The 72,089-nt window shown below is 38.3% G+C and overlaps 3 protein-coding genes across 4 annotated transcripts; 1 reads left to right on the top strand and 2 right to left on the bottom strand.

Moving 5' to 3' along the window:
* Window positions 1-15,208: 15,208 nt before the first annotated feature.
* On the bottom strand, window positions 15,209-35,416 carry Ddx25 (DEAD-box helicase 25). Its single transcript, XM_027945520.2, has 12 exons — window positions 35,354-35,416; window positions 34,677-34,743; window positions 34,379-34,420; window positions 33,769-33,904; window positions 31,966-32,058; window positions 31,750-31,852; window positions 30,722-30,836; window positions 29,435-29,612; window positions 20,406-20,643; window positions 19,204-19,366; window positions 16,637-16,825; window positions 15,209-15,499 (listed from the first exon to the last, which is right to left on the bottom strand). Exons 1-12 carry the CDS (start codon window positions 35,414-35,416, stop codon window positions 15,438-15,440), a joined length of 1,449 nt encoding a protein of 482 aa, XP_027801321.2. The 3' UTR covers window positions 15,209-15,437.
* A 1,324-nt stretch (window positions 35,417-36,740) lies between these two features.
* Window positions 36,741-47,497, top strand: Pus3 (pseudouridine synthase 3). Its single transcript, XM_027945538.2, has 4 exons — window positions 36,741-36,777; window positions 43,039-43,445; window positions 43,560-44,125; window positions 44,852-47,497. The coding sequence occupies exons 2-4, from the start codon at window positions 43,071-43,073 to the stop codon at window positions 45,348-45,350; spliced, it is 1,440 nt and encodes a 479-aa protein (XP_027801339.2). The 5' UTR covers window positions 36,741-36,777; window positions 43,039-43,070; the 3' UTR covers window positions 45,351-47,497.
* On the bottom strand, window positions 38,428-50,603 carry Hyls1 (HYLS1 centriolar and ciliogenesis associated). 2 transcript variants are annotated; one of them, XM_027945539.2, is made up of 4 exons: window positions 50,482-50,603; window positions 47,718-47,776; window positions 42,410-42,532; window positions 38,428-39,757 (listed from the first exon to the last, which is right to left on the bottom strand). In XM_027945539.2, exons 3-4 carry the CDS (start codon window positions 42,421-42,423, stop codon window positions 38,830-38,832), a joined length of 942 nt encoding a protein of 313 aa, XP_027801340.2. In that variant the 5' UTR covers window positions 42,424-42,532; window positions 47,718-47,776; window positions 50,482-50,603; the 3' UTR covers window positions 38,428-38,829. The 2 variants fall into 2 exon arrangements, with proteins under 2 accessions (XP_027801340.2, XP_027801341.2); XM_027945540.2 differs by having other exon boundaries at window positions 50,528-50,586.
* Between the last annotated feature and the right edge of the window lie 21,486 nt (window positions 50,604-72,089).

Raw genomic sequence — 72,089 nt, 5'->3', positions numbered from 1 at the left:
CACAGGTCCACCCAAGACGAGGAGGTCTGCAGCCCTGACAGAGCAGAGATTAGAGGCCTTTCCCTGTTCGTGGGGCCTCTTACTTAGTCCATGTGTGCAGTTATAACAGAAGAGCTGAGAATGAGTGATTTAAAAGGAGCAGGAATTTACTTTTCCCTTATCTGGAGGCTGTGAAGTCTAGGATCAAGGTGCTGGCAGGCTTGGTTGTCTGGTAAGTGCTGCTGTGCTCTCTGCTTCCAAAATGCTGCATCCTCCGGAAGGTACTGACATTGTGTCCTCACATGGTGGAAAGTAGAAGGCAAAAAGGGATGAACTTCCTCTGTGAAGCTCTTTTATAAGGGCAACTAATCCCATTCACAAGGTAGGTCATTCATAGGCCTAATCACCTCTTTTCGGGGGTGGGAGTGTACCAGGTATTGAACTCAGGGGCACTCGATCACTGAGACACATCCCCAGCCCTATTTTGTATTTTATTTATTGAGTTGCTTAGTGCCTCGCTTTTGCTGAGGCTGACTTTGAACTCACTATCCTCTTGCCTCACCCCTACCCCCACCCCCAGCCACTGAGATTACAGGCGTGCGCCACCGTGCGCAGCCTAATCACCTCTTAAAGGCTCCATCTCCTAATACTATCACATTGGCAACACATGAGTGTTGGAGGGGACAAATTCAAACTTCAGCAATAAGTCTCCTGGATTCTGGTGGAACCCAGGAAGGGGCAGGAGCCTATGGAGCCAACTGTATTTGATTTTTATGAATAAAGGAATGGATATTTTTGTATACCCATGTTTGTGGAATACGATTCATACTCATAACCCTGCTATTATTATTAGCATTAGCACTGTTATTATGAATTAGATTGGAGTCTGGGCTATGACCCTAGGTCACAGTGTGTGTTGGATGCTGCTTAATGTGAGTTGAATGCTCAGGATGGCTGAGGTTCCTCTCCCTGGAAGAGGCTGCAGGCCTGTCACCTCTTAAGTTCTTCCATGGCTCTACCCCAACTAGCAATGGGACATCTACTAGGCCTGGAGTGATGGTGCAGATGGTTTTCTGTGGTTGAAGGCTTGGCTGGAAGTCCCTAGTTAGAGTTTTGGCTGGATCTAGTAGGTGTCTAAATAGAGTGGAGGAGGAGTTGGGCTTGTTTGTCCCTTAGCCCTCTAGGTAGGTCAGGCACTTGAGATCTGTGGGGGAATCCAGGGCTCAGAGAATTCTCTCATCTCTCTCTGCATCTTCAGGTCTGGCTGACTTTCCTCTCCCTGCTCCCAAAGTCCTCCACCCCAACCTGGCTAGATGCTCCAAGTTCCCTGGCTAGGGCTCAGGAAGGAGTAGGGAGTTTCCAGAATGTCTCTGTAGAGCTCCAGGGGGAGGCTTGGCAACTGGAAATTGTCAGCCGTCTCCTTGGTGACTAGCAGCCAAATAATTCTGGGAATGGAGGAAGAAGGGGGGTTCTCTGCAGGGCAGCCAAGAGAAGCAGCCCTTAGCCCCCAAACCTCAATTTCTCATTACCTGTGTTAATCTGAGTCCTGCCAGGAGACAGAAACCACATGTTAGCTGAAAAAGAGAATCGAACATAAAGAATTGATGGCTAGGTATAAGGTTGTTAATTAGGTAAGGAGAGAGTAACAAGAGAACGCTGAAATATCAAGGGGGTGGCCCCTGCAGAAGCAGCTCTACTCAAGGGCTGGGGAAACCAAAGGAAGGGTTCTCAAGGAGGGAACCAGACTCTGGATGAGGGGGCTCTGGTCAGCTGATGCTGGGGTCTCTGGGGCAGAGGTGCAGGGATGGTGGAGGGTTGTGGGGGTAGATGATGAGGCTTCAAGTGTTGGGAAAAATGCAAACTGGGTTCAGTTGCCACTTCAGAATGGGCCTGCTGCTACTGGGAGAAAAACTGTTGTGGAGTGCCACTCCAAGAAACACAGAATCCAACAGGAAGGAGTATGTCTGACCTTTTTCTCCTTCTTGTAGCCCCCCGTTAGTGGCTTCCTTTAGCCGGTCCAAAAAGGAGCAACTGGCAAAGCAAAAATGGGGTTTGCAGGGCCTACACCCAGTATTGCAAAGCTGAATTCAGGGGATACAGGGCTGGAGCTGAGAAACAAGACCTTGAAGTATTAGCTCCCACCGGGTCTGGAGTTCTGATCTTCCAACCTTGATGTTAATGGAAAGAGCAATGCTGAGCATATAGTAAATGCTCACTGAATATCACTGACTGGTCTCTGCTTTGGTTGATTCCTATAAAGGTACATGGGCAGGTATGGGACAGACCCTCCCTTTCCCTTCTTGGGCTTACTCTGACTTTTCTTTTCTTTTTTTTTTTCTCATTTGGTACTGGGGATCGAACCTAGGAGTGCTTTAACACATCCCAAGCTCTTTTTATTTTTTATTTTGACAGGGCAGGTCTTGCTAAGTTGTCAAGGCTGGTCTTCAACTTGTTATCTTCCTGCCTCTGCCTCCCAAGTGTCTGGGATTACAGGTGTATGCCACCATGCCTGGTACTTGGGCTTGTTTTGAAGAGTTATTGACATTCATAGGTTCTGCTAGATGGAAGGAATTTTTATAATTGCAATGATAAAGATGATAGCTGCAAAGAAATACTGAGGCAAGAGTAGTCTTAGGAAAACAATAAAATCATTGTGATCGAATCATACATTTAAGTAAAAAAGATAAATAGACCCATGAGAGAGAAATAAAACAAAGTCCAGAAATATAGCCCAATATTCATGGATTATAGGGTACCAAGGAAGTGAGATAGAACCAAGTCTAGAACTATATCTCAATACTTACGGATTGTGGGGTATGATGAGGTAATACTGCAACCAGTGGGGTCAAGCCATAGTTTATTAAATAAATCATGTAGGTACAACCAGCTATGGCTGAATAAAAGAAAAGTTGAGTGCTCTACCTCAAAAATTACTAAAACTGAAATTTTAATAGATGAAAAATTTAAATGTAACACTTGAACAGTTTCATCAGAAAAAATTAGGATAATATTTTTCTAAGTTAGAATTTGAAGAGATATCTCCTGACTTAAAAAAAAAATCAGGAAGCTATCTAAGGTAGATATAAGCTGTTTAAATTTTAGAAAGATAAAAAAAATTACCAGATACAAAGTTATAAGACAATATAGTTTGGAGAAAATGTTTTATTATATACCATCAATAAAGAGTTATCTCTGAGGGGCTGGGGGTGTAGTTTACTGGTAGAACACTTGCCCAGCATACATAAAGCCTTGGGGTTCAATCCCAAGCACCACAAAAGAAAAAAGGAAAAAAAAAAAAAGAGTTAGCAACTGTAATACACAAAGAGGTCCTCACCCACCAATAAGAGAAATAACCTAGTAAAATAATGGCAAAAGAAGTGAATAGGAGATTCATAGGAGAAAAACTCCAAATGGCCAATAAATTTATGGAAAGATGCTCAACTTCATAAATAGTCAAAGAAATGCAAATTAAAAATAAGATACAGCTTTTCATTTATCAGAATAGCCAAGCTTTTAAAAGAATGATCATATCTAGAGCTAGAAAAGCTGAGGGAAAACTAATTCTCTTCATGGAATGTGAATTATCACAGACTTTTGAGAAAGGTATCTGGCAAAATATGTAAAATTACAAATATATATATATTTGTGTGTGTGTGTGGGGGGGGGGTACCAGGGATTGAATTCAGGGGCATCTAACCACTGAGGTATATCCCAAGCACCCCACCTTTTTAAAATTTTTTTAAAATTTTAATTAGATGCAGGGTCTCAGTGAGTTGCTTAGGGCTTTGCTAAGCTACTGAGCCTGGCTTTGAACCTCCTGCCTCAGCCATCAAAGCCGACAAATATGCATGTTTTGACAGAGCTATGTAATTTCCAGAAATCACACTACAGAACAAATGAAATCCAGTGTTCAAAAATATGTGTGCAAAAATTTGTACAGTATAGCACTTTTTTTGTAGTGGCAAAAAAAATCTAGTAATGGTTGAATGATATCTACATATCCATATAATGTACTATTATGCAACTATTAAAAAACAACACATTATAGAAAGACAAATGCCATATGATTCCATTTACATAAGATCTGTAGTGTAGTCAAATCAGAGACAGAAAATAGAATGGTAGTTGCCAAAGGTTAGGGAAAAAGGGGAAACAGGGAGTTGTTTAATGAATATAATATTTAAGTTTTATAAGAGGTAAAGTTCTGTAGATAAGTTATGCAACAGCATGAATATACTTAACACTTCTAAACTGAACACGTAAAAATGATAGATTTTGCATTGGGTCTTTTACCACAATAAAAAAGGAATAAATTGAAGGGATTTCCACAATGTTTTGTTAGGTGAGTAAAGCAAGTTGCAGAGAAATCTATATAGTATTTGTAAAATAACTGACAATAAATGTCTGCCGAGTAATCCAGACCTGCCAGGCTTTGACCAGTGTCCTCCAATTCCAGAGTGCACTCCCCCTTCATCAGAGCCTAGGGTTCCAGGCAAGAGCTGATGTTGACCTAAGCTTACTAGCTTTGTCAGTCTTAGGTGGCCAAGCACCCTTTAAATAAACTCCTGTCCTAGTCTCCCCACCTCAACTCTCCTCCCCTAAGCACTAGGCCCCCACAGCCTCCAGCATAGCGCAAGCCCACAGCTGTTTCCAATATTCTGCACAAACTTTATTGAAATGAGAAGTCCCGTTTATCATCCCTCAGGCCGGCCCCCGCCCCCCTCCTTCTGATTAGGTGCAGATGACCTGACAGTCATCGGGCTGGAGTCAGTAATCAAAGAGGAGATTGTTCTGAGCCAGGAGGAGAGGGGAAGGCCCCTGGGGAGCTGAGAAGGGCCCAGAGAAGGTTCAGCCAACCAGGGGCGGATGGGGGATGTTCTCAAGCTGAGGAGAGAGAAAAGGAGAGGGCTGAGAAGATTCTTCAAGGGTCACTTCTCTATACTTTTCTGGCCATATTTTCTTGCTCTAGTCTCCAAAGCTCCTTCAACAGTCATAGCCTTTGCCAATAACGTCTCCCATCTCCAATCTCCAAACATAGCTCCAGTTTCTCTTTGCTTAGATATCTCAGCTCTGCCAGAAAAATCTCTCTGTATATATTAAGAAATAGCATCAGTCAGGTGTGTTGTTACAGGCCCGTAATCCCAGCAATTTGTAAGCCCAAGGCAGGAGGACTACAAGTTCAGCCTCTGTAATTTAGCAAGGCCCTGAGTAACTTAGCAAGACCCTGTCTCATAATAAAAAGTAAAAGTTAAAAGGCTGGGAGCATAGCTTAGTGGTAAAATGCCACTGGGTTCAATCCACAGTACCAAAAAAAAAAAAAAAAAAAAAAAAGGTATCTTCTATCCTTGACCTCTCCACAATTTCACTCTTCCTAGAGCTGTAGACTCATTAATCATTATAACTCATATACTGCAAATAACTTAGAGATTCCCCATGTCTCAGCTGCCTCTCAGTTTAGGAGTTCCCTCAATAGCACCTTGAACAATAGCTATTCTGGTTTATGTCTGGATACTCTAGGCAGTTAAAATATGGTAGCCCCTAGCTACATGTGGCCATTTAAAATTAAAAATAAAAATTGAGTATTTTAGTCACACTAGCCACATTTCAAGTGCTAAATTGTCACACTGTCACATTTGTTTTGCACAATGTGTCAAGAAATATTAAGGGTCTTTTATTTTTCCCTAGTTGCAAACTAACAAGTTAGTCTTCCAGTTTCATGGATGCCGGCTGAAGACATGAGACAAAGAAGTTTATTATTTATAGCAATATCAGTAGCCAGAGTTTCAGCATTTTCTTGTTCTAATTTCATGAGCTCCAATTCCCACAGGGCAATGTGAAGAGGATCAAATGACACCTGCACATATAGTGGTTGCCATACAAGAACCCTGAGTTAGGAAACATGAATCTTCTGTAATGAGCAGTAAGCATGCTGCCTTGACTATAAAGGAAGGCCCTGTCTGTCTTCCAAGGCTGCTGGCTATATACAAACATCCTTGAAAGGTACTAGAACAAAGTCACTTGGTGCCTCTGCTTGAAAAATGTGTAGAAATGCAAGAGACCCATGGAGAATTATCTCCCAATACAGTGAAGATATGGAGCATTTCTGTCATTGCAAAAGTTCTACTGGATAGCTGTTGTTTCAGGGAATGGGGAGCTCACTTCTTTGATTCTTCCCATTGCTTCTGAATTTTAACCAAAGGAGTCACAGAAAAACTAGCAGGTATTTTGCAATCTTATGTGTAAATTTCAAGGTTTTCCTTGATGTAGGTGTTCATTCTCATCACACCTTTTTTTTTTGTTTGTTTGTTTGTTTGTAGGTCACTTATGAAAGGCTGTCTGATTTCATGTGCTCTATCTTCATAATGGCTCTGTGAGAGGAGGAATAAGACTAATAATAAGACTAAGGAATAAGACGAAGGGGCAAACTTCTGTTGACTCAAGGAGATATTCACATAGATATGTAGTATGAAGATTGGCAAAGATGATGAAGGAGTTAAAAGAACCACTGAAGTTTGGGTAGCACTGATGCAAGGTCAATGCAGGCCTGCAGTCCAATCAGAGCTTCATTGCATGACAGCAAATCAACACCCTTTGACTTCTTGTGTATAAGATGGCATAGTTTTTCCAAAGAGCCTCCCAGGGCTTATGAGGATCAACTAACTTACTCATTCCCCTCCTTTTCCTTTCCCTCTTCCCTTCTTCCTCAGGAAGCAGGAACAATCCTTGCTGTTGGACTGTTCACAGTCTAGTACACATGCTGTCACTTTAAATGTTAGTAACTTTTGGGGGTGATTACAATTCCAGGCTCCCCAATCTTAAGACAGAAATCATTGCTTCCTTTCAGTTGAAGCCTGAGGACTTTGGAAGGGGGTGCCAGGCCTAGCATGGGAAAAAAGTGAAGGGTCATGCAGCCGTGTCCTGGGAAAGGCAGGTACACACCTGGGCCCCCAGATCCCCCACCTTCCTCTGTCCTTTGGGGCAGCTGTTCTTTTTTAATCCTTCTACCCTAGGTTAGTATCAACACTACTTGGTGAATTCTGAGCCTGTAAAGGATGAACCTGAGCCTGGTCCAGATAATCCATGCAGGGCAGGTTCCATCTTCCTTTTCCTGAAGAGCAATAGGTGCTTTTCCAGGGCCTGGTCATGATGGCAGTAGGGCAGCAGGAATGAAAAAAAAAAAAAAAACCCACATGATTTACCAAGAAAGAAAAATTCAAATATTCTAGGGATCATTGGCATCAGAGGGATTTCTGGAGGAGGTCTTTAGGAACTCAGATGGAAAGCAATCAGCTTGCTCTTGTGGCAAGGACTGCTGACTGTGACAGACGCAGCAGGAGAGAGGCAGATTTCTGAGTGAGCCCCTAACTCCATGCTCCTGGTGGAGCACTCTATTCTAAGTGGTGTTTCCATCACGCCATTCATTCCACAGGTCTTTCTGCCCCCTGCCCTACTCATTTTAATGATCTCAGACAGACATAAAAATGGCTGAGCTCAGCGTAAGTGACTGAGACATGAACATTGCCTCAGGGTCCCCATGGACCCCAGCTGGGTACCATGCTGCGCTAGGTTCCACTCTGACAGGATAAAGTGAACTCATTTATTCAGTTGTTTTAAGTGAGCTAACACACGGAGTGCCAGAGGACTGAGACATAAATCTTTCCCAGAACCCAGAGTCACTGCCAAACACCTTGGATAAAACTTTCTGCCTGTTCAAAACAGTTTTCCCTCCCCTCTAAAAATGAGGAGGGGAAAAGTACTAAAACTTCAAGAAATGGGTGGGGGGAGTTGTTAGCGGATTCTGGGAATGACAAACTTGTCGACGTGTTAGCTTCATAAAAATCCTTCCAGTAAAAAAGGAAAACTTCTGAATCTGAGACTTTTGTTTTTTCTTTTTTTTTCAAGTGCTGGGGTTTGAACCCAGAGCCTCAAGTGTAGTAGACAAGAACTCTACCACTGAGCTACACCCCCAACCCTCCTCAGGAGTTTTTCTTAGTACTCTTGGTGGGTGTGGAAGCCACTGCTGGTCATGTGGTCTAACTGTGGGTTAACCCTGACTGGGAAGTGGGGGCTTTTCTTCTATCTCTGAAGGCTACATTTGCACCAGAGGTGGGACAGCTTGTCACATGTCACCTTCTGGGCTGTGGTTAGAGTCTCAAATGTTTCTCAACTAGAGCAAAAGTCAAACAGACTGTTTGAAAACATTTGAAACTCTTCCCAGACAGAAAGAAACTTGACCGCAGGAGTGTAGAATCCCTCAAAGCAGGTACAATGAGTGGTGTGCCCCATGAAGCCCACGTAGCTGGAGGATAAAGAACTGCTTTTCCACCCTGTTTACTAAGAGATTTCTTCAAAGTTCCTGTTCTTTGCAGTTTTTAGCAATGGATATATGATAGAAAGTCACCCTCAACCTTACTTCTAGTCCTATAAGTGTCAACTGGTTTTGTGTTTTCAAGCTTCTTTTCTACACATAATTACGCATCTATAGTGTTGGAGATTAAAAAGGATTGTAGAACTAGGGGTGAGACCATGGCAACTGAAGCACCTTGGATCAGAACCAGAGCAGATTCATGGTACATGTGGGGCTTGAACCCTGTCCTCTTTTTCTCTCCATACACACCATTCTCCCCTCATGTGCACTCATTCTGGGCCAGAGAATCTGGACCTGCAGACAAGCTGGCAGGCGGGGGATCTGCCTGGGCCTGCTATTGAGACCCTCACCTATCCTACTCACTCTGCTGAGTCTACCTCTCTCCAGCATGCTCAGCCCTGTCTCTGCCCCTGGCAGTCATTGTCTTTTGGTCCAGGTGTCTGCAAGTCTTTGCTCCTAGTATGCCTCCTAACTTTTTCCTTGACAGAAAAGACCCAGCATGTGATTAAAAACTGCAAAGAAATCAATCTGCAAAGTCATTACTGTCAAACAGATATAGTCAAATAAAAATCCAGAGCATTTACTTTGGAAATTGAAGAAATGGATTTAAAATTCATCTTGAAGTATAAACAGGTATTGAAATTTTTAAAAAGTACAAGAGAGAATTAAGGTAAGGGGGAAGGGGAACAAGTATTTAAATTAAAACGCATTATATAGCTGGGTGTGAAACCAACCCAATGGTAAAGTGCTTTCCTAGCATGCATGAGGCCCTGAGTGCAATTTGAAATACTGCAAAAAAACTCCAAGAAACAAAAATACATTCTATAACAATAATACTTAAAACTGTGATATTGGCACTGAATAAACAAATTCAGCAGGTTCCCAGCATCCTATTATGTGTTCAGAGGTACAGAAACTTTTTTTTTTAATATGATAAAGGAGACAGCGAGAAAATGCAAAGGAGAGATTTCTGTAAGAGTGTTGGAATTATTAGTTAATTATTATTATTATTACTATTTTGGTACTGGGTTGCTTAGCCACTGAACCACATATCCAGTCATTTTTGTTTTATTTTTAAAAATTTCAGACAGAGTCTTGTTAAGTTGCTGAAGCTGGCTTTGAACTTGCAATCCTCTTGCCTCCACCCCCAGAGCTGCTGGAATTACAAGCTGTGTGCCATTCAGCCTGGCTAGTTAATATTTTTAAGGAAAAAAATGTAATTTCATGTACCTCACACCAGCATAAATTACAGAGGGATTAAAGTCAAATATCTTTTTAAAGATAAAAATCACAATAATAACCAAGAATTAAGTTGCATGTGTTTTCTTGAGTAGTGCTAACATTTTAGAACCAGCAGCACAATAACAACAACAACAAAATCACAGAATCATTGATATATTTCATTACACAAATTATGTAATTTTGTGTGAAACTATAACAAATTGTAAAAAGGCTGACAGACTGGGTAATATATTTCAGTGAAAATAAGGTTAATATCTTTGTTGTAGATGGAAAAAGTGATTCACATACATATTTCAGCAACCTGATAATGAAAGCATTAAGACCTCATAAGATAAATGGATAAACAACAAACTGCACACAAGGGAATACTCCATCTTGTCTGTACTTAAAAAAAAAAGGTAAGGGCTGAGGTTGTGGCTCAAGAGGTAAAGCATGCGTGAGGCACTGGGTTTGATCTTCAGCACCTCATAAAAATAAAATAAAGATATTATGTCCACCTATAACTAAAAAACAAATATAAAAAAAGTAAACCAAAAAAAGTCACCATGTAATTTTAAAATAAAAATATTTCTTGCTGGTAAGGTGAGGAGAAAAATCAGTGAGGAACATATATTGGTAAAGCACAGTCTCTGGAAGCAGTTTGACACTATCAAAAGCCGTAACAATGCTCTTATTTATTTTTTTTTAACCTGGCACTCAAACTTAACATCTCTAATACTAAGAAATAATTCAAAATATTGAGCAGGAAGATATTCACCACAGTCATTAGTTATAAGTATAATGCTAGAAAACTGGTCACCATATAATTGTTGAACAAAGATAGTTATATGCATATTCACCAGAAAATCTGGTCAATTATTATTTTAAAAATAATAACCCTGAAGATGATGCAGCAACATGAAGGGAAAAAGTACACTTGAATGTTTCAAGTAAAGTGGTATAATAAAAAAAGATGAAGTTATTAATATTAAGATGAAAAGGACTATTTAAAGGCAATATTTACAATAATTAAGCAATGAGATATTGGATAACTTTACTGCTACTTTTGTTTGTTATTTTATTGCTTTGTAATATAAATATTATTAAATATAATCTATATTCTGCATAAGCTGATGAAGCTCAGAATAAAGAAATGATCACATGGAGAAGAAGCAGTGAATCTAAATGTTAAGACAAGGTGCAATTAGAAGTTAATCATCCCATTTACCTTTCATCTGTGAGAAATAATCTTCTGTTCTAAGTTTCTATGGCTCACGTGTGTGGAGCTATTCTGTGAGGGGTCATGGAAACATGGTATATTAGAATGGGCAGAGTTTCAGAGATCATTTTATTCTAAACGCCTGGTAATTCAAGAACCATAAGTACAACACCCATTACAAGTAACTGTTTGCCTTCTGACTGCCTGAATACTCTCATGGATGGGAGGAAGCTCACCACCTCATAAAGGTGCCTGTTCAGTCCATACATGACATGCTTCTGAACTTTACACAAAGCAGGGCTTTCATGTCAATCACCTCTTTCCAGCTGGGATTTCAAGACATAAATCACAAACCAAGGGATTGGAGTGAGACCATATCATTCTTTCTAGCAGTAGAAAAATATTAAACTCAAAACAGGAGACCATCCCCATTCATGGAAAATATATTCTAGAAACTTCAATGCAGAAACTGATTAGAAAGAAAATTAAGGGCAAAGACGAATTCCCTAAGAAAAGTGCTACAGAGAGTTGCTCTATTTCTTTCCACAGGCTCAATTTTCATTAAAATTCTTTCAGTTCTCCTGAATACAAGAAGGGAAAGCCTTTCTTCAGAGCTCATGTTTTGCATCACATGAGAACTTCTGGTTGTTTCTAACCTGGGCAGAAGTAGAAGGCTTATAAGTTTGTGAAGGACTGAGCAGTTCCAGACACAGGCCACTGGGACCCTCTGTGGATTGTCCAGACAACACTGTTACTTCTTTAGTAACACTGCAGGTTTATTTCCTGTATACCACTGGAAGAGTCTAAAATTTTGAGTTTCAAGGGGAGTAAAAAATCCATATTAAAAATGGAAAATGCTTTGATCCCACCCACATTTTAAAGTCACAGTTTGCAAAGCAATAAAGGAAACCAGAAGAAAGCATCTTGAGAGAATTGGCCAAAGAGCATTTTGTTGAGCAGGCACCAGGCAACATTGAGAGATAGGAAGAAGCAAGTGTGAGAGGGCCAGAGAATGGCCCTCCTGAGCCCTCCTGACCCCGGGGCAAGTAAAAAGGTAAAATCAGCCTGGGGAAGTGAGAGGCAGAATTGGGAGAAGGTGGGAGTCAGTGAAAGAAGTGGCTGTGTCCAATTCTTTTCTCAGTCATGGATTTAAAAGATAACAGAAAATTTTGAAGTGAATGCCTTTTGAATTCTTTTTAGAGTAGAAAGTTAGTTGGTATCTGCTGAAGCTTACTGCATGACTGTGATATTTCACAAGTCTGTGGGTTAAAATGATTTATAAAGGTCTTTGATGTACTTGATTATTTCCCAGAAAGGGTTGAGAGTTAGAGAGAGGGGGTTAAGATTGAAGGGAATCTGACTCTTCTGTTACTCCTTTGGTAAAACTAGTGGGTGCCCAATTGCTGGGTTCCTGAAGGCCATCCTGAGAGAATCAGTGTGCATGGCGAGACGTGACAGGGCAAAGCAAGCAAGAACAGAAGGGTGGTCTCCTGGCTCAGGGGGCAAAGAAGTGCAGGCTTGGCCAGAGAGGACCCTGGGCTGGATTCACATTTCCTCTTCCATCCCAGCAGCTGGGTTGTCTCTGCTTAGGCCCTTTTTATGTTCTAGTCTCCTACTTGAATCAAGAGAACCAAGAGCCAAATGAAGGCTTGAAATGACCAGCTTCTCTCTCTGGTGTCTGCAAAGATGCTGCTCATGGTCCTGTCCCCACCTACCCCAGCAATCCCCTAAGATTTTCCACTGTTGATCATCTGTGCAGAGACTGCTAGTGGCTTTCATGGTGACTGAGCTCTGCTGAGGAGGATCAACACTTTCTCCAAACACAATAATGTCTCTTGAGAAGGAGCTGTCAGACGTCCTACCAGACGATGACCAGCTCATTTGCCTTTCCTGTTAACAGCTGTCTTAGATCCAGCACCTAACATCACAGGAGCCATGCTCCATGCTAGGTGATCACTCACAACTCCCACTGCAAATCACAACCCTGCTCCACGTAATCATGAATTTCAATATGTTCACAGTATTAAGCTGGCCAAGATAAACCCAATGGATTTGGTTTAGTATTTGGTGCCAAATAACACACAGCTGATTACGCCAGTTCACAGATGCACTGAAGTCATCTGGTATTCCTTGCTTCTCCATTTACTGGAGAAGAGAGACCTCGACCAGGCCAGATGTGCAGAAGTGAAAATTGCTTACAGTTCTGAACAAGGAGCTGCACCCTGCTAAAGGGCCTTTGAATTGTTGACTCACCAATCTGGACAGCTAGTGTTAATACAGCTGTGACCTCAGCAGAAAACAGGATGGCTCTGCTGCCTCCTAGGTGGCGAGACAAAGGGACATGAAGAGAGGGGCAAAGGGGAAGACAGAAGAATGCCTAGTGTTTGCAGACCCTGTGGGAACAGTTGCTAAATGGAGATTGGTGTAGGCACTCATGAGGGTAACTGGTAGAAATTTTACCAGAGGTCAGTACTAGAAAGGGAGGTGATCAAGTTTTATTTAAGATATACCAAGGCTGGGGCTGGGGATGTGGCTCAAGTGGTAGCGTGCTCGCCTGGCATGCATGCGGCCTGGGTTCGATCCTCAGCACCACAATCAAAGATGTTGTGTCCGCCAAGAACTAAAAAATAAATATTAAAAAATTCTCTCTCTCTCTCTTAAAAAAAAAAAAAGATATACCAAGTCTGGGCTGAGTATGGTGGAAAGTCAAACTCAATTCTCAAATAGTAAGAGTGTTTCCTGTGCTTACCTACCCTATGTCATATTATTGGGGTTCAAAATTAGGATGGAAAACATTAAGGAAAAATGTTAATGAATGAAAACAAGGCCAAAAAAAAAAAAAAAAAAGGAAAATATTTACTTGACGAGTGCCTACTGAGTTCTGGGCTCTGTGTCAAGGCCTGGATATAGAGTGGACAATGAAACTGACCACAGTTTCCAGTCTAGAGAGGGAGGTATGGCAGTATATGGAGAACTGGAGTGGACATTCCCAAGTGGGAGCTTCACCTTTTATAAATTCTATCTCTAGGGACCTCTCTTTGTTGCAGAGTCTCCTCCTTAAGCCAGTGGTCTTCACCCATTACTCTGCCTATCCTTTCAGCTCTTCTTGCCTGAGTATGTCTTTTGGGGCTCTATTCTCAGCAAGTAGCTTTGTCTGTAATGGGGAAGGAATCTTTAGTTTTCTTCCAGGTTCTCCAGGCAACAGAGATGATGAACTGGGTCTAGAACACTGCCTCAGTGGGCCCAGGTTAGGAAACTGCTAGGTGATATTACATGCACATTGGACAAGCACTGTTGAATATATCCTGCCCTCCTATAGGAACCCTGAGTGTCTACTCCTTTGGAAGGTGGCCCAGATGGTATAAGGGGCCTCTCCTCTGTGCAACACTAGGGACCTGTACACCTCTCCTTTATCACAGTCTATTCTAATGTAGGCTTCTTCCGAGTCTTTGCCTTTAGACTCTGAATTCTGAGATGTCTTTGTATTCTATTCATTTCCCTTTTATTGGGGTTTTTGGTGCACAATAAATATCTGATATTGAATGAGGGAGCCTAGTGATTTTCATGTACTTCTGAGTCCTGAACTGGGGGATAAAACACCGAGCAAGAGATCTACAAGTTGAAATAATCATCCACACCAGGATGACAAAGGCACTCACAAGAGCCACTTTTGGCAGCCTGAGGCTATGACAGAACTGGTGCCTAGGCTTTGGCTGCAGGCTACATGACCTGCTCAAGCTTTGTGGGAGACCAGCCATTCATCCCTTGTTCTCAACCTCAGGCCTTCACTTTTGAGCAGGAAATGTGAGAGAGAAATCATCTCAAAGGGGCTTTCAGGAAAATGACCAGGATTCACACATATACCATTAAGGCTACCTGAATGTTACTTATTTAGGAAGGCACATGAGCTTTTTCTTCCTTTCCATTTTTTTTTTAAACCCCCACTGCCTGTTTTTAAGAAATGCCTAGAGTAATGCCACATTTTCATACTATTAAGTAACTGACGATTCAGCAAATTTTCTCTAATCTAAAGACAGTAAAAAGCAAAATAGAAAAATATTCTGAAATTCTGGATGTCACTTGAAATATTAAAAAGCAAAATGTTCTTTCTTCCAAATATTTCACTTTTTAAGCGTTTTACTCTATTTTTTTTTTTTTTGCCTCTGAATGTGTGCACACAGAAGAAGGTGAAGGGGGGAGAGGGGAGGGACATTAATGGCTGGAAAGGGCAGCCTGTGAGTGAGGCTTGTCCTTTCCATTTGTCCCATCAGTTCAAATTCCAAAACCCAGCGAAGTACTACTGCCATCTTGTGGCACTGGCTGGCAAGAGGCATGGTCTGCTCAGTTTATATGAACTAAATCCAGAAATATCCCAGAAGCCCATTCAGAGATTAGAATAAGAAAGAATCTTGCTTTTTTTTTTTTTTTTTATTCAAAAGAATCATGTGCTTCACATCAATTTGGTTTCAAAAATTCCTCAGGTCTTCAACTAAGGGTACCAAGTCATTTATTTTGCCATCTGTGAACAGTTTCACATTGAAATAGACTGAACATTAAAAAAAAAAAAAAAGAAAAAAAAAACTACCTTCAAAACTCACTGGAACATTCTCACATAAACTACTATCTCTCACAAACAATAGAGTTCTTTCTTCAATATTCAATCTTTTCAATCTCATCCATGTCTTCAGGGTCAAGCTGCTTAATACTGCTGTCTAAAAAGAACAAAGGAGAAAAAAAAAAAAAACAGTCTTACTCCGGGGCATAAATGAAAACTCATTTCGGCCAACTTTGAGTTTCTCAAGACAGTGATGCCTTTGAAAATCTAAGTTCCTGTGACACCTTGCATAGGAAGTCTTGAAACAGGAACACAAAGAAGGGAGGTAGCAAAAAACTGGCCAACACTAACTGAAACGGTAGCAAATGCACCTAGAACACACACATTTAGATGCCATGGGGCAGTGAGAAGAGCCTGGGAAGGACCAAGGCTCTTCCAACTGGTCACTTCCCAAGACTAGATCCTTAGATGCTCACCACAGGAACAGGGCCAAGGTACTTTCTCCTCTGCCCCTTCCCAGTCAGCCTAACACAGAGGTATATAATCTCTTTTCCTAAAGGCTCAGTGAATGTACATACAACATTCAGTGTGCAAACCTTGAAAAATTATATATATCATATTCTACATGCTATATGTGTGTCCATGTGCATTTCTTGGGAGAGTGCCCACTGCTTTCAACGAAGGTTAAGTAAGGTAGTATAACCATCCTAGAGAGTAGCACTTGCTCTACTGCCCAGACACATATACGCACTTAGGGGAATGGGGTGATCTGAGGAGTGGATATGCCAGGTAAGGTGACTTCAGGATTCCGTTAGTGCATCTGTCAGTTCAGAGCCCCAGCAGGCTAGTAGAACCTGCCTTGTTTAGATGGTGGGGCTACGGGAAGGGCTGCAGGCCTCAGAAATTAGGACCATTCCTAAATTCTATGGTGTGGCAAGAGTAGGAGAAAAATGTGAATAAAAGAGGAAGCTGGTGGTAGAATATAATCTTAAAAGATTTTAAGATTTTGCTTAGGGTACATATTTATAGAATATGAAAATCTGCTCCAGATACCAGAATGAGTTCATACGAATTCTGCTTAATTTTTAAAATTTTCTTTAACTACAATGTAAGAATTATTTAATCAACTGTCTCATATTATGAGGACTCTGGTCTTATGAACAGAGAAGGCTTCCACCTTATGGTTTCTACCTCCATGCCATCCTAAGCTTTTGACCTTGGGTTCCCCTGGTACACCTCGCCCCATCATTGTAAACAGCTCCCTGGCTCCTACTGTGAAAGCAGTGCTACTTACTAAAGTGGTCCTGAATTTTCATGAGCAGGGGCAGCTTGTCCACTTCAATCATGTTGAAAGCCAGGCCTTTTTTCCCAAAGCGTCCTGTCCGCCCTATGCGATGGAGGTAGGTCTCATAATCTGGCTCTTTGGCTTGGTTTACAGGGAGATCAAAGTTCACAACAATTGTGACCTGCTTCACATCAATCCCTAGGAGAGGAAGAACACTGTAGGGTCTTGCAGGATTTTCCTCAGGACATAGCCACTTAAGAACCACATTTGCTGAAGGAATTTTCATTAATGAAGAAGATAATCAAACCTGGCTTTACATCACTGAAACAGGTACTTTGGTCCAGGCAGTTTGCTTGCATGCTGTGATGTCTATGATGCTGGATAATTAGTCAGTCAGGAGAGGCTAATTCTACAGAAGTCTAAATATGTACAAAGCATGTGCACACGCATGTGTGGGGGGAGGGAAGAGTGCCTAGAGTCCACAGAGCTACCTGCTCCTTTCTGCCTCTGCTATACTTTAGTCTCCAGCAGGCCTCTTATCCTCTACCCATTTACTTATCACCAGGCTTCTGCTCTGCTCCATTCCATGACTGGCTCTCCTCAGATCTTTTTCATCCCTTGCCCCAACTGCTAGGACAATTTCCAGACTGGTTTTCGCCTACCTAATCTCTCCTTCGACAGTCCCACAGCAAGGTTCAGAGCGCTTGTGCTCAGAGCCTACTGCCCAAATCATACAGGGTAAAGTTTGAGCCATTCAAGACTTCACAGTAGCTGAAGTATCATCTCCTTCTCTCCAGTCTCACAATGCAAAGCACTAGTCACAAGGGTTTGCCATTTCCCAATGGATAAATTCTCATCCAACTGAATTGCTACCCTACCTTCAAAACACCTTTCAGCTCTAACATAGCCCAGGAAGACCTCTGATCCCTGTGCCTTCCATTCCCCACATTAACAAGCTGTCTGGGTCATGACCCTAGTCCTCCTTGCCCTCAGTCTTCATCCTGGATTTTCTGTGCCTCTTTTCTTCTAAGGTCTGGAGTTGTGCTATCCAATATGGTAACCATTAGCTACAGTGGCTAATTAAATTGCAATAAATTATAATTAAAAATTTAGTTCCTTGGTCAGACTGGCCACATTTCAAGTGCTTCAGAACCATACATGGCTAATGACTACCAAGTGGACAGCACAGAATAGAGCACTTCCATAACTGCAGAAAGTTCTACTAGATGGTGCTAGTTTAGAGAGGTGAGAGCCTAAGTCGTGAACTTCTGAGGGGCAGGGACTTTGTTCTTTTTCAGTTCTTCTACAGGGCAGAGCTCAGGCCTCACTCCTAACCCAGCAGGAGGCTTTTAATTCTACTTGCTGAACTCAAAATGAACTAGGAAACATGAATTAAATTGGAGTTCATAGATATGTGAAGGATGAAGAAAGTGGAAGAGTCCTTCTCTTAAAAAAACAAAGATTTTTTTTCCCTCAGTAGTCAATAGCTTTAAACCTATAAACACTCCAGATATGCTCAACATTATTAGTTATTAGGGAAATGCAGATTAAAACCACAATGAGATACTACAACATATCTTATAAGATGGTTAAAATCAGAAAAAGTGACAATATCAGTTGCTGGCAAGGATGCAGAGCAAGTATGACTCTGCTATCTCCTGGTGAGAATGGTACAGTCACTGTGGGAAAACTTTCCTGTTTCTTATAAAACTAACCATACACTTATCACATGACCCAGCAATCCTTCTCCTAGATATTTACCCAAATCAAAACATAACATCTACACAAAAACCTACACATGACTTTTTACTATAGCTGTATTTTTAAAAAGCCCCAAATTGGAAATAATCCAAATATCCAACTGGTGAGTGAATGAACTACCAAAGGACTATTAGTAGCAATAAAAAGGAAGGGATTATTGATACATGGAACAACACTGAGTCAACTCAAAAGCATTATGCTAGGTGGAAGAAAGACACAAAGGCTATACACTGTATGGCTTAATTTATGTGGCATTTTAGAAGACACAAAAATATGGAGAGAAATCTAATCAGTAGTTGCTAGGGGCCATGTGACAGGTAGAGGAGACTGACTACAAAAGAGCATGAGGAAATTGTGGGGAGATACTTTTCTGATTTTTTTTTTTTTTTTTTTTGGCACCAGAGATTGAACTCAGGGGCACTAGACCACTGAGCCACATCCACAGCCCTATTTTGTATTTTAATTTTAGAGACAGGGTCTCACCCTGTCTACCAACTGGACAGCACAGAATAGAACACCTTGCTTTTGCTGAGGCTGGTTTTGAACTCTTGATCCTCCTATCTTAGCCCCCAGAGGCACTGGGATTACAGGCATGTGCCACTGTGCCTGGCCAATTTTCTGTATTTTGATCATAGTGATGGACATGGACACATGACTGTATGCTTGTTAAAACTCAAGTGTATTCCTGTACACTTAAAGATTTGAATTGCTATCTTGTGTAACTTATACCTCAACACCTGTGGGTTTTTTTTTTTTTTTTTTGGCAGTATAGGGTTCAAACACACACATACACACACACACACACACACACACACCTCGAGCACAAACATTGGTCGTTATAAGAACCTTCTCTTTCCCATCCCGAAACCTCTGAATGATGGAAGCTCTCTGTTCCACTGTCAGCTCCCCACTTAACAAGGACACCTGGTGGCCGTCCTGCATCATCTCCACGGTCAACCACTTGGCGTTTCGACGCGTCTATATAAAAAACAAAACCCACCACAGCACCCCTGGTTACAGCAGACTGGCTGTGCCTGTGATGCTTGATGCTCCTGGATCAGGGTAGGGGGTGGGAGGGCAGGAAGGAGAGGGCTGCAGAGAAATTGTGCTTCATGGCTCTCTCAAACCTCAAGGACTCTTAGAATGTGGAATGGGATTCTCCTATCACCTGGGTTTCTAAACATCACCTCCTTAAATCCACGAAACAAAGACAAACATGGTGCACCTACCTCATATGGTGCTATGATGACAAAACGATATAATGTATTACATTATAATGTTTTCATTTATTATGAACAATGGACACTCTGAAAGTGCTTTATATGTGCCAGGAACCTGGTTAATATCTTTATATACATTATGGGCATGTGTTTATACAACACTTTCATGAAGTAGTGACCTAACTTCATCCAACAAATTTGAAAGTGAACAAAAAAACCCAATGCTTAAAAATGTTAGGTAACTTGTCCAAGGTTATATGGTCAGGCTCTGGCACAGCTGAGCTTTCTTCTATTCTATGTCTTCAGTGCTATCCACTGGCAGGTGCCAGTCCAGTACAGTGAATATGGACATGAATGAGATAGATGAAACCTTACTCTCATGAAGCCTTAGTGTGTTTAACTGACAGTGAGAAAAGAAAACACAAGTGTGAAAAAGTCAGATAGCAAAAAATAAACATGAAAATAAAAAAGGCAAAATTCATAAGCAACATCCTTAACCTGATAAGGAGTATCTATAAAAACTACAATAAACACCAATCTAAATGGGGAAAAATTAGAATATGAAAGACCTTCATTTAGTATCATATTGAAGATCCTGTTCCATACCTTAACCTTTCTAAGCTTCACCCTAAAATATAAATCATTTCTATTCAGAACTGCTCTGAAGACTCAACTAGATAACACATAATAAGTGTTGAACATAGTGCCTGTCTACCTGGCACCTGTTAATATTACCACCCCCCTACCTCTATCTGTAGGGAAATGAGGGCCAATGAAGACACATCCAGCAAGTTTACCTGGCAGAAGATGATGGCCTGGCCAATGGTGATGCCACCATAAATGTTACAAAGAGCTTGATATTTATCTTTCCTGTTCTCACACAACACATAATATTGTCGGATGTTGTTCAGGGTCAGCTCTTCTTTGCGCAACTTGATAACATTAGGGTCAGGAATGATTCGCTCGGCAAACTGCCACACAGAGTCCTCAAATGTTGCAGAGAACAGAAGCATCTGGCATTCAGAGGGCAAAGCTCTGTAAAAAGAGAAGATGCTGTCACCCAGCTGCCAGGATGTTCCTCTCCTCCCAGCACTGCAGGTCCACTGCCACCAGCTGCTCCATGTGCACCTGCAGGGCATGAGGTGCTACCTGCAATGACAAGCTACACCTTCAGCCAAATAGCCAAATGTCCTGCCCCTCTTTGTCACCAAGAATTTGGAAAAGCACATTACTGGAAGGTGGAGCTAAGAAAAAAGTTTAGGTATACACTCCAGAGGACCTGACGTTTCTCATGCCAATTTCCTCCTTAGATGAGGCAGACTCACAGAGCCAAGAGGGGTGGTGTACACGCACATAAATGGGAATAAAGAAAATACAGGCTAGTTGTTCAATGGCTGGTGTTATATGTATCTTGGGAAGGAAAGAATCACTACCAATTTGATTTGGAATGGGGAGAACCTATAGATAAATAAGAGGGGGGCAAAAGGGGAAAGAGCAGTAACTAAAATAATACTGAGCCCATCAGAAATAAAGGGATAGTTTACATAAAATCCCAACAAAGGAGAAATGAATCCAAGGACTTAGCAGTCAGGAAAGAGGTTAATCCTGAGGAAGAGAAATGGGCTAGTGATAGGAAAGGGTCTCCAGGGGACTCCTGGGGTGCTGATAAATAAATATCATTTCCTGGTCTGAGCTATTGTTTCATGGATGAGGCTTCGAGTGACAGTTTACTCACTAGTACACTTGGAATTGGTTTTTATTTCTCTGTACATATTTTACACGTCAATAAAATGTCAACTTTTAAAAAAATTAAAATTTATTTTAACTGATACGTGAAAACATAAAAATTATACCTATTAATGAGTTCCATGTGATGTTTCAATATGTATGTTATATAATGCTCAAAACAGGTTAAACATATCTATCTCCAATCATGAAACTCATCTGGAAAAATAAGAGACCCAGAATAGCCAAAGCAATTCTTAACAAGAAAAGTGAAGCAGGAAGCATCACAATAAGACTTAAATTTTACTACAGATCCATAATAACAAAAATGGCATGGTATTGACACCAAAATAGACATGTAGACCAATGGTACAGAACAGAAGACACAAAGAAAAAAACCCACATAAATACAGTTATCTCATACTAGACAAAGGCACCAAAAACATACATTGGAGAAAAGATAGCCTCTTTGACAAATGGTGCTGGGAAAACTAGAAATCTATATGTAGCAAAGTGAAATTAAACCCCTATCTCTCACCCTGCACAAAAATCAACTCAAAGTGGATCAAGGATTTAGGCACTAGAACAGAGACCTTGCACCTAATAGAAGAAAAAGTAGGCCCAAATCTCTATCACCATGACTTAGGAACTGACTTCCTTAACAAGTCTCTAAAGCACAAGAAGTTAAATCAAGAATCAATAAATAGGATGGATTCAAACTAAAAAGATTCTTCATGAAACAATCAATAATGTGAAGAGAGAGCCTACAGAATGGTAAAAATCTTTACCACATGCACCTCAGAGAAAGCACTTATCTCCAGGATATAAAAAGAACTCAAAAAACTAAATACCCCCAAAACAAATAACCCAATTAATAAAAGGGCTAAGGAACTGAAAGACACTTACTTCACAGAAGAAGAAATACAATTGATCAACAAATATATTTAAAAAGTTCATCATCTCTAGCAATTAGAGAAATGCAAATAAAAATTTTACACTGAGATGCCATCTCACTCCCATTAGAATGGCAATCATCAAGAACATTAGCAACAATAAATGTTGGTGAGGATGGGGGCAGGGAAGTACACTCATACATTGTTTTGTACACTCATATAAAACTTGGAATGGAACCACCATTTGACCCACTTATCCCACTCCTCATTTTATACCCAAAGGACTTCAAATCAGCATACTACAGTGATGCAGCCACATCAATGTTTATAGCAGCTTAACTCACAATAGCCAAACTATGGAACCAACCTAGGTGCCCTTCAACAGATGAATGGATTAAGAAACTGTGGTATATATACACAATGGAATATTTCTCAGCCTTACAGAAGAATGAAATTATGGCACTTGCCAGTAAATGGATGAAAACAGAGAATATCATGCTGATTGAAATGAGTCTACGGCCATACCGCCCTGAACGCACCCAATCTCATCTGAAATAAGCCAATCCCAAAGAACCAAAGGCTGAATGTTTTCTCTGATATGCAGATGATAATTCATAATAAGGGAGGTGGCTAGGGAGTAAAGTACCTTTTTTATTTGGATTAGACAGAGGAGAGTGAAGGGAATGGAGGGGGTATGGGTTTAGGAATAGATAGAATGAATCAGCCATAATTATTCTATGTGCATATATGATTGCCCTACTGGTGTAACTTTACACCATGTACAACAAGAAGAATGAGAAGTTATACTCCATTTATGTATGATGTGTCAAAATGAATTCTACTGTCAGGCATAACTAATTAGAACAAATTAAGAAAAAAAATCTATCCCCTCAAACACTTATCATTTCTTTGTGGTAAAAACATTCAAAATCCTTTCTTGTAGCTTTTCAAAATATACATTATATTACTGCTATCCACAGTCATGCTGCTGTCCAGTAGCACATTAGAACTTTTTGTTCCTAAGTGTAATTTAGTATTTATTGATCAAGCTTTCCCCACCACTCCCCAAACCCTATTCTCCCCAGCTTCTGGTAACCAACATTCTACTCTCACCTTCTGTGAGATCAACTTTCAAGTATAGTCATTATGAAAACTAGTATGAAGGGTCCTAAAAATATTAAAAACAGAACTATCACTTTATGCAGCAATATCACTACCAGGTAGTGGGAAATCAGTGTGTAGAGAGATCTTTTCTCCCATATTCACTGTGGCACTACTGGCAATAGCCAAGAAATGGAAACACTCAACAATGGATAAAGAAAAAAAGGTATATACACACACACACACAATGGAATACTATACAGGCTTAGAAAGAAGGATATCCTGTAATTTACGACAACGTGGGTGGTAGCGGCGATCACTGTGTTAAGTAAACCAGGAATGGGAAGACATGTCACATGATCTTGCTATATGTGGAGACTAAAAATGTCAATTAAAAAAAATAAAATAAATAAGCTAGGTCAGAGAGGAATCACCTCTTTCAAGATGAACATGTAATACTTGGAACAATAAACTCTGAGTGCTAACAGGGACTGTGAGAGACTATATGGTTCAGCAATTCCCAAACACTACTTTAAGCCTGAAGCCTGGATCATCTGGGCAGCTTTTTAAAATAATGATCTGAAAATAAGCAAATAAAATTTAAAAAAACCATCTAATCAGATTCCAGTCAACTGTGACAATTCATCTGCATGTGTTACCTTCTCAGCTGTCTATATCTCACTAATGTGAGATAAAAGCAATCCACACAAAACATGGAGACTATGAGAGGAGAAAACTGATGGACATGATATTTTAATGTATTTTTGGAAGAGAGAAAGGAGTGGTAAGACAGAAAGAGAATGAAACTAGAATATGAGTGCTGCAGAGCAGAGAACTGATGAAAAGGTAGCCAGCTATTCCCTCACAACCATCAAAGCTCTGGGACTTGCAAGCTCCAGATTCTTAGAGGGAAAAGACTGAAAATGGGGTGCATGTTACAAGACACTAGGAAAATTCTGCATTCACATGCCGGGGCTTCTTGGCCATCTGCTGTGTCCCAACTCTTCATCTGGAGAAAGATGGCATAAACACTGGGATTCTGAGGCCTGGCCATTTCATTCCAAGGAAAAATTCTGAACACATTAATACAAGGAAAGAAAATTCTGAGCTATTCTATAGAACACTGGATTTTTAAGACTTAGTGTAAAAAATAAACCTTAATGAATTACTTATGGAGACTATATTTTGATACCTAAGGTTAAACAAAATAAATATTAATTTCACCTGTTTCTTTTTAACGTGGCTATTAGAAAATTAAAATTTCATGTTTTTCACATGATGTTTAATTGGACATTAATCATGTTTTAAGCCCCCCCCCACAAAACCCAACATAAATTATTACACAATAATTAGTGCTCTAATTATTACACAATATTTTCTCCTTTTTTTGCTTTTGTTCCTTGTTTTATTCAAAGACATCAGAAATGAAAATTGTATTATTAAGTTTTTGAACTTGTAAAATTAAAACACGGTAAGTTTTATCTAAGATAATGTACCTTAGATATATTATGTGTGAGCAACCATGTGGTCCAAAATTTTTATTGGTGCATTTATAATTATACCTCATAGTGGGATGCATTATGTGCAATATTCCCTTGAGTAGAAAATAAAAAGGACTTTGTTAGAAAGCCAGTTTCATACTGAATCTTTCCTGAAGTCCTAAATCTTTCACTTCCTTTCACTTATAAGAATACTAATGTATAAGTAGGAGTATGGAAAGGAGGGAGTCTCCCTTGATCTCTGGCCAAAATCACTTTTAATATGAATGAGAAGTTGGATCCCTTTACTTTAGGCAGCTAAGCATATACTAACAAAAGATCAGAGGTTTATTCTGTGCAGAAATCCTAGAGTTGGGGATGCCAGCATCAGTAGAAGGTGAGGGCAAAGCACACAGCCAAAAAGAGGGATTAAATGAAAATATGTATATTGAAAGGCAGAATCTCCTCAGCTGGTTCCCCAACCCTGCCCTTCAAATGCCAGAAACTAAGGGTCAAGCTCCAGGGAAATCTATCAGTGACATTAAAGTCCAGATGACAACCATCCCAAAGCACTGAAGCTTCCCAAATTATAAGCCCCAGCCATGCATACAAGGCTGTCAACTAGAATTTTATTTCTCATCTTAGATTATGAAAGGCTGGCCAAGATTCATTAGTTATAAAGAGGAAAGGTCCACTGTGAAAGACAGAGATGTAGCAAACAAAAAAGAAAACCTAGATAATTCAGAGACAAAGTTGAAAACAGAAAAAAAAAATTCTAATGTTAACATAAACAATAAAAATGGACAACATCAGTATGATCCAAACAGAAAAATAAAGCTAAACAACTGTGTTAATTCAATGACAGATAGAGGTTAACACAATTGAGCTAAAGGTAAATAATGAAAACAGAGCATAATACACCACTGGAAGGAAAGAATTTGGGATTGGGCATGGTGGATGGGATGTGAATAGCATATCTGAAAAATGAATCTTACAACTTTAAAATGAGATGGGCAGTACTTCTGAATTTCTAAATTTGGCCTCCTCAAAAGATACCAGTGTTCAATTGTAAACAGTAGACCCTGATTTAGCTTGGCATACCAAACAAATGATTCGCATTATTGCATTGTTCTCCTGATATCTCTATAAAACGGAGTACAGACAGATTTCCTGGTTCAGAGGAGGCATGTAAAATGTCCTGTGGGTGAACAAATGGGGGATGCTGATTATAGATGACTCACCTTTTAGTGTAGAAGTGCTCTATCAATGAGCTACATCCTCGGCCCTTTTAATTTTTTTATTTTGAGACAGGTTTTCACTAAGTTGCTTAGGGCCTCACTAAGTTGCTGAGGCTGGCCTTGACCTTGTATTCCTCCTGCCTCAGCCTCTTGAGTCGCTGGGATTATGGGTATGTGCCATGGTGCTCAGATCCAAACTAGTCTTTGACTATCTGTTTATGCAGTAGGTAGTGCAAATGTAAATTATGACAAATTCTATTCAATCTGTAATCATCTGTTTACCAAAAGTGTAATTTACTTGGAACCCATCTTTAATTTCAAAGATTAAATCACCTCTGTGCTTTTAAAACCATTTTCCTTGAGAAAGAGATGTCTAGTACTGCAGAGTATTTAAAAAATGAAGGGTATTTTAGATGTGGATAGCTTATCTGATGAATTTATAGATGTAAGAGATCTGAATGACAAAGAGCTGGTCTACCTAAATAAACTGGGATGGCCATTTCTAGAGAGCTACAAAATAATCCTAACAAGTCTGAAAGATCTTAAAAGTTCTCAACACACACACTCACACACACACACAACACACACACATACACACACAGAGTATCTACATGAAGTGATGGTTATGCTAATTAGCCTAAGTATGGTAATCATTTTAAAATGTGTGTGCATGTAAACATATGCATCAAAACACTATGTTATATAACTTAATTATATATGATTCTTCATTTGTCAATTATACCTCAAAAATGTTGTAAAAATAAGTAAAACAATCAGAGAATTAAATTGCAAAAACTAACAAATGGAAATAAAAACCTTCTGTTGCCAGTAAGTAAAATCCTTAGTATTCCATGCTCAAACATTTTTCTTAAGAGGATATTTAACTTTTAAATTTTAACTAAATTTCCCCAGAAATTACAAATCAAATCTGATGTCATCAAATCAGACTGATACTAATCAGTATGACTTTGACAGGCACAGAGCTGCAAGTCAAAATAGAAGTTTACATTTCACTATATTCAGCATTACCACCCCATAAAAAAAGACTATAGGCAGTTCAGAAAAATATCATTGGAAAAGAAAAAAAGAATGAGAGAAAAAAAAATTTACTGAGAAAGAACCATGTCATTTTAAATTAAGTATAGGTAATCTCTATTCACTATTATTGTATTTATGTTCTCCTGTAAGAAGACTTATGTTTATGAATTTTTTTAAAAAAATATTTTTTAGTTGTAATTGACACAATACCTTTATTTTATTTATTTATTTATTTATTTATTTATATGTGGTGCTGAGGATCAAACCCAGGGCCTCACATGTGCTAGGTGAGCACTCTACCGCTGAGCCACAACCCCAGCCCCATGTTTATGAATCTTAAGAGCACACAATAATATTACCTACAAAGTATAAACATCCTACAGTGAGTTTAAATAGAGTTGAAATACACTGTTGCATCAGAGACCAAAACATTATAAAATATTGCTATATTTTCTCACAAAATTCTATTAATTACTACTGTAAACTAATTATACTGTTATTTTGTTTAAATAGTAGGATTTATATAATAGAAAAAGCACTGGATTCACTTTCAAATAAACATGTTTTTCATTTCATATTTTTATGTTAAACTATAACATGTGTGTAATTATTTCTCTTATTTTTATTTAATTTTTGTCTGCTATGATTGTGTTCTGGATTGGCTGACTTGGAAAAGAAATAACCTAAAAAATTTCCCCAGAAATGACAAGCAAAAGTTTTGAGAATGAAAGGGTATACTATATGTCTAAGGTAAGAAATAACCCAAAGCATGTCACTGAGAAGTTTCAGAATACTGAGGAGAGAGAAGACCCCCCAAAACTTCTAAAGAGAGGGGGGAAAAAAGGGCACACTCAAAAGCTTGGAGATCAGGATGATATTCAACTTTTCAGCAATGACATTGGAAGCTGAGACTATTAACTGAATATTAAAGTTAAAAAATCTTTTGTTTTTAGCCTTAAAAGAAATGTGGGAGGAGAATTCCATAAAAGTAGAAGGAATATCAGTGGAGTAAAGGAAGGGGATTGAGGGGGAGGGGGCAAGAACAGGAAAAGGAAAAAATAGGGGAATAAATCTGACTTAACTTTCCTGTGTAAATATATAAATGTACCACAGTGAATCTCATTATTATGTATACCTATAAGATACAAACACACACACACAAAAAAACTATAATAGAAAAATCAGTAAAGGCAGGGGAGGAAGGAAGGGAGGATTAGGGGAAGTCCTGAGCACTGAATTAGAACAATATTCCATGCTTTTATAATTATGTCAAAATGAATCCTAATGTTATGTATAACTAATATGAAACAGTAAAAAAAGAAAAAAAATGTATTTGACTATGTGGAGATACCACTGACATGGCACATACGAAGACACATCCAGTGAAAAGCTTAAAACCCCTATAGTGATACTAAATGAAGAAAAAAAGGCAATTATTAATTCTAGGGGAAAAGATTAGGAGAAAAACAACACAACAACAACTGCTTGGCTCAGAAGTGAACAGTATTTATACTGTCAAAATGATATCAATACTGTTAATATAACCAGATCCTGATGACATAATCACAGAGAGGTGATAGAGGAGACAGGAAAGGGAGAGTGGTCTAAAAGAACTCAGGCCCCACCTCTAATAATGGGAAGTTGATAGACAATGAATATATATAAGGAAATAGCAGTGTGAACATATTATTTAAAAGGATGAAGGCTAATATCAGAAAAACAGAGGTATTCTTTGGGATTGGGTCAGAGGGTTACTGTTTTTCATCACAAATCTTTTGATACTATTTGAACTTAACCCTGAATAATATGACTTTATTTTTAAAAAAGATACAGATATCTAAGCTCCACCTCCCAGAAATTCTGATTTAGTAAGTCTGAGGTTGGGTCTGGTAATCTTGTAATTTTAAGTCCTTCAGGTGATCCTGATAGAGAATCCTAGGAAAATGATAAGATTTTATTTTCATGATAAGATTTTATTAGAGGCAAAGTCAAGTCTAAACAACCTATGATTTTTAGGTTGCTGTGTTCCTTATTCTATCCCAATCATCCATTGTATCCTCAATAGATCCTTAAACAGATTCTGTTTACTCTGAAATTTGGTGCAGACCCAATGTACAGATTTCATCTCTAAGCCTGTGTTGCGAAAGTAGAGAGGCAAGGTTGTAAGCTGAAGTTGGAAAATTATGGCAGTTTGAAGATCCCAGGTGCTGGTGAAAATAATGAAAACTCAAATTTGTTTTAGAGGGAAAGACGGTAAATTAAGCAATCAAAATAATTAGGACAATAGACAAATGAAATTCCTCATCTGGACAGAAAACCCAAGAAGAAAAGAAAGGATGAATTTGGAAATTACCGTTGAATACGAATGCTCTGATCTGAGAATCCTTGGGTGTCAATCATCACATCTGCTTCATCCAGGACAAACACACGAATCTTAGCCAAATCAATCAATTTTCGCTTAAAACACCAATCTAGGACAGTCCCAGGAGTGCCAATTATAATCTGTTTGGTGACTTCAGCGCCTCTGGGAACTAGGAAAAAAAGGATTTTAAGTGTTCCTTCAGATGTGAACAGTCTTATTCCAACAGGCCACATGCAGGTCAGGGCAATGTGTCATAGACCTCAGTACAAAAGCAAGTTCATAATAATTTTCCAAGTGCAAACTCTGAGGGTCATGGATGGGTTTTGATTTTGCAGAGTGTTAAGAAAAATTACTAAGTTTCTAGGTTTATGGGAATAAAGGTCTTGCATATTTGATTCTTCTGCTTGGTCATTTAAAAAGCCACCTTGCAATCTATGCATGGTAGTGTGCCTGCAATCCTAGCTATTCAGGAGGTTGAGATAGGAAGATTACTTGAACATACAAGTTTGAGACCAGCCTGGGCAACAAAGCAAGACCATGTCTTCAAAAAACAAAACCAAAAACAAACGAACAAAAAATCCACAATGCAGCAATTCTATTGTCTTAAAGAAATACTGCCAAAGCTGTGGAAACCTTCACCATTTTTGTTGTTTTCAATCAATAAGTTTCTTTAAATAAATTGTGGGATATTGTTCAGCTAGTAAAAAGAATGAGCAGTGTGAAAAAAGTGCTCCCATTTTTTGTAAATACTCAGTGAAAACAAATACATATATAAGCATTTGTATGTGCTTGTATTAGCTCAAAAAAAAAAAAAAAAAGAAAGAAAAGAAAAAGAAAAAAGGAACCATTTGCCTATTAACAATAGCGTAGTTATTTTTGGGATAGGTTTCTGGAAGGAAAGGAAGAACGTCTTTGAATTTTTATCTTCTAATCTTCTATCTTTTAAAGTTTCTTTTCACAATAAGCATGCAATACTTTAAAAATCCCCAAATAAAAGATGTTCTGCACAAGATAACTGAGTCTTAAAGAAAACAATACACAACGGCATCCTCTCCAGGATGTGGATGTGATGTAGCTAATATTTACGGATTCTAATTATGTTTCAAGCATTGTGTAAAACACTCAATCTATAACATCTAATTCTAATAATGATTCTATGATTCAGGTGCTATTATTTACCCCACTTCAGAAATGAGAAAACAGAGAAGTTAGAACACTCTTGTTAGTGGTGAAGTCAGGATTTTCAAAATCAGCCAGGTCTGGCTTACTGGTACATACTTCGATTCCCTCGAATAGCATACATCACTTCAACATCCACACAGAATTTTCCCATCCGCTCAACCACACGGCCAGTCTGCAGAGCCAATTCATAGGTAGGAGCCAGGCAGAGGCACTGTGAGAGAAGAGGAGAGGAGAAAGATTCATACAGGTAATTGTTCAATTTTGAACTTCCATTAAAATTTGTACAGGGAGAGGCACAAAGATGACTTTGGAGGCTTGGATTAAATATTTTTAATCAAATACAATTTAACAGTCAATAGGTTTGAAGTAAATGCTGGGCATGAGGGGGGAGGGACTAAAGGATGGATAAATGCTAATTTTTTTTTAATATTTATTTTTTTAATTCTTGGCGGACTCATCTTTGTTTGTATGTGGTGCTGAGGCTCGAACCCGGGCAGCACGCATGCCAGGCGAGGGCGCTACCGCTTGAGCCACATCCCCAGCCCAAAATGCTAATTTTTACATATTCCCCTCTAAAGGGTAATTTGATAAAAGAATGGGATGTAGGAAAGATGGGAATTAGAGGGAAGGCAAAACAAATCACAGCCTGAATATGGTCTCCTTCTCCTCTTGCTGGCTATTAAAAAATCTTCTTTATGCTAAGCACAGTGCTAAAAATGACTTTCACTGAATCCACACAATGACCCTATGAGAAAAGCATTCATTCATACAATGTTTAATGAGTGGTTTTACAAGCCAAGCATTGGCTAGATGTTAGGATTCAGGGGTGAACAGATCAACTATGATCCATGCCTCTACAAATTCTATCTTTACTGACAAGGAAACAGACTCCGAGTGATTTTAACTTGCCTAGCTAGCTGATTAGTGAAGAGGCAGGGATTGGAACCCCTTGGACTATACTTGTCCCATACTGCTGCCCAATGCTCTTAGGACTTTATGAAGGAATGGCCATTCCACATACTGTTTTATCATTGCAGTGATCATATATTTACAATGATACCACCTATTATTAAAATATCATGGCCATTACAAGGACTTCTATCTTTCCCGAAGCCCTTCCTTACCTGTGGGAACAACTCCAAGGCATTCACTCTGCTTAGCATTGCCAAGACAAAGGCAGCTGTTTTTCCTGTTCCAGACTGGCTCTGTGCTATGAGGTTCTGGGGACTGTAGGAAAGAGGAGACCACTGGGCATAAACTAAATACAAGAGCCTGGGCATAAATTAAAAAGAAAAGACTAAAAATAACCAACTTGGAATACCACTACCCTGGAAACTCACGGATGTGCCAGCATCATAGGAAGAGCCATCTCTTGGATTTTGGATGGCCTGTTAAATCCCATTGCATAGATTCCTTTTAGTAATTCTTCCTTTCTGTAAACGACAAAAAAACACTTAAAAAAAAGTCTATGCTTGGTCATTAGCCTGAGATACATACTTGAAAAATATATTTATGAATTAAGCAACTTTGCAACTGAGCTTTAAAATATTTAGAAATATATCATTCATACCTCAATTCCCCAAACACATACAATCACATCTTTACAATTGGGTCATTAAAATCATATGCTATGCTATAAACCTAAAGTTGAACTTCCTATTTAAAAAAACCAAAAAACAAAAAGGGAATTAATTTGATAAAAAAATACATTAGTTTGCCAGGAGAGTTATATTTTTCACATAAACAGAAAACTAAGTGACACTTGTTATTTCTTTTGCATGAATGACACTGATGTTTTCTACAGCAATTTTCAGAAAAGACAGTTTTATTGAGATAATCCTTTTATCAATTCTCTCAGACTAATTATATATTACCTTATCCTTCTGGGATAGTATTTTATTTTTTCTTCTTTGTGATATTGGGGATAAAATACAGGGCCTTGCACATGCCAGGCAAGTATTCTACCACTAAGCTACATCCCTAGCCCTTTTTATTTTGAAACAAGATTTTGCTAAATTGCCCAGGTGGACCTTGAACTTGTAATCCTTTCCAAGACAGTATTTTTAATGAATCTTTCCTGGAGTCTTAAGAAAAATATTAGAATAAGGATAAAGCAAGTGAGCTGGAACAATTTCACTTTTAGTGATTTGTCTAGTTGGATGTTCTTAATTGGTAGATTAATTGATAGATGACTGTCAAACAATTTTTTAATCATTATGCAGGCTCCCAATATATAGAAAACATCTGGATATTGGGATTTTGGATTTTTTACCTTTTACATGAGTCCATATGTTACCAAACCAAGACTTTGGTAACATATGGACTCAAACATCTGGTTCCCCCAAACCAGGAGCCTTGAAGGCCAAACCAGAAGGAAGGAGAAATGGTAATCTGTCACTTTTACTGAAATTATTCACTGAATAAGATGCCTTCCAGACCCCCAAACCATTTCTCTATTGCAAAAGTAAAATCATGTGCCAAAGGTCAGTAGTGTTTAGAGCAGAAAGTCCCAGGGATGGTCCTTGGAACAAGAAGCTCAGTAGTTGGTGGCCAAAAAGACATGAACAAAAGGTATGTCTGGATTTACCTCCTAGTTGGCTTGTCAAAATGTTATCAAATGATGCCTGTTTTGCCATCCCCATTCATGTGCAATGGGCAAGGGCTTGGTTTGGTAATATGTGACTTTCTCTTTTTGTTAAAATATATTTCCTTAAGACAACTGATAAATCCCTAGGGAATGTAAACCCACTTGGGAAAGTTATTAATTTTAATACCATCTGAAACAAAATATAATTAGAAAAGAAAAATCTTGTAACTTTTTATAAAGCTGGTGAGGAAGGATGTTTGAGTCATCAATGTCCCTGTATTTGGATTCTCATAGGTAGAATGGCAATATGGCTGTGCCGCCCTTTGGGCTGTAAAATTAAAATATTTTACTAAAGAAAATGTTTCAATTTCTTGGGCAACTAGTGTATCTTGGTGTTCTTCTTTGAGGTACATCTTAGTTGCATGCATAACATACACATCTCATTTTAATACTGAATATTAGAAAACAAGATCCTGATGGTTTTTATTATTAGCAGAATAGTTTATTATGTTCTATGCTTTAGCATTTTTCCATACCAAAAAGTTAAAATACTCACAGTCTCAACTCTTCAAATGTTTTTACTGAGTAAAGTGGAGAGCTGGGATCTTTTTGCAAAACTTCCACTCGATGACTGGATTCTACTAAGGACTGACGGATTAACTTGTTCAAGAGTGAATTAGTTGCCAAGTCCACTAGAAAAGCAAAAATAAAAAAGGGGAGGGCATCAAGCCTCCTGAAAAATATCTAAAAAGTTGCTCTCTCCCATTCAGTGGTTGTTTACCAATCAATCAAACCTAACCTACTTTCATCTTTCTTCTACAAGAAGGTTCTGGAAAGAATGACATGGCACTGAGAATTTCTTCTTTCATGAAGATCCAATTTCTTGTGCTCTGTCACCACACCATCGTCTAACCTCAAGCAAACCAACATCTATCTCCACCATTCTTACTTGCTAAGTAGAAATTCTTAACCTACTCCTTGAATATCCCAACTTCCTCTAAAGAAATAGTCTCCTCCTAATTTAGTATTTCTTCACTCACTATTAATAAAGAAAATAGAAATGAAGACAGCTCTTTCCAATTGCGATATTACTCATTCACATTGTGAAAGTGATAATAAACCAAACAGAATACTAGTAAATACATGCAAACGCATTTATCTCCTACCTATATCATCTTCATCATCATCTTCGATGTTAAGAGAACCATCTAAAAGAACAGAAGAGAAACAATGAATGCAAAGATAAATGCTGAGCAGAAATGTAAACAGTACCATCCCCATACCCCCCAAGTCTACAGTATATATGGACAGTGTTATCATAGGGATAGTGGATAAAATCATTGGGAAGCTAGTGTAGGGTCTCAAATATTAAGGGACCCAAAGGTATTTCAGCTGGCAGGGACATGATGAAAGCAATACTTTGTAATCAATCGAGACTAACCACTGTATCCTAATAGCACTCACCTATGTTTGGGACTGCGGTACTTTTAATACCCCGAAGGTTCTTCCGGGGGTGGATGAGATTTGAAAACTATTGAAAGACACAAATTTCAACCAAAATTAAGCAAATCATCAGGCAGCCCAGTGCTTCCCTACAACAGGGACTGGAGGGGTTCAGGGAAGATCACCCCATAACTATTTCCTTTGCAATGTTATCGACTAATGGGTTCATTTCAAGTATAGATTCCCTGTATGAACTATCCTAAAACTGGAGATTTTCTGTAGTCCCTGCACCATGCAGTTCCATTTTATTAGGCCTCAACTTTACACGTAGGCAGTACTTGGGAATCACAGCGCCGACAAGATGTTAGTGGCTAAGAAAGTGCGTTGGCAGATACAAGACAGAAATTAGCTTAATAGTCAAATTACAGTAGAAAACTCAAAAGAGTCTAGTTAGGACTCCCAGCTGCTTTCCCTCCCTGGATTTCCAGGTATCTTCACTTTGCCCTTTCAAACCAAAGGTCTTTTCTCCCTGTGGGTCTCCTTTTCTGTGGCCCTCTTCCAAACCCATTCCACATCTCCCCTCCACCATTTGACACCCCACTTCAAAAGCTAGCAGGGCTCTCCTTGTCTAGATTTCCCTCTGGGAGTTCCTGCTATAGCCCCCGCCCCTCTGCCCTCCCCTGCTCGGTGGCGGTTACGTGGCTGTTCAGCCGCTCGCTCTCCGCAGCCCCTGCGTCGCCTCCCCAAAGTAACGACGCCATAGCTGCGATCGCTGCTCCCGCCCCCAGCACGTGCTTCCACCCCAGGCTCGAGGCTGGGCCCAGCGCCACTCGGTGGCCAATGGGCTTGCTCAGGGGGCAGGCTCATCCCCGCGACCACCCGCAATGCAGCGCGCAGGCGCCTGGGCTTAGGCGCGGAGGGGGCGGAGGGAGCGGGGCGGAGGATGAGCGTGAGGGAAGACGATAAAGAGCACTGAAGCGCTGGATTGATTCGCGATTTTTGGGGTTTGACTAGCCAGTCATTCGCGCCAGGTGTTAGAAACTGCGGAGGGGACATCACCGTGGTCAATGTTCTCCCGGTGCTGTCCTTTGTTAAGCGAACCACCAACAGCTTGGGACCCACTACCCAGCAATTTTCCCGGTGAAGAGGCTGTGCCCCACACCCTGCTTCAGGCTTTCATATCTCTGTTTCACTGAATATCTCCTGCACATCACAAAATGTAAGATAGGCTTAGCGAATTACATAGGAAAGTAGAGGGACAAAATGGGTTTGACCTGAATGAATGAGCTCGAATGCGAAAGTTGCAGAGTTCAACTCCCTGCTCTAGATAGCTGTAAAGTTCCCCGATACCGGCCTAATTTGATTTTTATTCCGAGATGTCCTTTGTTAAAGCAACCCCGAGAAAACGTCTTTCCTTTAGTTAGGTACAACCTTAATTGGCCACAGGTATTTGCATAATCCAGAATAAATCCTTGAACTAGCGACTGCTAAATTTGGACAAAAGAACCAGGTCTCCTCCACCCCGTGCTCCCCAGTTTCCTGTGGAATTTCGAGCATTAGGTCGGCATCTCTGGAATTGGGGGTAAATTCACAAAAACCCACAAACAAAACTGTCTTCATGATCTCTCCGTGGTGCTGAAGTAGCACCCCCAAGCTCTGTTCCGTCAGTGTCAGGGCTTTTCAGACGTTTGTTTTGAGGTTTATAATATTCCTTTTTAGCCTTTACACTTCGATTGCAATAGTAAATACTTTACTTTCTCACGGATAACTATCTGCTAGTTAAAAAGATACAAAATCGGGCCAAAATTTGCAGTCTCAATTTTCGTATAAGGAGAGCAGACATTTGAAATTCACCTCTTATTTACTGTTTTAGCGCAGCGCTAGAATTCCTCCTTTTATTCTTGTATACAATAGGCTCCGTATGATGTCTTGTCGGGGTGGAAAAACGGTGGTTGCTTTAAAAATCTTCCCCGGAGGTGATTTTGGGTTTGAGCCGCACCCGGGCCCTAGAACTACATTTCCCACACCCGCGGCGGCACCTCCCATAAGGCCTCAGCGCACGTAGGCGGTGAAAAGTGACAGCTTCCGGTCTCGCTGAGGGCGCGGGGCCGACGGCCGGAAGGTGAGCGTGGGCTGTGTGGTGGGTTGCTTTCTGGGTTCTAACCGGGTAGGAGCAAGGGGACGCACAGCTGTAGGGTGTTTTCTCATTTTTGCATTTTCCCATACTCTTCTGGAAGGCGTTGGTGTATAGAAGTGGGACTAGGTTTAGGGTCTTTTTTTTGTAAATCTTGTATTTATGGAGTTCCTGGCAGAAAGTCCCATCCGTAGGGGCTTGAGTTTAGAGGGACCGTGGACTCTTTTTTGCACTAGTGGAATTGTTTGCTCAAAAAGTAAACAGAAGTTGGAAGCCCAGTAGTCTGGGATGGGAGGGAGTCGTGGAAATTTTCACGTTATTTGGGGGTTTGCTTTATACACCACACTTGCTTTTAAGTATTAAGTGATCGTCCTCCATGTCCCCTAATCCTTTGGGCTTTTCTTCGAACTCCCATTGTTTTATCACGAGGAATGGTGTTTCTGCCATTCCACTTGTTCTTGTTTTCAAGATTAAGATCCCTTTATGAATTTCTAAAAGGTATTGAACGCCTGATGGTGGCTATTCATGACAAGCGCACCCAAGAATCTCCTTTATGGTAATTTACGCGCCCCTCCCACTTGTTACATCTGCCTGGGAACTACTATATTTCACTCTCAGAAGGGTGTGGTGTACTGGAAAAAAGCTCTAGACTTAGTCAAAAATTGAGTCTGGGGCTCAATAACTTTTTTTATCATAAATCTGCTTAATGACCACTTGCCTGTCTAGTTACTTTGGAAACTTTTTGATAAAGGTAAATTACTTTCTCTAAAACATCACCCTATAATTTTTAGTTTTGAAAAACTGAGTTACCTTTAATCCCATTACCCAGAGTTGTTTTAGTTGTTCCCCCACTCACCCCCTGCAGTGCTTTGCTTGTGTATGACTAAGATGCTGCTGTAGGTTTGCTTTACTTGTTTGCATTTTTTCCATTACCTTCTGTGACATTCTAATGTCATAGATATATTCTACCTGTATCTGAGTCACGAAGTGTCTAATAATGGAACTGGGCAAATGTATCATGTAGTCTGAAATATGCAGAATGCGTTTTAGCAGATAGTAGTGGTCAGGGTCATTTTACTATTATTATACATTTTCTTCCTTTCTGCTGTCACCCTTCAGGCCTCAAGTGCTAAAACTGACAACTTCCACATTTTAGATATTCTTCATTGAATAAGAAATAAGAACTAAGTTCCAATATAAGATGAACACAATTTTTATTTGATCTGAACTCAAAACAGTCCAGATTCACTTTGATATTTAAATCTGATTCCAGGTGTACTTTGAAGTTCTACTGAGAGTAGAAATAGTCTTCAAATGACAGGCATAATTCCAAAGAAAATTAAAAAATTATAAAATTTTTATAAAAATTATAAAAAGCATGGTATTCCAGAACAATATCTAATTGAAATAATTCCTGAAAACTTGGGTTAGGATACTGTGTCATAATAACTGTTTTAGGGCATCTATTTAAAAGTACCTGTATTTACTAGAATTTAATAATGGGGTTATCTATGCCATTACCCGTCTCCCGTCCTTTAGGACTATAAAGGCAAGTTTCTTTTATTTTTTTGGCTTTTATTTAGATGGTGAGTAAGGTCTAGGGTCTTACTTGGGAATACTTCATAAGGTTCAAGCTCATGAATTTCCAAAATTCTTTAATAGATAAGCTTAATGCCCACCAACTTTAAAAACACATTAGAACACAGCAATCCACACTGCCTCAAGGTAAAAAGGTTATTGAACAGAAATTGGTGCTTACTAAATTGACAAAATACAAAGAAAAGGTAGGTTTTCTTTCTCTAGCATTGATATTCTCATGCAATTGCTGCCCTTGAGTGGTAAATTGAAAGTTAAGTGATGTTTAATACCTATGTGATATAAAGCTATACCTCCCCACCTGGTTTTTCTACCAATGATGGGTGAAGTTTTTATTCTATACAGTGTTCTGTGGGCTTTTCAAGTCGTTTCTATTTAAAAGGAGATACAAAGAAGCAGGTTATCCTAAACAATCCTGTGAAAGGAGAAACAAGAAAAAAGACTTTAAGAAGGAGAAAGAGGGAAGGGAAGCTTCCTGGGCATGACACCATTTGCAAGGTCACAGCGAACACCCCAACGAAGGGCAGATCTTTTCTTCTCAGTTGGTACTAGGTAATTGTTTGGAACATATACATGCTGAGGCTTGGATTGGGGTTCTGCTTGGGAAAGCATGTGTTCTCGGACACCCCAGCGTAACTCCTTCCTATGATCTTCACCAGGTAACCGCATTAAGTCCCAGTCTCTTTTGTACTCAAAATATCGGGCTACCCGGTCTATCTTACCCCGGTTTCGGTTTAACTGGTCCAGCCTTGGGAGAATAAAGGACTTGGGTCTGCTGGCAACAATCAGATCTTGTTCATAAGCTGGAGGGCCCATTTCTTCTCTTTGAAGATAACAAATGAGCTGATCTTGTGAAATTCCTTGGTACTCATGTGGTAGATTAACATTTTGTGAAGTATCAACTGAGGATTCCCTGTCTTCCTGGAACTGCAGATTCATCAACCTTTGTCTTAAGTCCCAGAGATCCAGATCAGTTTCTCCACCAGATTCTGATTCACTGATAATTGACTCATCTGTCACTAATACTTCTCCTCCTGGCTTTCTACGAAGCACCTTTCTCTTCATTACTGGCTTTCGGAGTCTTTGGGAAGCCTCTGAGACCGTTTCTGATGTGGCATGACTTTCTATCTGTGAGTAATGCAGTTGTACAGGAAAAGCAGGTCGCTTCCCTGGGGTTACTGAAGCTTTACTGTAGGGATCGTACTGGCTACATTGGACTTCTCTCCTGACATCTCCCTCCCCCTGCCCTGCACAGATATGGGTAAATGCGGTAGCAGCTGCTAACATTCGTTCTTCTGGATCCATATTTGCCCATTTTTGTCCATGTGGTCCTACAAGTTCCTCCATTGCTTCCCCTACACTGTAGGACTGTCTGCAAGAGATAATAACATTGGTCAGTCTTCTGATAAATTCCTAGCTCACAAGCTACTCATACTTCCTTATCTCAATTTTATAGAGTCAAATGGAAAAAGAATGGCTAAGGTAACTATAAATATAATTATAATAAGTAGAGAATTAAACTGTCAGAATAGTTTAGAGGGGCATTAACTCAACTCTAAAGAATCTATTTTCTGCTTTCATTTCTACTAATTCACTCCTGGCTTTCTACTCCCTTGCCATACTTAGTAGCACTTACGACAAGATAAGTGAGTTCTGACATAAGAAAAAGCTTGAGACTATATTTGGGGCACACTGTTTAGTGCATATCATGTAACATGTCTAGTGGATATACTGTGTTCCTGGCATTTAACATTTGTTAATTCATGTAATCCTCACAATCACAGGATTAGTTCTTTTATGTAAATGAGTAACATGAGGTAGAGAAATTCAGTAACTTGCCTAAAGTTACACAGCTAATAAGTAGCAGAGCTGGAATTCTAACTCCAGCAGTCTGGCTTCAGACTGAGTCCTTGCTTTGAGCCCTAAAAGTGACCGAATCTAAAAACCATCAAAAGCAGTATTGTGCTATTACACTTACACACATATATGTATGTAGGCATAATACTCCCTGTGCTTCAGTAATTTTAAAGCATCTTCAGTAGCCAAGGTAAATCTGTTCATTCTAGTACCATGCCACAGATAAAACTTTTAGTATTTAAATCAAATGGCCAAGATCCAAGGTAGGTTATCTATTGCCCACTAGTTTTTGTGTCCCACTATTTTTTTTTCAAAATTGAAAAATGGTTTATGATAATTTTAAATAATTTTCCCTTCCTGACCAGGTTTCACTCTCAAAGACGGTTTTTAATTTTTTTCTTTTAGTACTAGGGATTGAACTCAGGGGCACTTAACCATTGAGCCACATCTCCAGTCCTTCTTCGTATTTTATTTAGAGACAAGGTCTCACTAAGTTACTTAGGCCCTCACTAAATTGCTGAGGCTGGTGTTCAACTTGTGATCCTCCTGCCTCAGCCTCCTGAGTCCTGAGACTACAGGCGCCTCACCACTATGCCCAGCTTCAGTTTTAATTTCTCTAGAAATACATATTCACATGTACTTTTTTAATGCTATATAGCAACACAGTTGAAAACTTCTGAAGCTTAAAGGTAATAGCAGTGATCCAGCTATTAACAGCACACGTAGTTTTACTTCATTTTGTTTAAAGTTGCATTGAATTCTAATGTATGGACGTTCCATAATTTAGTTGGACCCTTATTGACATGATTTATTTAGGTTCATGGTAACTTGTTTAATGTTACAGGAGGTTCTGGGGAGTGATGCTGGCCAAATTATATTGTTTACATTGCGTGCAAATATGAATGTGTAACAACAAATCCCATCATTATGCACAACTACAATGCACCAACAATAAATGTGAGAAAAAACTATTGTTACAATGAATATCTTGCAACTTTTAAAATACTGTGTAGGTTAAATTTCTAGACATGGAAGAGGTGGGTCAAAAGATAATGTGTCCAATTTTGATAGCTGTTGTCAAAATATTTAGCTCATCTTTTAAAGAAGCTGTATCAATAATATATTAGATCTTTGTTCTCCAACCTCTCTCCAAAGTGGACTAGCAAACTTTCTCATCCTTACAGTCAGTTCTGTGAGAACTTCTCATATATTTTGAATTTATTTAATGTGAGTAAACCTGAGCTTCTTTTTATATGAAATGGTTGGTCTTTGTCCATTTACCTCTTGGATTTTTTTTCTTATTGTCTTTTTGTTAAAAGTGACTACATTATTAATGAAGTACTTATATATACTAAAGAAGTTAGACCTTTACCATCATTCCTTTTTTTTTTTTTTTTTGTAGTTGGACACAATACCTTTTCTTTATTTATTTATATGTGGTGCAGAGGATTGAACCCAGCGCCTTGCATGTACTAGGCATACGCTCTACCACTGAGCCACAACCTCAGCCCCCCCATCACATCCATTTTTTTTTTTATTAATTGATTGCCTTGCTGGCAATAATTTTTATTTTTATGTAGTCACATATTTTGATTTTCTAGTTTCTTGGTTTTTATAGCATTTTACCTAAAAATGCCTTTTCTTCCTCCAGTATTATAAGAAAAAATTATTCTATGTTGTTACTTCTATTTGTTTCGCTTTTTACATTTAATCTACTCATCAAAGGGCAGAACCTAGCTTAATTACCAGTCAACTTTTAGAATAACCAACCATCAATCAGATTGTATAGGACTGTCCCAATCTTAACCCATTAAATTAAAAATTTTCAAGTCTGACTATTTCAACAAAATTTACACAAATACATTAGATTAGATAGGAAGTAATAATCCGCAGCTTATGTATATTAATATTATAGCTATTGTAATTATATAATTAAGTTATATATTATATATTTTGGTTTTATAGGTGTTCCAATATGGTATGATAGAACAAAATGGATTAAGAATGCAGTATATTTGCCCTCAGATTACTGAAATATATAGAAATTTCAGCACTGACATCTAAATTACATCAGACTGACTCTTGTAACTGTGTCAGAGATATAGCAATCTGTTATCAGAATATACATTAAATTTGGCTTAATAAAAGGTCAGTAATGGTTAATTACCTTTTTTCTGCCATGAGGAATGCTTAATGAAAGCAATAGAATCTTGTCTTCAGGTTGTCCTTCCAATGTGAAATGTAATAACTGATAATATTTCTTCAATTAGGCTAGCTTATTTTGTGCCACCTTTAAAATAGAATATTATAGCTGATAAAACATACAAATCACTTATTTTATCTTGAGTACTAGAAACCATTAGAAACTCAGAAGTAGTTGTAAATAGCCCAAGTAAAGAAATCATATTATCAGAAAAGTTGGATAATAATGGGAAATCAACAGAAAATGTCATAGAGAAAAACATATCAGTAATGAGTCTTCAGTCATCTGTTAATGAAGAAAAAAGAAGTGAAATCAATATTTCCCCCCAAATTTTAAATAATTAAAAAAACCCCCTTAATAATAGGTGAATATATTCTCTTTTCCCCTGTCAGGTGGCCAGATACGATATAAAAGAATAATATCCATGAATAATCAGCCCATAGTAATTAAACCAGTGCTTATATCTCTGGGCAAGCAAAGCCTATATACTCTTTGGGCATCAAATTAAATCTTAGTTGCTGTTCCACCATAAGGATTGACATCACCAAAGGAACTAGTGCTGACATTGTTTTATCCCTTTGCTCTCTTTTCAGTACTATTTGTTTATTCCTGGGGTCGTCATATCATGGCTGAAAATGACACAGATAGAAACCAGGTTGAGAAACTCCTACAAAGAGTACAAGAATTGGAGCAGGAGGTGCAAAGACTTAAGAAAGAACAGGACAACATTAAAGACTCAACTATTAAAGAAGATTCTTCAGGATCTGGAAAAGCTAAGCGTGCATTTGACTTCAGTGCTCATGGCAAAAGACATGTGGCCCTAAGAATAGCTTATTTGGGCTGGGGATACCAGGGCTTTGCTAGTCAGGAAAACACAAACAATACCATTGAAGAGAAATTATTTGAGGCTTTAACCAAGACTCGACTAGTAGAAAGCAGACAGACTTCCAACTATCACCGGTGTGGGCGAACAGACAAAGGAGTTAGTGCCTTTGGACAGGTAAGGGCCAGTATACTATTTCTCAAAGCAACTAATACCAAGGTATCTAGGTATACATGGAGTATTGAGATTATCTGTATCTCTAAAACACAGTATATTTTTTTAATTCCATAGGTGATTTCTCTTGACCTACGTTCTCGGTTTCTAAGGGGCAGTGATTCAGAGGACCTTAATTTAAAAGATGAAGCCAATGATGCTGCGAAAGAGATCCGTTACACCCACATTCTCAATCGGGTGCTTCCTCCAGACATCCGTGTACTGGCCTGGGCCCCTGTGGAACCTAGTTTCAGTGCCAGGTTTAGCTGTCTTGAGCGGACTTACCGCTATTTTTTCCCTCGTGCTGATTTAGATATTTTAACAATGAATTTCGCAGCTCAGAAATATGTTGGCACCCATGATTTCAGGAATTTGTGTAAAATGGATGTAGCCAATGGAGTTATTAATTTTCAGAGGACGATTCTGTCTGCTCAAGTACAGCTAGTGAGCCAAAGCATGGGTGAGGAGAGATGGCAAGAACCTTTCCAGTTATGTCAATTTGAAGTGATTGGCCAGGCATTCCTTTATCATCAAGTCCGCTGTATGATGGCTATCCTTTTTCTGATTGGCCAAGGATTGGAGAAGCCAGAGATTATTGATGAATTGCTGAACATAGAGAGAAATCCCCAGAAACCTCAATATAGGTAAGTTAAACCAAACCAAATTAGCGCGCCACCCCCGCCCCCGCTCCAAGATTGTCTAAATAACCAAGTTACTGATTTTGATTTCAGGAAGCTCTTAATCTAATCTGTAGAATGTTGTGAACATGTGGGAATATATTCTAATTTTCTCATTGTTTTATTCTATTAGTAAGGAAATAGGTATTTGGACCAGGCCCCTTAACTCCTGAATATTCATTCATTCCCACATCTTTTTTGCTTTTGAATTTGTTAATAGGCACTACTATTAGTTTCTGGAGAAATTAAAGCACGAATATTCAAACTGTTTACATTATATCTGGATTATTTTGTATTACTAAATAGTCATGATACTGTACTTTTGAGAACAGGTTGAGGTCAGATACTAGTAATTCATTCCCAGGCTATAGAAAACCAAACTAACAAATTTGGATAGTATTGTGAGCTGTTTTGGATTTTACTGCCGTGTCAACTCACCTCATTACTGACATTTACCAAATATAGACCAAATTGATCCATGGTTTGTTGCTTTTTTTTTTTTCTTTTTAAAATTATAATTAAATTTTCAGGATAAGATAATATTGTATTTTCTTAGCTACTAGATCCTCAATATTGATACCTGTAGTCTTCCCTTACTTTTTAGCTAAAGCAAACCTCAGTTTTTAAAAAAAGAACCATTTTTAAAAAGTGGCTGCTATGGATTCTCACACTGTTTCTTCTCTTTTTCTCTAGTATGGCTGTAGAATTTCCTCTAGTCTTATACGACTGTAAGTTTGAAAATATCACGTGGATCTATGATCAGGAGGTTCAGGAGTACAATGTTACTCACCTGCAACAACTATGGGCTAATCATGCTGTGAAAACTCAGATATTATATAGTATGCTACAAGGACTGGACTCTGTTGTATTACCCTATGGGACGGGACCAAAGATGGATGGAGCAATAGAGTGGAGAAACATTAAGCCCTCTATCATAAAGCAGACCAGTGCCTTTGTAGAAGGAGTGAAAATGCGCACATATAGACCCCTCATGGACCGTCCTAAATGCCAAGGTTTGGAATCCCGGATCCAGCATTTTGTACGCAGAGGACGCATTGAACACCCACATTTATTCCATAAAGAAACAAAAGCCAAAAGGGACTGTAATGACACAGTTGAGGAAGAGACTACTGTTTTGGAGAAACCAACCAAGAGGGTCTGTGTAGATGCAGAAATTAAAAGCATCATTTAATCATAGATAACTTGCCAGGACCTAGGAAGCGACAACCAGCTAGTGGTAGGCAGTAGAAATGAAATTTAAAGGAAAAAAAAAAATTCAAGAAGTCTTAGTAGTTCTGATTACCAGCTTTTTTAGGGGTAGGGGGCGAAAAAAAGAAAGGAAGTTCTTAAGGAAGTTCTGGCTTAAACAGGAAAAAGTTCAGAGGCTATTATCCCTGTCCAAAAGGATTAAGAGATGAAAGAAGCAAAACTCATTTGTAGCTTGGCATGGTGGCACATACTTGTACACCCAGGAGGAGGCTGAGGCAGAAGGACTGCAAGTTTGAGGCCAGCTTTGGCAATTTGGCAAAAACTTGTATGAAAAAATTTTAAAAATTATAAAGGATTGGGGATATAGTTCAGTGGTAAAGCATCCCAGAGTTCAATTCTCAGTACTAGAAGGGGTAGAGGAAAGAACTGTAATTTATGTACACCTGCAAGCCTGTGCCTTGTGTACAAATTCATTAAAACCTGATCCTGTGTTTAGTTCATTTTGCTGCTCTTTTTCAAGATAAATGAAATTTTTACTAATCTGAATTTTCATAGCTTTATTTTATATTTTTAAAATTTTTATTTCTTTTTTAGTTGTAGTTGGACACAATATCTTTATTTTTTTTATGTGGTGCTGAGGAGTGAACCTAGGGCCTTGCACGTGCTAGGCAAGCGCTCTACTGCTGAGCCACAATCCCAGCCCAACAGCTTTATTTTTTAAGACATTAAAAAATATTAAATTTAGTCAGTTAAGAATTAGATAAATTGGTTTAGTGCTAGTGATTATTTTTAGAAATTTACTTACTTAAATATGGCACAAGACCTTTTTCTATGAGGCATATAAATCTAGTGTAGAAGTTGCCAAACTTTTTTTGGGGAGGATGGCAGAGTAAATACTACTTTAGGCTCTATGAGACACAAATGGTCTGTTCTATATTCTTTTCAACAAGTCTTAAATGTAAAAAACACTTGCTCTATCTATTAGTCTTTATTATTTTAATTAGTGCATTATATATATAAATGGGATTCATTGTGGTATATTCTTACATAAACATAGCATAATTTGGTAGATTTAATTCCCCAGTACTTCCCAAATCCCTCCAGGGGGAGTGGGGGGAGGGAAAGGAAAGGTAATGAGATTGGTTACATTATGTAATGTGCATGTACTAATATGGCATAATGAATCTCACTATTATGTATAAATCTTATGTACCAATAAAAAATAAATTTAAAGAGAAGACATTCAAGCTAAATTTTGCAGAACATGTGGGAATCAGTTAAAGTTAGGATAAAGAACCAGAGCTTTATGTCTTAACTCAGAAGATGCAATCTGTATAAAGGTTAGAGATTATAGCATATATATTCAGGAAACTGTACCTCAGTATGGCAAAAACATGGTTTAGAAAGGCAGGCATCGGTCATATATGTAGACCTTTGTAGGCCTTCCTTAAGAATCTTAGATTGGGGGAAAAAAAATAAAGCTAGACAGATCTATGTAGCAAAAGCACTGCTCTAGGTATACTGTGAATTGAAAAAAGGCAAGACTGAGGCTAGAGAGACCAGTGAGGCTACTGGAATAATTGAGGCAACAGATGACAGAATAGATCTGTATTAGGAGTAATAAGGGATGGAAAGAAGATAAATTTGAGGTTAAAAAGGCAGCAGTAGGACTCTGAGTGAATGTAGTGTTAAAAAGTAGGAAGGCTTTTAGGATAGTGTTGTAGGTTCAGATCTGAACAAAAGAGTAGCTGGTATTACTACATACTGAGATAAGAAAATGAAGTGGGGCTTTGTTCTCAAAACATAGTTGTTAAGTGACCCTTAAAATATTATAACTGCTGGTTAATATATAAAACACATGGGGCCATTAGAAATAATACTGATATGTACATAGAACTGACTTCATTAGTGCTACAGAAGCTCAATAGGAGGTGTATTACAGAAATAAGACTACTGAAAAAGTTCTGGGGTTAAGAAATAAAATAGCCTAAGAAAAGTGAGATGATCCTGTGGAACTATCAAGTGAGGAGGTACATTGTGATGGACTTGCATCCTAGCAGAGAAGGAACCAGAATGTATTTACATTTTAAAATGGCAAGATAGTGATACAGAATAAATTTATTTAAAATAGCCAACTGTATGATCTATGTCTTCTGGATATTGAATCTCTGTCAATTTGGGGGATCTGATGAACCAACACTTCACAATGATCTGAATGTTCCTAAAATATTATTCCTTTGCCATTTAATTTTGATGTAAAGATCTTGTTTTTAGTGTAATCACTGAGCATGGTAGACTACCCTTACTTAAACATGTAAAAACAAATCTATTACTTTTTTCCGTTTCTTACCTTATTTCAAATGTACCTTGATTGGCATTATTATTCACGTTAACAACAACAACAAAAACCTAGAAAAGGAAAAGAGAGTTTAAATCATTCCTCATCTTAAAAAAAAAAAAAAAAAAAAAAAAAAGACTCTAAAACCATGATATGTAATGACAAAAAGCACTAGCTAAAAGTTATATGCTAGGAGATTATATAGAAGCAAAGAGAGAATCAGGATCAGATTTTAAGTAAAATCGTTTCAAGATTGACCAGATTATATTATAAAATATGGAAATGTAATTATTTACTAACCTCATTTTAGATAGTGACCACAGGAAAAAGTCAGGACAGTCATAACAGATGGAGCAAATGAAAGGCCCCCAAATGTACCTTTGCCAAATTACTTGTTATTGGAGGTAGTGTTTGTACAAAATCAAATCTGATCCATAGAAAGGACTCACTGAGTGTCAGAAGAAAGCAAACTATGAATTAGATTTACTTTATCTGTTTTTAGAATGGAAAGAATTATATCAAAAGTTCTTGAGTTTAAATGAGATAATCCTTAGTGATTTGTGGGACCCTGGACTGGGAGGATTTCTGATACTAAAGCCAGGAGATTTTTTAAAAGATGGCATATGTAACTGTATTATGTGTGTTTTCTTTGTGTTTAAATTACATCACATTCATTTGTCATCGAACATGTGAAGATAGATGTTTGCAAACACTGAGATGCTAACTTTAAAAAAGTCCACAGGTCATCAATTTTTTCTAATATTAAGACACAGCAATCTTTTCTATTAGAGGGGAAACTTGCTAGAGCAACTTATATTTTGTAGATAAATAGGATAGTTTTGACCAAAATATCTAACAATATATTTTTTTCAAAAATCTCAAGTGACTCACTGTCCCAGATTTAGCTAGTTAAAATTGAAAGGATTTTACAAGAGGAAGGATTTTAAATGCAGATAGGGGAGCTGAGTCCATAGATTCTAAGCATTATAAGGAGTCTACTGCAGAGTTATAACAAAATTCCTCTACCAGAGGGGAGGTAAGCAGACAACTTAAAAGAATGAAAGTATTAAAACACCCTATCTTAAAGCAAATACCACCATAATAAGGTCAAAGAGACAACAAACTGAGGAAAGTACTTGTAATATGTTTAAAATCAATAATTAAAATTATTAAAAAGTACACATATCAGTAAAATAATGGGGAAAAGATATTTGCCAAAAAAATTATGACTAAAACACAATGTTTAACCTCGTTAATAATGCACATTAAGATATCTTTTTAGACTGGTAAGTCGTCCACCCCCCCCCCCCACCCCCCCCAATATTCAGTGCTGATGAGTGTGAAGAAATAATCACTTCAAAATTAATCTGCTGGGCTGGGGTTGTAGTTTAGCGGTAGAGCGCTGGCCTAGCACATGTGAGGCCCTGGGTTTGATCCTCACACCACATAAAAATAAATAAAATAAAGGTATTGTGTCCAACTACAACTAAAAAAAAAAAAAAAAAAAAAAAAATTAAAAAAACCCTAATCTGCTTTCAGCAATTTATTCTAAGTTAACACTGGATAAAGATGCAAACCTGTATATGTACAAGCGACCAGTAACACACTATTTTATGATCATGAAGAAATTGGAAACATAAACATCATTAGGGGACTGGCTAAATATATGGTACAATACAGCCGTACTATTCATTCATTAAAAATGGTAATGCACATCTACAATGGCATAGAAACATGTTCTGAATAAGGCGTTGACTGAATAAGACATAATCTATGTATTCATGGTAACCAAAGCAATGACATTTCAATAAGGATAATCATGTAAATATAATGAAATAGTGTTTTTTATTTGATGATTATTTGTGGCTGGTGGACTTATTTTCTTTCTCATCTATGTGTACTTAATATTGCTTATTTATTTCTAAAAACATGTACATATACAAATCTACATTTCTGTCTGATGTATCTCCTTAGAATAAATTCCTGGAAGTGGACTATGTTTTAGAAATTATGGTACAACGTAAATACTAAATCAAGATGATAAAACTTAAAATCAATTACCCCTAACATAGGGAGTATGGAGGGGGTGAGGTGGGGTGGGGCTTATTTTTTCACTCTTACAGCGCTGGATATTGAAAAATCTTACCAATTTAAAAGGATATGTAGTTTCTTTAAAATTTGCATTATTAATTATATGTAATTTTACAGTAAGAAAGGGTTTATTTTCATTTTGGGATAAGACTACCTCCTAACTCATTAGGCAAACACCTTTCTGATATGGTCAGATCCAGAAGTCCACAAAAAGTGTAACTCGACGGTAAGAAGATCTGTCAGCTCTTTATTTTTTAAATTATTTTTATTTTTTTCTGTCTGCTCTTTAGAACAACAAAGACAACAGTCGAAACCAGCTGGCCGGGAGGGGCTCCAGGAGCTCGGTTCCTTCCCAGGAGAAAGGAACCACCTCCCCCAGGGCTCCGTGCACTAGCTCACAGGCGACCGACCGAAGGGCGGGCAGCGTCGCACGATCAGCAGGCACACTTTGTGACCTGGAGGGCCTGCAGTCGCCCTGTGCACTGAACAGTACGGCTTACAGCGCCTTAGGAAACACACAATTAGGATTCGTTAAGAACGCCAGGCTATCGGACGGCGCTCCAGGAAAAGGGGAGGGAATCTGCAATTCCGTAGGAGTCTAATAGAGGAAAAAGAAGCACTGGCTCCCGCAGTAGCGGGCGAGCATCCCCCAGCCCCTATGGCTCTCAGCCTCGGCCCAGCTCACCCGCCTCACCGACGTCCGAAAGTTGCCCCGCCTCGGGCTGCCCTACCTGATGAGCCCCGCAGATTTCGGTTAGTGCTCCGGTCTCGCGCACGCGTACTACCCGCCCACGCACCCACCTAGCCGTTAACCATCTGGCTTTGGAGGTTTAAACCCCGGGAGCGAAACTGCGCCCTCCGCCCCGCCTACCAGCTCTCTTATTGGCCTTGAGGACGATTCGTACTCCATATCTGCCTTATGATTGGTGCATATTTTCTCTCGGCCCTCTAGCACAGGCGCGAGGAAGCCCGGGATCTGGGGCAGTGGAATTAACTGCTGTCCTGATCCGATAGGTTGAGGCTGGTTTTCAGCAATCGTTTCCGCTTCACCTTATCAAGTATTTAGTTTGGCGGTAAGGTTAGGTCCCGGAAAAAGGAGAGGACTCTCAATTCTCGATTAATGGCGATGTAGCTGGGTTTTTTTGGGGGAGAGGCTGACCTAATCTGTCCAACTCGGTGGGATCAGTTTACACCCTTGCCGACTCTTAACGGCCAGAGGGTTGCAGAGCACTTTTGGCACCACTTCAGGCAATTCTGCTTTGTTTCAGATGTGCCACCCCGGGGTCTGATATGTCCACCTCCTGTATAAAGACTGTGGGAGCCCATTGCTGTGTCTCCAACCACATTTCCTACTGTCACTCTTCCACAGTGCTCCAACCACTGACTTTCTTGCTGAACGTAACACTTTTTTTTTTCTATACACTTCACATGGTCTTACTCCCCTGCCCCAAAATATATTTAAAATGACAGACGTTTTAATTTTTTTTTCTTTTGTATATGTACCAGCAAGTAAAAGGCTGGTGCTTTGAGGATTGCTGAGGATGAGATCTGGTTAAGAAAGAATTCCCTATAGTTCAATATTTTAGTCACTGTCGTGCAGCCAATCTAAACAACTTTTCTTTCAAATCCTGATGGTTGTATTTTCCATCTTATACAAACAAGCAATTCAGGTTCTCAAGTTCAATTTTTGCAATTCAGGATTCAGTGGATGGGGAACATAATGTTTTATTCCTTTTATCCAAACACTTTCTATTACCTCTTAGTCTCCCGGCTTTGTCTCGGCCTTGCACTAACTTCTAAAGCACATCCGGAATTTGGAGGAAGGAAATAGAATGAACGAAACAGAAAAGAGAAGTAGGTTGTGGAGATTTGAGTGAACTTACTCCATTTTGCAAAATCTCATTCTTTTCTTTGCTCAGGTTTGGTCATTTTATACCTGAGTGGCTTTTTCCTTGGCAGGGAATCTCCAGTGAATGTGTCTTAGAAACAGGGAGTAGATGGAATCATTTTTTTACCCATTGCTTTGGACATACTCCTTACCCTGACCTGCCCCTCTTAGTTTCTTGTTATCATATATATTAATTTTTGACCTTGAAACTCTTTTAATAATACTTTGAAAGATCTACTCCTGTTATATTTCAGATTTTAAGTGTATCTCGTGTTCTATCCAACCCTGTTTTTTTGGTGCATAACTTAAATTTACCTAGATATGATCACCACGGTTTTCTGAAGTTCACTAGACTCAGACCAGGAAGCATTAATCAAGGTGATCTAAAATGTAGTATATGAAAGAAAATCCTGTGCTTGGAAACCAAATCTCGTCTTTTTTTAAAAGTTATCAAGGAAAGTTTCAAGCATTTTATAGTGAAGCCCAATGAACTCCATACCAGCTCTAGCAATGTTAATTCGTAATTTATTGCTTCCATATTATGTGTATACTTGTTGTTTTGAAGCAAATATCAGCCACCCCAAATTTATTTTAGTATAACAAAGCATAACTGTAATACTATAATCACACCTAAAGTATTTAGTGTATTTACTTAATATCAAGTATCCACTGTTTAATTATCCACTTCTTTCTCTCTTATAATTTGCTTCCTTGAACTAGGATCCAGTCAAATTCACACATTGTGATTTTGTGATTGTTGTTAGTCTTTTAAGTTTTTTTAATTCTATAAATTAAATTAAATATTTTCCATCTTATACAAATAAGCAGTTCACGTTCTCAAGTTCAATTTTTGCAATTCAGGATTCAGTGGATGGGGAACATAATGTTTTATTATGTTCACTTTTATCTCCCTTGCAATTTGTTAAAGGACCAAGTTGTTGCTTCTATGAAGTTTCCCATATCTATATTTTGCTGATTACATCTAAGTGGCATAGTTTAACATGATTTCCTTACCTTTTGATGTATAACACAGCACTCTTTTATGTGCCTTGCCCATCAGGTATAATTGATTTATTAACCCATCAGCATCTTTATGGTTTCAAATATTTCAACTAGTTGTGTGCTTAAATTGACCACTCCTTTATGACAGCTTTTCTTACCTCACACTTTGTTGACATTTTTAAACTCCTTCAATGTTAGTTATCTTGTTTCACTAATTATATCCTATATCTAACATTTTAAATTCTTTCCTCCTTAAGTCTTCCTTGAACTGGGGAACACCAGTAATGATGTGAAGAATAACAAAATAAAAATAAACAACTTTCCCTTGATAACTGGTGCTGCCTCCTGTTACCCTTCTTGTGCATCTTCTCTTCCCTATTGCCATTGCTCCTTAAGTCCCTCATTCTGAATTCTACCTTATCAGTAGATTAAAAGTGTACATTCAAAGGTCATCAGCATTCTTAATAGTCAACTCAATTGTCTTATTAGTCAGTCCTATTTTTTTTTTTTTTTTTTTTTACTTTTAAAAGAGTATGTAGGGCTGGGGTTGTGGTTCAGTGGTAGAGTGCTTACCTAGCATGTGTGAGGCGCTGGGTTCAATCCTCAGCACCACACAAAAATAAATAAAGGTATTGTGTCCAACTACAACTCTCTCTCTCTCTCTCTCTCTCTCTCTCTCTCTATATATATATATATATATATATATATATATATATATATAAAGTATGTAATAATTGATTCAACAAATATTAAAATGTTATATGTTAGGTACAGTGGTGTGTCTTGATGATTTGATAATTAAAAAAAAAAGACATAACCTCTGCCCTTATGAAGCTTCTTGTCAGGAGAAATTGACATTGATCAAACAATCACAAAGTATTGTAAAATTACAACTGTGATTAGTCAGTGCTAAGGAGAGGCAAGAATTCAACAAGAACTTCTAATAATAGGGAGATTTGGCACAGTATCACTAAACCAAGAACTGAAAGATAAGTAGGCAAAAGGATGTAGAGGGTAGAGATGGGAGTGAAAGGCATTTCCTAGGTAGAGGGGAAAAGCATATGCAGAGGTCTATGTGAGTAGAAGCTTAGAAGAGTCAAGAAACTGAAAGAGGACTGGCAAAACAAAACAAAATACAGATGGTAGTAATGAGACTAAGAAGTAGGCAGGGACCAAATCATGCAGGTCAAGTAGGCCAAGGCAAGGAATTTGATCTTAACCCCAAGAGCTAAGAAAGCAAGCATTTTAAACAGAATTGGGTGTTTGTTATATAGTCAGGTTTGCATTTGAAATGATCATCTTGTCTACATGGAGGAGAGCAAGATTATATGTAAAGTCCAAATGGGAGGTAGTTGCATGTACAAGATGGAAGGTGGTGGTATCTTAGGCTAAGATTGTAATAGCCAGAGATGTTAAGAAAGCTAAGAATGACTTGAATGAGGATTGGTTGGGGTTGAGGTATAAGAGACAGGTCATGGATTATTCATAGTTTTCTGGTTTGTGCAGCGGGATGCTATTTTCAGAGATAAGGAAGACTGGAAGAAGACCACATTATATGAGGCAGCGTTTGATTCTGAGCATGTTGAATTTGAGATGGCCTTGGTGAAAATAAGGGTAGACAATTGGAAATCTGAGTGTGTAGCTTAGGGAAAACTAAGGTGAAAAGCCAGGTAATATGGGCATGTGACTCATTTGCATATGAGTAGATGATAGCCAAGGTAATGATGAGAATGAGGTCTCTCATTGAGGGAATACAGAATGAAGAAAAGGCAGCTGTGCTTGCTCACTGCTCTCTCCTTGAAATGCTCCCATCTGAAACACCCTTCCTTGGCTCTCCACCCACTTCTCTTCTGCCTCTGAACTCTTGCTGTTTCCCCAAGGATCAGTCCTTTTATTAAAACCTTGAAGACTTTAGTAGTTTTGCTGCTTTCATTCTCCATTTTATGTAGGGTAATTTCAAAATCTGTATTTCCAATTCTTGGCTCTCCCCTGAGTTTCTAAAATCTTAGATGTGTACTGAAATTTCTATTTGGATATCTTTTCATCTTCTCAAATCCAACATCCTGAAATATTTATTACTCTTTTTTCCTTTGGATTCTCATTTGTGATTCTGCTACTTCTATCCATGATATTATTTTCTCACATTCCTAATACTTAAGAAATGATTGTGTTTTGTTTTTTGTTTTTACTCTCTCATTTCTATATATTTAATAAGCTTTAAGTTTTGTCAGTTGTTCCCTAGTAAATTATCCTTTATTTACTAGTTCACCTCTAATTATTTTGCTTTTGAACTCTTTAAGTAAAACGTTAATGATATGGGGAGATATGACTTTCAAAAGACAAAATCAAAACAAATTAAAGAGCTAATTAACTTTTGTGATTCCAGAATTAGACAACTCCTTATTTTTAAAAATAGACAGAAAAAGGCTGAAGAAAGCAGAAACAGGGAACAAAAATGGATTGCCATTTCCTTATAGGGTTAAAGCAAAAGGGACATCCTTAGAATTCTGGCCCAAGTGAACTGGGTCCTTTCTGATTGATTGCTTTGAATCCTCTTTTTTTTTGCTACCTGACTCTCTTCAGAGTTTGGTTTAATTATAGGACACCTAACACCAGTAACTCTATTTGTTCTCGTGTGCTGGACTTCCATAGATTATTTAACATAGTGAAGAGTACAAGCTTATTTTATAGAGTTATATTGTTATATATTGTTTATTTAAATTTTGGCTCCTTCATTCCCTACTTGTATGATACGGGCTAGTTATTGGCCTTTTTAAAAAATATTTTTATTTGTTCTTTTTAGTTGTGCATGACAGCAGAGTATAATTTGACATACTTATACAAACATGGAGTATATCTTATTCTAATTAGGATCCCAGTCTTGTGGTTGTACATGATGTAGCAACTCACAGTGGTATATTTATATATGTACATAGGAAAGTTAAATTAATTCTACTCTCTTTCCTATTTCTTGTCCCCCAATCCTTCATTTCCCTTTGTCTAATCTACTGAACTTCTATTATTTCCCTCCCACCCTTGTTGTGTGTTAGCATTTACATATTTGAAAGAATATTTGACGTTTGGTTTTTTGGGATTGGCTTATTTTGCTTAGCATAATAGTCTCCAGATCCATCCATTTTCTAGCAAATGGCATGAAGTAATTCTTTTTATGGCTGAGTAATATTCCATTGTGTATATATACCACATTTTCTTTATCCATTCGTCTTTTGTACTTAAGCTGTCCTTAGGTACTTAGGTTGGTTCTTTTCTGACTAATTCTCTTATTTACAGAACAGAGATGATAATTGTGATTTTGTGATTTATAACAAGCATGCTCTGTCTCTCTAGATAAACACATATCATATCACATATACTTAGTTTTTATCTCATTTCCTAGCACAGAGGCCTTAAACCTCTGGAATATTTGGAATGATGAATGTCTTTGAATGATAGTGAGACGACTAGTTGCTGGCAGCTGCTATATGGCCTCAGGATGGTAGTTGGTTGCCAGAAAGTCCATGGCATGGTTAGTGGATTGGTACTTCCAGCCCCACTCCCTGCCTTCTGGAGAGGGGAGAGAGGCCCTGCTCTGTTTGATCACTAAGGCCTGTTGTATCATCAATCTTGCCTTCCTAATGAAACCTCTATAAAAATCCAAGAATTGAGTTTGAAGAGATTCTGGATAGCTGAACATCTGGATGTTCCTGGAAGGTGGCAACCCAGGAGAAGGAATGAATGCTCCATGCCCTTTTTACTATATGCTTTGTTCTATGCATCTCTTCCATCTGGCTATTCATTGCTATCATTTGTAATAAACAAGTAAGCATAAGTGTTTTTCTATGTCTGTGAGCCATGTTAGCAAATTAGCTGAACAAAAGAAGGGGGATTTGGAAACCCCAATTTAAGACTGGCGGATCAGACTACTGGAACTTGTGACTGGCATCTAAAGTAGGGAGCAATCTTGGGGAACTGAGTTCTTTATCTGTGTAATATTACCCTATCTCCAGGTAGAGAGTGTCAGAATTGAATCAGAGGACACCCAGCTAAGTGTCTTCTATAGATTTGGTTGCTTAGTTATGAGGAAACAAACCCCATACCTCTGGCATCAGAAGTGTTGTGTTGAGTGGTAAGTGAGCTAAAGGGGTTTGTTTTTCTCTTTTACACAATAATCCAACTTTAAAATGGCTATGGTAAGCATTAAATGGGAAAATGCATGTTAGTGCAGTATAAACAAAGTAATTACTCCATACATCATAGATATTATATAGTATTGTTATTCTTAATTTTTATTCTCATCTACATCGTTATTACCAGTTGAGTCTTCCTAAAACATTAATCAAGACATTAATCTGTTTAAGCCGCTGCAGTGATTTCTCTTTGCAAGAGTAAATTCAGCGCCCTTGGGCCCTGCACAATCTGGACCCATCCTGCCTTTTCAGCCTTGTTTCCCAGTTCTTTGGACTCCAGTTCTACTCCAGTGAGCTTTACTCTTCAGTCTTCAAAGTCACGTGGCTTACTTAACTCCTGATTCCATACTGCCTTCTCTATGCCTCCTGAAAGAATACTCAGGTACAATCTACCTCTTTCACCAAGTTATCCATAAATACTCTTCAGCTTCTGGAATCTGATCCTCTCTGAAATTCCTGTATTACTTCCTTTATTTCTAAAAGATCTAAAACACCTAGAATGAGAATATTATTAATCTGTTTAGTCTTACCTTTTTATAACAAGATGCTCATTCTTTTCAAGTCTGACTTTCTGATGCTTCATAACATGAACCCTTCCCCAGTTCACTCACCCATCACATGTTTGCTATAATGATGATGATGATGATGATGGTGATGTACATTTCCACTGAGAAGCAGATAGAGCCTTCTCTATTTTTTTCTTCTTTCCGAGAAACCACAAAGGCAGTGTGTTGTGAGGGCAGTAGCAAAGGATCAGGCATCAGGAGACTACAGTTCTTGTCTCAGAAATTTGCTATCCTAATTTGAACAGTTAGTCTCTGTGTTTCAGTTACTTTACCTGTAAAATAAAGATTTAATGAAATGTTGTTAATTACTTTCAGCTCTAAAATCCATTCAGTTTTTAATCAGTTGTTTAAGGACCAACTCAAGTATGTTATTCCCAGTCATTCTTATTTACATACTAAACACTGTACTTCTATTTAGTGTCACTGCTTTTCAAGTGCACGTACCTTCTCAAGACTATTAAGCTCTTTGAGGGTAGCATATGTCTTATATTTATTGTTCTTTTTTATAAATACAGCAATGGGATGAGACCCACTTTTTAAAAAATTTTTTAATATTTATTTTTCAGTTTTTGGCGGGCACAACAACTTTGTATGTGGTGCTGAGGATAGAACCCGGGCCATATGCATGCCAGGCAAGCGCGCTACCACTTGAGCCATATCCCCAGCCCATATTTATTGTTCTTTACAACACTGAGTATTGCTGATCAAGTATGTTTAAAATTAATTTCATTTTCTATAACTTTAGCTTAGCCCCCAGGAGCTGAAAGGGACCTAAAAATCTATCTTTATATCAGAATACTTAATTACTTTTTTTTCCACTTAGTAGCAAAGTCCCTGTCCTGAAATTATTAATATTCAATGAGATGTCCCAAGAAGGAAAGACAGATATAATATTGATCTAGAGTGAAGTATGTTGATCTTGTGAATCAAACCTTCTCAACTGCAATACTATTGACATTTTTGGCCTGGGAACTCTTTAAGTAGAACTGTCCCATGCATTGTAGGTCTTATGTCCAAGACCTCTATCCACTATATATAACAGCATTCTCCCAATCAGGAAAATAAAAATGTTTCCAGAAATCACTAAATGTCTTTTGTAGGGACAAAAAACACTCCCATTTGAGAATCATCTGTTGCAAATAAAAGAGAAGACTAGACACCATAGATGACAAATTAGGTTTTCTTTACACCATATTTTTTTCAGGTATACCTGTTAACTTTTTAGAACAAGCTAATTAAGAGTTGAATAGGTATTGCATGGACAGGAAAGAAAATCCCAGAATATTTCTGTGCCCACAGTTCAGGAAAAAGGAAAGTAAAACCAGCAATTAGGGGGCTTCATAGAAGGTTTAATGTGTGACTAAAAGTTTCCAGAGCCTTAGGAAGTTGTGAGGAGTAATTTTCACTTTGGAAGAAAGAATGAAAATTTTATCACTGGGGGAATATTTGCTCCAAGTTGAACTAGGTAACTAGGCTGCAAGGGAAAGAGATATCAGACCTCATCTAGAAAACTTTTGATGCCTCAGGGGACCAGGATCTCTTGAATTTGAATTTCAGCCAAACTGGATCTTTCTACGGTGTGATGTATGACCATTTAAAAAGGAAGTTCTTTTGGATAATGGTATGTTTTTATGAATAAATCTTGATAAATTGAAGGCAAGCTATTTTGGAGCCTTGAGAATAGATGGGGTTTTCTGAATTCCCAATTCCTGACAAGTTGGGATATGTGAGCTAATGCCTGTGGGGTTCATATGTGTCTGGTTTAATATAACTGCCTAATACCTTGAGTTTTAGGGTCCTTGCTCAGTTGAAGAGTACTGAGCTTTTCTGGTTCCCACTGGTGTGGAATGTCTTATAGTCAAGGGTACTATGGCCTAATCCTATGGTAGCTACAGGGGAAGAATTTATTTCTTTGTTGTCTCAGCAAATTAATTTGATAGAGATCCATTGGTGAGTTTTGTGGTGAATCCTTTTGTGCCACAGTCTGGCTGGGCATTAGCATTGACATAGAACTTTTAATGAAAATTTGTAGCTTCTTCTAGTGTAGAGAAAATATGTATGTCATGTGTAGTTTTATCTGCTAAATCATTGCCCAAACTAAGGGCTCCAGGCAATCCTGTATGTGCCCTGATATGTCCTATAAAGAATGGATCTTTTCTGTCCTAGATTAGACTTTGTATAGTGGAAAGCAAAGAGAAAACAGTAGCGGAAGGGGAAATCCTACCAGCATCTTCAAGGGATACTATAGCATTAACTATATACTGACTATCGGAAAATAAATTAAATACAGAATCTTTAAACATCACAAAAGCTTGTAATACTGCATTAAGCTCTACCTTTTGTGCTGATTGTTTGGGTACTAAAAATGTAAAAGTTTGATCAGGTGTAACTATTGCTGCTGTACCATTATTTGACCCATCAGTGAATATATTTGGAGCATTCATGATAGGTGTTTTTCTTGTCATTTTTGGAAAAATTACAGGATGCAATGACCAAAAAGACAATAAAGGATTAGATGGTAAGTGGTTATCAAATGAAACATTAGATTTACACATGATTATTGCCCAAGTATTTAACTCATTAGCTAACTCATCAATTTGATCCATAGTATATGGAGTAATAATTTTATTGGGAGAAATTCCAAACACTCCCTTTGCTGCTTTTATTCCTTTGAGTATTAATTGTCCTACAGCCTCAGGATACCTAGTAAGAATAGTGTTATGAGAATAAGATAAATGTATCCATAATAATGGACCTTCTTGCCAAAATACTCCTGTAGGAATATTTTTTGTTGGTAGTACAATAAATAATAAAGGCAAACTTATATCAATTCTATCCAAATGCATATTTTCCATATATGTTTCAATGATTTTTAATGCCTTTCTTGCTTCAGGCGTTAACATTCGGGGTGAATTTGGATCTGATGGACCTTTTAGGATATCAAATAAAGGTCCCAACTCTCCTGTTGGTATATCTAGATAAGGCCTTATCCAATTTATGTCTCCTAATAACTTTCGAAAGTCGTTAAGTGATTTGAGTTGATCTACTCGTATTTGAATTTTTGGTGGATGGACCATGGTTGAAGATAATAGAACTCCTAAATAATTAATTGGAAAATTTAATTGTACTAAAACTATTGCTATCTCTAGATTATAATTTTTTAATAAGTTTGTAAGTGTGCATAACATTCTAGCAATGTGTTTTTATCTTTGTGTGCTAATAATACATCATCCATATAGTGAAATATTTGTAGTTCAGGATTTTGATTTCTAAGTGGCTGGATTGCTTTGTTAACATAAATTTGACACATAGTTGGGCTTTTAGCCATCCCTTGAGGGAGTAATTTCCATTCATATCTCTGATCAGGACCTTCATGATTCAGTGCAGGGATAGTAAATGCAAAACTTGGACTATCCTCAGGATGAATTGGAATTGAAAAAAAAAAACAATCTTTAATATCTATAACTAAAACATACCAGGTTTTTGGCAAAGCAGACAATTGAGGAATCCCTGATTGAGCAGGTCCCATAATAACCATCTCATTATTAATGGCTCTTAAATCTTGCAATAATCTCCATTTACCAGATTTCTTTTTGATGACAAAAATGGGAGTATTATGGGGAGATACAGAAGGTTGTATATGTCCTTCTGCTAATTGTTGTTTGACCAGGTCATGGGCTGCTTGTATCTTTTCTTTAGTCAGGGGCCACTGAGGAACCTATACTGGTCTTTCTGATTTCCAAGTAATTTTTATTGTCTCAGTAACCCCTCCTGAAAATCCAATCCATGTCTGTCTGTTCCTTGATCTATTTGTATTGGTGCTGCTATACCTTGTTCTTGTTCTCCTAATCATTTTCCTTTCCTAAAACCTTGTCTATCCATAATAGTGGGCGCATTTGGATTGATGTTATTTGTTAATGTTAGTCCTAATTGATCTAGGACATCTCGTCCCCATAAATTTACGGGAAGATGATCCAATACATATGGCTGTATAGTTCCTTCACATCCTTCAGGATCCTTCCAATCTAATACCATTGCACTTCTATGGGGATTAGTCGCCACTCCTAGGCCTTGAAGCGTTTGAGTGGCTTCTTGTAATGGCCAATGTTTTGGCCATTCTTGACAAGAGATGATGCTAAGGTCTGCACCTGTATCCAGTAGCCCATTAAGTTCATGTCCTTGAATATTTAGTTTTAGCATGGGGCGAGAATCTAAATTTAAAGAAAGTATAGCCCAATCTACACCTGTGGAGCCTAATCCCCTGGAACCTCTTTCTACAGTATGACTGGAAAATTTATCATGTAGGCTGGGTATTATTAATAACTGTGCTATTCTATCTCCTGGTGAAATTACTGATATACCCTTTGGAGAACTGGCTATAATCTTTATTTCACCTTCATAATCGGGATCAATTACCCCAGGACTTATCATAAGTCCTTTTAGAGTAGAAGAACTGCGTTGCAATAATAAGCCTACTGTTCCTTTGGGAAGAGGTCCTTTTACCCCTGTGGGAATGATTTGAACTCCCATCTCTGGAGTTAATACTGTTCTGGCGGAGGTGCAGATGTCCAATCCTGTGCTTCCTCTGGTTTGTCTAGTGAGGGATTTAATGGACAATGTATTCTGGGCACTACCCTGATGGGGTTACTGGGTTCCTCCAGTGCTCCGTATATTTGTGGTCTTGGGCCCCGGAGCATTGGGCCCCCCTGTCCATTTTTTGGCAATGGAGCTCGATGCCTTTCTCCACGATATCGTGGATAAACACCTGGTCCTTGTTGGTTTTTTGATAATGAAGTACCCTCTATGGTGGTTTGAGAACAGCATTCATTAGCCCAATGTCTCCGTCTACGGCATCGTGGGCAAATACCCAGTATTCTACTCCTTTGATGCCTAGTTTTGTTAAACCCTCCTCCTATGGGGCAATTCCTTTTAAAATGTCCTGTTTGTTCACAATTGTAGCATGTTTTTGGCCTGGCATCTAAAACATGTTGTACTGCAGCTGCCAAGACTTGCCCTTGTTCATTAATATCTCTAATAATTTAATATATGTGTTTAAATCTTCATGTTTCCATGGTCTAATGACTTCTCTGCACCAACGATTCACTTGCTCATAAGCCAGTTGTTTTATTAATGGCATTGCTTGTTCAGTATTCCCCAAAACTCTGGTAGCTGTTTGAATAAGCCTATCTACAAATTCAGCATAAGGTTCATTAGCTCCTTGTATTAACTTAGATAATTGACCTTGTAAACCTCCATGTCCTTGTAAAGTCTTCCAAGCCCTAACCACATCTGCAGCAATTTGTGAGTATATACCAGGATCATATGCAATTTGTTGCTGATGATCCTCATAAGGTCCCTTTCCTAACAACATATCTAGATTTCTCTGAGTATAACCAGCTGCTGCATTTCGCCTAGCCGTCTCCTTACAAAATTCCTCATTGGCAACCTTCCATAACAGGTATTGTCCTCCATTTAGCACAGCTTTACACATACTAGCCCAATCTGCTGGCGTCATGTTCAAGTTGGTAATGGATTCGACCATGCTTACAGTGAAGGGTGCTTGAGGACCATAGGTTGTTACAGCCTCTTTTAGCTGCTTCACTGTTTTGAAATCTAAAGCATGGTGAATTCGCTGCCCTCCTGCCTGCTCAAATACAGGGCATATTAATATTTGAGGTCCTGTCTCAGGATCCCATCTATCAACTGCGGGGGTTGGGGGCCTCCCAGCATATGGAGGTGGCGCTGTTGGTTGGACACTTACACCCTCTGGTGATAGAAAGGTGTTAGTAGCAGTCTCCTGTTGTAACTTCCCCCCTGATGGCTTTTTCTGCTCTAAACTTTCTTCCTCTGTCTGACTAGCTCAAGAGACCTTCTCTTTTACTTGAATTTTTTCCTCTGTCTGACTAGCTTGAGAGACCTTCTCTTTTACTTGAATCAATATGTTTTCTCCTTCCTCCACCATTGTCTGAACTGAAGGCTTTGGACTAAGCGAACAAGATACGAACGTCCACAATGGCAATGTGCCAACTGGCAGAGTCCCTGGGCTTTTCTTTTCTATTCTTTTTAAATCTTCACCATGATGGTTCCATTGTGATATATTTAACAACTCCTCCTTAAAAAGCCATGGGCTACATTTTTGTATTGTATCAACGTATGCTCTGACTGTTCTTGATTTTACTGAGATTCCTCTTTCCTCTAACAATTTACTTAACACTCTTTCGGTTTGTTTTTTACTAATTTCTGATCCCATATTTCTACTATAACTATAATACAACCCAACAAGATAACGCCAAACAAAAGTGAAACAAAATTGGAACAACAAAAAATCATTATAATAGCCTTTCTATCCTCCTGAAATGTCCATCCGTCCTTTCTCCCTATCTGTTCCTCAGATGTGAGCGGTTTTTCTTCCATCTCACTCATCTCCAGGGACAGGCAACTTAAAACAAAAGTGAAGCAAAACAAAAGAAGAATCTTAAAATGGCTACCCATCCTCTCGCCCTGCCCTCAGGGGCGAGCAGTTTACCTTATCACTTACCTCAGTCGTTCCCCATACCGGCCACCAAATGCCGCAGTCTGGCTGGGCACAATTCAGGAGCCACTTATCAAGCAGAAACGAACTTTATTTTTAGAACACACGCCACACCACAGGAGCTCTTCAGGAATTCCCTCAGAGCCCAACTGCCACCACCGGCTTCCCACAAGCCTCTCAACTCCCACCCAACTCCTCCTGCTCTTGAGGCTGATTGGCTGGGTCGTGTGGGCGGAGCCAAAAAGTCCCCCAATGAGCAGCTCCGTGGTCTGAAAGGGCGGGGAAACAGCCCAATGAGCATCACCACAGAGGAGCCAATCAGCTGGCAGCTAGAAGTTTGCTGGGGCCGCTGTGAGCCAATCATCAGCTACAGCTGGAAGTTTGCTGGGGCCACTGTGAGCCAATCATCAACTGGCAGCTGGAAGTTTGCTGGGGCCCCTTCGGCTGTGGCTCTCAACACTTTTGTATAAAATTTCATTCCTAATGCTGTTTTATATGTTGACGTACCTTAAAATTTTACCAGAGTTTTATGTAACATATTTCTAATTAGGTTAGGCCAGTGCTTTTTTAAGGACTCTGTGACTGATTCTGTTTATACCCTGAAGATTCCCCAGGAGGCTTATAAAATAGTTTTTTTTTTTTTCCATATAGCAGCTAGCCATAGGACAAAGTAAGAGAAAGGTATAGCAGAAGAAATGATGAGGGTTAAGTTATCATTTATTATTATGATGATCATCATTATGATTATTTTATGACAAACCCCAATTCAAACTACCTTAAGCAACATGGAGAAAATATTTTATGTAGACAGTCAGTTCAAGGAATAGCACTGGTTTCATATCTAACTAGAGTAGGGAGTTGAAATGACTTCAACAGGTATATTCTCTCTTTACTTCATCTTCACCTCTGTGCCTTAGTTTAGCATTTCTCTGGGTTAAGTTCACTCTCAGGCAGTTCTCAGATGGCTAAGAAGATGGCAGCTCCACATTTACATTGTCTTGAATGACAACTGTCAGAATAAGAGAAATCTTTTTTTTTGTCCCCTAATGCCCATACTAATCACTGGGAAAGAAAATTGATTGTCCAATTTCAATTCTGTGCTCTTCTCTGTGGCACATGATTTATAGGTGTTTTTTAGCCACATCAAACTCACCTGGAGCTAGGGAGAGATGATGTATAAGATCTAACTTGGAGACTTTGGAATAGTCATCTCATAGGTAAATGTATATAGTATGATAATAGGTGTAATTGCTCAGGGAAGCGTATGGTAGGGTATACTATCATTTAAAAAGAGAGCTGTATCAGAAGAGATCACAAGGGGACTGGGAAGGAATGATCAAAGACTTACAACATGAACCTGGAGGCCTGTTTTAATCAAAATTCAACTCTACCTACCTTAAGCATGCCCCTTCATGCACACTGGACTTATTGGTTCATTACCTGAAAATGTCAAGGAAATAGATTCATCTGTAGCTTTGAGTTTACACTGTACTCCTTCAACCATTCTAAAGGAAAAATAAGCTCTGTTTTCTGTTGGGGCCCAATAAAACACAGAGAAATATTTCTTCTAATCTCTGCATGGGTCACACATTTTCTTCAGCAATGTTTCTTGTGTTTTCAGAATTGTCTCTTTGTGTTTAATACATTTTCAAATCAGATTTTTTAATGGTGATTTTGAGAATACTTTCTATTCCTAACAATTAGGCTTTTGCCAAATACATAGTTTGCAAATATTTTCTTCAGGTTCATAACTTCCATTTTTGCCTCCTCAATACCGTCTTTCAGTAAGCAAAAGTTTTATATTTTATTATGTTCAGTTGATTAATTTTTCTTTTATTAATTATACATTTAGAACTTTTGCCTAGCTCTGTATCCCAAAGATTTCCTCTGGTATTTTATTTCTAAAAGTTTTATAGTCTTACATTTTTATTTTTAAGTCATGAACCATATTGAGTTAATTTTTGCACCAGGTGAGATTTAGGTTGAAGGTTTTGTCTTGCTTTGTCTTTTCCCACAGATATCCAACTACTGGTATTTTCCCTTCACTGAATTGTTTTTGCTCTTATCAGTTGGGCATGTTGTTATGGGTCTATTTCTGGCATCTGTTCTGTTCCATCAGTCTGTATGTTTACCCCCTAGCAATAAATCAGTTTTGACTACTGCGGCTGAGTGATGAGTCTTGAAATTGGGTAGACTTCATCCTACCACTTTATTCTTTTTCAAAATTGCTTTAGCTATTTAGTTCCATAAATACACACACACACACACACACACATTTTAGTTGTAGGTGGACATAATGCCTTTATTTTTTATTGTTATGTGTGATGAACCCAGCCTAATTCCATCTTAAGATTGGGGCCATCTCATCACGAAGTCATGAAAAGTTAATTCCTGTATTACTATAAATTACTGTGATTTCTAAACTTGTTTGGAATTCCTGCCCATGCCTTGAACTCGCCCATGCCTGGCTTTCCCTGACCAGGTAACAACCCTCTCTGAAACCTCAGCAGCACCTCATTTATTCTAATGTTGCGATCTAAATTTATTCCCTACCTTGAAATGTTAAGCCATGTAGATCATTAACCTATTGTCTGTCTTTGTATTTTGTTTGTCAAAATCCTGTTGTCTGTAAGTTCTCAAGACACCCCCTTTTGCAACATTTTTTGCTATAAAACCTCGTTCCTGGAGAGCTGGGGTGCTGATCTCTAGCCAATGTTAGGAGAGACAGCCACCGATCAGCTCTCTTTGTGTACACAAATAAAAGCTTGTTTTAATTCGATTTAAAATTGGAGTTGGTGGTCTTTTCTTTGCACCAGGGTTCAACAATGTGGTGCTAAGGATCAAACCCAGTGCCTCATGCATGCTAGGTGAGGGCTCTACCACTTGAGACACAACCCCAGGCCCTCCTTTACTTTTAAATATAAATTTTATCTACAGAAATTCTTGCTGAGGTTTTCATAAGGAATGTGCTAAAACTGTGATTAATTTGAGGAAAATTGATATCTTTACTATTTTACATCTTTGAATTCATGAATATCCTCTGTGTTTTATTTAGATCTTTGATTTCTTTATTTTGTTCATAAGTGTTTTGTTATTTTCAGCATATAAGATAGAGCAAAACCCAAAATGCATTTCCTGCTTTGTGCACAATCATTCACTCAACATTTATGTCACCAGGTGTGTGAGGGTTTTTCCACAGAAAGCAAGCAATTTTCGGGTAGATACTCCAGCCAACATCAGTGGGCTGTCCTCTAATTCAATACAATTTTGACACTGTCTCCCTGGAGGTAAGGTCAGATCCCCCAGTTAAGGCTCAGTACCATAGGACTGCTCCACACTTCAGATACCTGTCACAAGTCATCAGCTATCATCTGTACTCAGATGGGTCAGGTATAAATTGATCATTCCCACTATTCCCTCTTTGGGGTCAATTAATTTGCTAGAGTAGCTCTCAGAATTAAGAGACACGATTTTCTTTTGTTTACCTATTTATTGGAAGGATAGTACAAAGGGTAGCAATGAACAGCCAGGTGGAAGAGATTCATAGGTCAGCTATGTGGGAAGGGGTGTAAAGCTTTCATACCTTTTTCTGTGTGCCACATTGAATCTGGAGTATCCCTCAAGTCTTGTGTGCTAAAGACATGCCCTGGAGGACATATGAGGATCCAGGTCCCCTCCTCTCTCGTTTTGCTTCTGAGCCTCCATGAGATAAGCAGATTTGCTCTACCATGTGCTCCCTGTTAAGATGTTCTAGCTTGCCACAGGCCCAAAGGCAACAGGGCCAAATGAAATCTTTGAAACAGCCAAAATAAATCTTTTCTCCCTTTAAGTTGATTTTATCTCTGGTATTTTGTCATAGTGACAGAAAATTGATTAACATGGCTACCTCTGGGCACTTCCACAGGTTTAGCTGTCCAGAAATTCTCAGAACTCCTGATCTTTTTGGTTTTGATAGAAGCTTCATTCCATAGGCATGGGTGATTGGCCATTAGTCTTCAACTTTACTTGCTGCCCCTATTTCCTCCCCAGAGGCTGGGGTTGGAATAAATTTTCAATCCTCTAATCACATGGATGGCTCCTCTGGTAAACATTCCCACCCTGAAGCTATTCAGGAGCCCCCACCCATCAGTTAATCCATTAGTATACAACAAGACATTCATCACTTTAGAGATTCCAAGGGTTTTAGGAGTTGTGTACCAGAAAGGAAACAGTGATGAAAACACAAATATTGTATCCCCACACCATACACACACACATATAATTATATATATATATATATACCAAAAATTCACAGCATACAAATCCTATGAATTTTGTTAGATTTTTACTAAGTATTTAATTTTTGAAGAATTATAAATGGTATTATATTTTAAATATTGTTGTCCACTTGTTCATTACTAGTGAAGAACAAATGTGGTAGATGCTAATTGTTTGTCTTATATCTTGCCATATTGCTGAATCAGCTTATTCTAATGTTTTGGAGAGATTCTTTATGAATTTCTATATAGTCAATCATGCCATCTGTGAAGAGGGACACTATTATTTCTTTCTTGCAACATGAATTCATTAGTTTCCTTTTATTGCCTTACTGCACTGACAAGAATGTCCAGTACTATGTAGAAAAAGAGTGATAAAAAGTATATCTTTGCCTCATTCCTTATCTTAGGGCAAAGCATTCATTCTTTTATCTTTAAAAAATTGTGAGCTGTTTACTTCTGTGGAAGCTCTTTTAAGTTGAGAAACATTCCTTCTTAGTCTTTGTTTTCTGCAAGTTTTTTTTTAACAATTTAAATCTTAAATGAGATTTACATTTTGTAAAATGCTTTTTAGCGTTGATTGATATGATCATATGATTTTGCTTCCTGAACTTCTTAATAGGATGATATAACTTCTATTCATTTTTGAATATTGTACAAGTCTTGCATCCTAGAATAAACCTTCTCTTGATAACATAGTATAATTCTTTTACATATTTATGGGATTTGTTTGCTAATATTCATTAAGGATTTTTATCGCATGATGTGTGATGTTAGTCTATAGCTTCTTTTTCTGTACTGTCTTCAATTTTTATCTCAGAGTAATACTGGTTTCAAAGAAGAAGTTATAAAGAAATGTCCTTCTTTAATTTTTTGGAAGAGTTTGTGAAGGATTAGTGGTAATTTTTCTTTCAATGTTTCTTGAAGTCACCAGTGAAGTCATTTGGGCCTGGGTTTACTTTGTGGGAAGGTTTTTGATTGCTAATTTAGTTTTCTTAATATTTATAGGGCTATTTAAATTATTTCATATTGGATGACTTGACATAGTTGGTGATATTTTGAGGAATTGGCCTATATTGTTCAAATTGTTGACCTTGTGTGTAAAGAGTATTTCATAGAATTTCCTTATTTTTCTTTTGGTAGCTACAGGGTCTGTATTAATATCCAGTGCTTCAGTCCAGATATTAGAAATTCTTTTTTTCAATCTTGTTAGAGGGGTGGGATAATTTTGTAAATATTTTCAATACACCAGCTCTTAATTTCACTTCATTTCTTAACACCCATAAATCAAATACATTCCTAAACTCCAAAGATGAATCTGCAGAAAAAGAAATTAGGAAAACTATTCCATTTAGCATAGCCTCAAAAAATAAAATACTTGGGAATCAATTTAATGAAAGAGGAAAAGGACCTCTGCAATGAAAACTATAGAACACTGAAGAAAGAATTGAAGAAAACTTTAGAAGATGGAAAGATCTCCCATGTCCTTGAACAGGCAGATTAATATGTCCACATGGCCATACTACTAAAAGCACATTAAATTTAATGCAAGTCCTATCAAAATTCCAATGACATTCTTTACAGAAGTAGAAAATGCATGTATGAAATTGATTTGCAAAAATAAGAGACCCCCCAATAGCCAAAGCAATCCTTAGAGAGGAAAGAGAAGCAGGAGATATTAAAATACTGGACCTCAAATTATACTACAGAGCTATAGTAAATACAGCATGGTACTGGCACCAAGACAGGCATGAAAAACAATGGAATAAACTAGAAGAGAGAGACAAACCCACATAAATAGTTATGTCATACTAGATAAAGGTGCAAAAAACATACTTTGGAGAAAAGATAACCTTTTTAACATATGGTGCTGGGAATACAAAAATCCATATGTAGTAGAATGAAATTTAATCTATATCTCTGACGTTGCACAAAATTCAAAGTGGATCAAAGACCTCACAGTTAGAGTAGAAACTCTGCAACTGCTGAAAGAAAATGTTGGCCCAACACTCCAGTGTGTCAGCACAGGATCTGACTTCCTTAACAAGACTCTTAAAGAAGAAAAGATAAAATGGAAAAATCAGTTTTAAGTGCAATGGCATCAAATTAAAAAGCTTCTCTACAGCAAAGGAAATGAGAGCAGGAAGAGAGAGCTTAGAGAATGGGAGAAAACCTTTGCCACCTATACCTCAGATAGGGCATTAATATCCAGAATATATAAAGAACTAAAAAAACTTAACATTGAAAAACCCATAACTCAGTTGATAAATGGGCAAAAGAACTAAACAGATATTGCTGAAAATTAAAAATACAAATGGTCAATAAATATATGAGAAAATGTTCAACATTTCTAGCAATTAGGCAAATGTAAATTAAAGTCACATTGAGATTTCATCTCATTTCAGTCAGAATGGCAATTATCAGGAATACAAGTAACAATAAATGTTGGCAAGGACTTGGGGGAAAAGGTATATTCATACAGTGTTGGTGTTACTGCAAATTAATGCAAGCAATCTGGAAAGCAGTATGGAGATGCCTCAAAACACTAGGAATGGAACTACTAAACCCAGTTATCCCACTCCTCAGTATATATTCAAATATATACTGAGTATATATTTTCAGTAACACCAACACTGTATGAATGTACCTTTTCCCCCACATCCTTGCCAACTGTTGCAGTGCAAGAGGAGACCTGGTAGTAGGTTTTCTCTATTGGAGTGTGCTTGTCTAGGGGTTTATATAGCACTTAGGTCACTGCAATTCGTCCAAACTTATGCTAATTTGGGTTTGAAATAAGTACTGATGCTGTGGGTCCAAATTCATTCTAGTTAGTGTTTATAAATGTACTAAGTGGCTATTGGTCAACTCTGGAGTCCTGACTTCCCTTTGGATCTGGCGCACCTTCATTTTCTCTCTGCAGATCAGGAAGTAGAGGTCAAGGTTGTGGGATGGTGTAGTCTTGCAGGTTCCAGGCTGCAGGGCTTCATGAAGTGGGCTTCTGCAGCAGACATTCCTACCATGCCCAGGCTTGGCTGAGGAAGGGTGACAGGTTGGCCACTCTGGCTCGCAGCTCCTCAGACTACCAGGTCTATATGGCTGTCTCTACAAGGCCACAGGCTGTGCTTGCCCCTACTGCTTGCATCTACCCACACCTCTGCTGGGCTGCTCCAATACTCTGCTATGGATTCCTGGCAGGGACCAGTATGCTGCATGGCCTGTCAGATGGGGAGCCATGTCACCATGTACATATATCATAGTGAATCTCACCATCAAGTATGTTCACAAGACTAAATAAAACAAGAAAACCATGAGTAAATAGCAGAAAGATCAGTAGACTAGAGGTGGGGAGGAAACAGAGGAGGAGAGGAGGGAAAGGGGAAGTGCTAGAAACTGAGTTAGAACAAATTATATTCCATGCTTTTATAATGATGTCAAATAAATCCTAATGCTATGTATAACTAAAAAAAAGTATAATGGCCTCATTATATCAAAAAAAGAAAAAAGAAAAATAATCCAAGTCTCCTTTCAAATAACACACACTACATCATGGGTAATGTGAGTAACCTATAATAACAAAACAATTCTAACTTCTCCCTCCTGTCCCTTATGTCATTGCTGCCACTCATTTTACTTATCTATCAGCACATGTATCTTTATAGGTAAGGTGGCTTTTTACATCTGACTTCTTCTAGGAATTTCTCTTTGCCTCTGTTTTTTTGCACTTTTTTACCATGGTATAACTAGATGTAGTTTTTCATTTTTATTTTTTGTGTTTCACTTGCTTGGCATTCTCTATTTTTTTAATCTCTGGCTTTGTGTCCATAAATCTTTTTGGAAAATTCTCTTTCATTATTACTCCAAA

Source organism: Marmota flaviventris, chromosome 9 (genome assembly GCF_047511675.1).
Source record: "Marmota flaviventris isolate mMarFla1 chromosome 9, mMarFla1.hap1, whole genome shotgun sequence".
Classification (NCBI taxonomy): domain Eukaryota; kingdom Metazoa; phylum Chordata; class Mammalia; order Rodentia; family Sciuridae; genus Marmota; species Marmota flaviventris.
Note: the sequence above shows the minus strand (reverse complement) of the source record. Positions and strands in the feature narration are given on the sequence as shown.

What these genes read in the sequence shown, in the direction of transcription:
- Pus3 (XM_027945538.2), top strand. Translation starts at nt 43,071, where the DNA reads ATGGCTGAAAATGACACAGATAGAAACCAGGTTGAGAAACTCCTACAA. An exon ending in GAGTTAGTGCCTTTGGACAG is followed by an intron (nt 43,446 to 43,559) that starts GTAAGGGCCAGT and finishes TTAATTCCATAG; the next exon opens with GTGATTTCTCTTGACCTACG. An exon ending in CCCCAGAAACCTCAATATAG is followed by an intron (nt 44,126 to 44,851) that starts GTAAGTTAAACC and finishes CTTTTTCTCTAG; the next exon opens with TATGGCTGTAGAATTTCCTC.
- Ddx25 (XM_027945520.2), bottom strand. Translation starts at nt 35,416, where the DNA reads ATGGCGTCGTTACTTTGGGGAGGCGACGCAGGGGCTGCGGAGAGCGAG. An exon ending in CCTTGGAGTTGTTCCCACAG is followed by an intron (nt 30,837 to 31,749) that starts GTAAGGAAGGGC and finishes CTTCTCTCACAG; the next exon opens with TGCCTCTGCCTGGCTCCTAC. An exon ending in TGCTATTCGAGGGAATCGAA is followed by an intron (nt 29,613 to 30,721) that starts GTATGTACCAGT and finishes TTTTTTTCCTAG; the next exon opens with TTCCCAGAGGCGCTGAAGTC.